The 60,948-nt window shown below is 37.8% G+C and overlaps 7 protein-coding genes across 19 annotated transcripts; 3 read left to right on the top strand and 4 right to left on the bottom strand.

Moving 5' to 3' along the window:
- Positions 1–2,306: 2,306 nt before the first annotated feature.
- On the top strand, positions 2,307–8,052 carry LOC141652436 (uncharacterized). Of its 8 annotated transcripts, none has more exons than XM_074459891.1 (9): positions 2,307–2,735; positions 3,679–4,059; positions 4,565–4,903; positions 5,239–5,308; positions 5,388–5,593; positions 5,790–5,901; positions 6,001–6,348; positions 6,581–6,742; positions 6,995–8,052. In XM_074459891.1, exons 2-9 carry the CDS (start codon positions 4,021–4,023, stop codon positions 7,747–7,749), a joined length of 2,031 nt encoding a protein of 676 aa, XP_074315992.1. In that variant the 5' UTR covers positions 2,307–2,735; positions 3,679–4,020; the 3' UTR covers positions 7,750–8,052. The 8 variants fall into 8 exon arrangements, with proteins under 8 accessions (XP_074315992.1, XP_074315995.1, XP_074315996.1 ...); XM_074459894.1 differs by having other exon boundaries at positions 2,423–2,735; positions 5,796–5,901; XM_074459895.1 differs by having other exon boundaries at positions 2,427–2,735; positions 6,007–6,348.
- A 1,313-nt stretch (positions 8,053–9,365) lies between these two features.
- LOC141652438 (long chain acyl-CoA synthetase 1-like) lies at positions 9,366–13,768 on the top strand. Of its 3 annotated transcripts, none has more exons than XM_074459902.1 (20): positions 9,366–9,631; positions 9,920–10,092; positions 10,213–10,276; positions 10,360–10,449; positions 10,562–10,618; positions 10,706–10,754; positions 10,831–10,907; positions 11,005–11,044; positions 11,121–11,215; positions 11,300–11,467; positions 11,579–11,689; positions 11,786–11,873; positions 11,978–12,044; positions 12,120–12,195; positions 12,287–12,404; positions 12,491–12,736; positions 12,823–12,962; positions 13,044–13,226; positions 13,318–13,437; positions 13,530–13,768. In XM_074459902.1, the coding sequence occupies exons 2-20, from the start codon at positions 9,941–9,943 to the stop codon at positions 13,575–13,577; spliced, it is 1,989 nt and encodes a 662-aa protein (XP_074316003.1). In that variant the 5' UTR covers positions 9,366–9,631; positions 9,920–9,940; the 3' UTR covers positions 13,578–13,768. The 3 variants fall into 3 exon arrangements, with proteins under 3 accessions (XP_074316003.1, XP_074316000.1, XP_074316001.1); XM_074459899.1 differs by having other exon boundaries at positions 9,371–9,631; positions 9,902–10,092; XM_074459900.1 differs by lacking the exon at positions 9,366–9,631 and having other exon boundaries at positions 9,756–10,092.
- A 130-nt stretch (positions 13,769–13,898) lies between these two features.
- Positions 13,899–15,840, bottom strand: LOC141652439 (uncharacterized). 2 transcript variants are annotated; one of them, XM_074459903.1, is made up of 4 exons: positions 15,682–15,840; positions 14,725–15,400; positions 14,445–14,586; positions 13,899–14,359 (listed from the first exon to the last, which is right to left on the bottom strand). In XM_074459903.1, the coding sequence occupies exons 2-4, from the start codon at positions 15,272–15,274 to the stop codon at positions 14,299–14,301; spliced, it is 753 nt and encodes a 250-aa protein (XP_074316004.1). In that variant the 5' UTR covers positions 15,275–15,400; positions 15,682–15,840; the 3' UTR covers positions 13,899–14,298. The 2 variants fall into 2 exon arrangements, with proteins under 2 accessions (XP_074316004.1, XP_074316005.1); XM_074459904.1 differs by having other exon boundaries at positions 15,599–15,685.
- A 1,110-nt stretch (positions 15,841–16,950) lies between these two features.
- Positions 16,951–24,170, bottom strand: LOC141652440 (KH domain-containing protein At4g18375). The gene is made up of 8 exons (XM_074459905.1): positions 23,985–24,170; positions 22,778–23,366; positions 22,184–22,672; positions 21,539–21,769; positions 20,666–21,031; positions 20,307–20,359; positions 20,101–20,197; positions 16,951–19,912 (listed from the first exon to the last, which is right to left on the bottom strand). Exons 2-8 carry the CDS (start codon positions 23,357–23,359, stop codon positions 19,781–19,783), a joined length of 1,950 nt encoding a protein of 649 aa, XP_074316006.1. The 5' UTR covers positions 23,360–23,366; positions 23,985–24,170; the 3' UTR covers positions 16,951–19,780.
- A 2,741-nt stretch (positions 24,171–26,911) lies between these two features.
- On the top strand, positions 26,912–41,349 carry LOC141652441 (transcription factor bHLH160-like). Of its 2 annotated transcripts, none has more exons than XM_074459906.1 (5): positions 26,912–27,624; positions 30,006–30,365; positions 30,527–31,264; positions 39,932–40,059; positions 40,394–41,349. In XM_074459906.1, exons 1-3 carry the CDS (start codon positions 27,106–27,108, stop codon positions 30,596–30,598), a joined length of 951 nt encoding a protein of 316 aa, XP_074316007.1. In that variant the 5' UTR covers positions 26,912–27,105; the 3' UTR covers positions 30,599–31,264; positions 39,932–40,059; positions 40,394–41,349. The 2 variants fall into 2 exon arrangements, with proteins under 2 accessions (XP_074316007.1, XP_074316008.1); XM_074459907.1 differs by having other exon boundaries at positions 40,001–40,059.
- Positions 41,350–43,136: 1,787 nt separating this feature from the next.
- Positions 43,137–45,599, bottom strand: LOC141652442 (uncharacterized). The gene is made up of 3 exons (XM_074459908.1): positions 44,958–45,599; positions 44,335–44,487; positions 43,137–43,672 (listed from the first exon to the last, which is right to left on the bottom strand). The coding sequence occupies exons 1-3, from the start codon at positions 45,428–45,430 to the stop codon at positions 43,306–43,308; spliced, it is 993 nt and encodes a 330-aa protein (XP_074316009.1). The 5' UTR covers positions 45,431–45,599; the 3' UTR covers positions 43,137–43,305.
- Positions 45,600–55,489: 9,890 nt separating this feature from the next.
- On the bottom strand, positions 55,490–60,311 carry LOC141652443 (uncharacterized). 2 transcript variants are annotated; one of them, XM_074459909.1, is made up of 10 exons: positions 60,151–60,311; positions 59,076–59,196; positions 58,904–58,969; positions 58,481–58,792; positions 58,123–58,381; positions 57,924–57,981; positions 57,046–57,132; positions 56,754–56,885; positions 56,494–56,632; positions 55,490–56,336 (listed from the first exon to the last, which is right to left on the bottom strand). In XM_074459909.1, the coding sequence occupies exons 2-10, from the start codon at positions 59,150–59,152 to the stop codon at positions 56,117–56,119; spliced, it is 1,350 nt and encodes a 449-aa protein (XP_074316010.1). In that variant the 5' UTR covers positions 59,153–59,196; positions 60,151–60,311; the 3' UTR covers positions 55,490–56,116. The 2 variants fall into 2 exon arrangements, with proteins under 2 accessions (XP_074316010.1, XP_074316011.1); XM_074459910.1 differs by having other exon boundaries at positions 60,139–60,225.
- Positions 60,312–60,948: the final 637 nt, after the last annotated feature.

The raw sequence follows: 60,948 nt of genomic DNA on the forward strand, positions 1-60,948 counted from the left end.
AAGCAATCCACCATTTTAGTGTAAGTGACTCTAGATAATTTTGTCGCTTAAAAAAAATGTTGGTCTTAATTACTTATGACCGTCTTAACCTGAAACCTCTAACTCCCTTATTTTACTACTACTTCCAATTTAATCGAGTGTGAAAACAGTCTATAAGTTAAGATGGTCTTAAATAAGAATGGTGTTAGAATTCTTAGAAAAGTGATCTTTTTTAACGGAACAAATATGCATGTTATTATCGATGATGCACTTACCGTACTAATTTTTTTTATTGTACCCTTATTTTCCAAATTACTTTACTCCTAGAAGTAAAAGTATAAATACGCTAATTGGAAGAAATAGTGAGAATATTTTTTTTTACAAGAAAAAAAATAATATAACTAAAGTTTTATGATTAAAATCGAATCATTAACGCGATTAATTTTATATTTATAGTATTTGAAATTTTGAATATTACGCCTCCTCATACATTAAAGGTCTCATATTTTCTTGTGACTATAAAAAAAATACAAGGCAATAATCGTAGGGCCTCCACCTAATATTTGGAACAGAGCCTCCAAATCCAATGGACCACCCCTGGTGAGGTGTGAGAACTATAAATTGAGTCTCAACCATCACCTTAAAATATTGGTTGTGTGAAAACTTTCTCACAAATTTCAGTTATTCACTGTTGTTTACAGTTAAATAATACCTTGTAGTTGTTAGACATACCACTTCTTCGATATAGTATTTCTATATATTTAAAGAATTTTACCACAAAAACCGAACAAAGGTACGTTGATCTCCCTAAACACCTAAACATGTTACATAATATCTGAAATAGGTTAGATCGATCACATAATTCTTTTGAATGAATGAATGTTAGCTAATTAACTTGGAAAAGAATGTCTTATAAGATATTCCCTCTGTCCCGGTCACTTGGTTGTCTATTTTATTTTTGGGTGTCTAGTTATTTGTTTGTCTTTTTTATTTTAAGAATGCCTTTAACAAGCAATTGAATATTTCACACACAATTTGGTCTACTTGTCCGAGTCATTTGTTTGTCTTTGTATTTTAAGAATGACTTTCTGCTCTTTTCTTGGTTTTGTGCCAAACCAAAGGCAAACAAATGATCAGAACGGATGGAGTAATTAATTACTATATATTAATTCCAGAAATCAAGGAACTTCCATGTAATTAAATAAATCTATACACATTAATTATACTATATAGTTTTAAATCGCTAGCACCGTGTGATGAACCTGAACAAGGGACTTCAATGTAAATATTAAATAGTTTTGGTTAAAAGTATAAATTTAGAGAATATTAGAATATGACGAGTTTCCTTAAATAAACGGGTCCCACTTATGGTATTATTTAGTATATAAATATGTTAATTATTTAACATACATAAATATAATATAAGTATATGTTATATTTTGGAAACTATTTAAAGGTAAGTGAATCACTTCAAATTTCCAAAAAATATAATATTCCATAATTCATTAGATTTGTAATTTAATTAGTAAATAATAATGATTGCTCTTAAATAATATTCTAATTTAATATTTCAGATTTATTTAAATATATAACTCTAATACAACTAGATAATCAACTATTATGATAGTAAATGTGAGTAGTAAAAACAACAATAATATATAACAACGGGAGTAGTGACTACTAGCATCAACGAGAGTAGTGAAATTAACAATAATAAATGCGGGAGTAGTGATAGAAAAAATAATGACGGCGGGAGAAGTGAAAGTAATAGTAGTCACAACACATTTAATGAAAGTAACAGTAAGAACAACGGAAAGAGTATGAAAAATTAACTAACAATTCGATTTTAAGAAAATATTAATTTATTTAAATATACGAGCTTGACAAAACTAACGGGTTAACCGTAAAAATAGCAGGAATAGTAAAACAAACAACAGTAACCGAAGAAGTAGTGAACGTAATAGTATTAACAGGGGATGTACTGAAAGTAATAATATTAACAACGGGAGAGCTGCACGTGTCTCATAATTTGTTGATTAATTTTATTTCTCATCATAATTTTAATATATAAATTGTAAATGTATGTGTTAACCAAATTTAGAGAAATCATATTTCATTGAAAATAAAATTTAAATGTTAAATAAAGGTAGTCCGGGCGTAAACGGGCACCAAACCTAGTATTTGTAAATACGGGTGAAATAAAGTAAAATAACCCGATAAATAATTATTTTTCTACTGTGTAGGTATAGACCTTAGATATATTTGTTAACGCAATTTCATTTTATAGTAAGCAATTCGAAAACCGACTCTTTGTATTGGTTGTAATATTTCAATTCAATATTATCTACTTTTAATGAACCACTTTAAAATAAAAAAAAAGTACTCCAGTGAAGAAGGGGGAGATAAAAGTGTTATTAATGAATCACAAAACACAAAATTATCTTAGGTAGCAACACAAATTTATTACATCATGTATTCCGTATATTTTAATTCAATAACACTAATACATCATGGCATTTTGGTTGCTGGGTATCTGTAAAAGTTGATTTAGCCAACCTCCTCAAAATTTTCACCCAGAAAAAAGAGCGCAATCCAAAATCTTGATACATAATAAACCATCCCCCCTTCTCTAAAATCCCCCAAATAATCAAAACCCCAAGATCTCAAGTAGGCGAGAAGCTTCTGGAAGAATCCTCTAGATCCTGTCCAAACAAATTAGTTGAGGGTCGTCTGTTGTTCATTTTGGTTGAGCCAAGGTTGTGTTCTTTAATCTTTAATTTGTATTTTAATTGCTTTAATTGATTATTGATTGTTATATCATTTGCTATTTAACCTTAATTGCTCTACTTAAATGCCTGCAATTCACACAAGTTATTGTTATTGTTATTTTAAGTGAGAAAGTTTATTGGTTTAGGGTTTAGAGTTCTCATTTACTGGGCTTCATGTTAGATTAGTTATCAACGAATCAATGCATGTTTACACTAACTGTACTCCATTTCTTAACTGCTATGCATAATGCATGGAGCTATCATTTTGCTTATTAACCCTTTCTTGTCTCTCGCCGCTCTCTGAATTCGCCACTTATTATGTTTCAGCCCTTTGCGCCGTCTTATCCGAAATCACTGTCTATCCTTTTCTTTTTCCACTGTTAATACAATCTCTACCGGATTTAACTGCCAATTTTTTCGAGTCAAGCCAAATTCAAACGCCACATATGATGATAGTATGACATACTGACTACCCAGTACTTCGCTTTGGGACTTACTTCTTTTTGCCTTGTTTTTTTCAAGTGTCGCTAGTTTTTATTTTTCCTTTCCTGCATTGAATTTGGGTGCATTTTTAGGGTGATCTGAGTTTTGACAAGTGAATTTGGTCTTTTGCATGTCGTTTTTTTGGAGAGATTTTTATTGAAACTTCTTTGTCTATTTGTTGTTATATGCTGCAACTCCCCTAAGGATGATCATAGAAAGTGCTTTCTCGACCTTTGTAACAAGAAAATAATGTCTTGCAGCACCTGTTGCACTCCCGTCCCCTTACTTGGAATGTGACTTTCTCTCTACTTTGAATGCTGTTAAGATTTTTCTGAATTGACCTTCCCCTTCCAACGCAAACTTTTTTTAAGTTACGATATGATACCTCCTATCGGTAAATCTACAAGTCTGATGGTTGATCAGGCTATTTGGTTCTTACTCCTGACAGAGAATGAGAGGTTTGGCTCACTGATACCCTGTAGAAGTGAACATTGATTTGGATGTAACATGCGCCTGCAGTTGTTGTTCATCAAGTTAGTAACTACTTATTGCAGTATCAAAGCTCAAGAGAAGGAGTTCTGAAAGTATTGCTAGATCCCTTCACATTAGACCTCGTCCCTCTAGCTCAAGTAACAAACCTCTAGAGTTATTGACAAAGGTTGACACCTTCGTTGATTGCTGCTGGGTGATTGGTTAGTTTCAAATATATTTGTTAAGGGACGGTGCATTTTCAATTTATAAGTGAAATTGAAAAGAGAAGGATCTTAGTCACAGAGATTTAAGGCTTCACATGGATTTCACTAATGGCAAATGGGTTTATCCTTCCCAAGTATGCTTCTCTTGCACTCTTTTGCTAAATGTATTTTGTCTTCTGTGCATTTGTGTTAGGTTAGTTTTTGCTCTTTGTCTAGTTCATTTGTGGTGTGAAGCTTGAAGGGTCCTTACACTTTGAGTCCCTTATATCTTTAATGAGCATCAAGTTCTAGTGGAATTTCCTAACTCTGGACTAAGAGATGTACCAGATGTATTTTTACAAGTTTCAAGTTCCTGTTTGGCATAAGTAGTTTTTTTTTTTTTTTTTTTTTTTGTTTAATTTTTTTTTTTATGTTTTCACTCGTCAAAACACTTTGAGGATATCTAGATCACGTAGGACTTGCTTGGGATGAGGGTAATTAATTAGTAAAGTAATAGAGTTCAAATGAACTAAAACAATGGAGGAAAATGGTGGCAGTGGAAGGTAGGAATGAGGAAGAGAGGGTAATAGTTATCCCTAGTCTTGAAAGTAGTCATTCCATCCGTATGCTGCTCCTGATAATTATGATGTTGTTATGAAGGAAAATGGACAGGTTATTTCTGCTGTGACTATAAGGCGTTGTGAGAAAGACCTACAAACAATTGGGAGCGAGAAGGCTGATTGCATCAGAACAACACCAAGCAACAAGAGAAACAAACAAAAAAATGCTAATGGTATTGCTTTGTCTGCAAGGCATTTAAGAAGATCAAATGAAGAAGATGCAACATTATCTCCTGAAACATGCATACAAAATGCAAATCAAGGAGAGGTTCTGGATTCTGGAACTTCATTGGATCTTGACCTCTCAATGCCTCCCCTTCAAGGGAAATCTAGTTTAAAACAATCTGAAGATAGCAACCAGTATTCTGTTTCTGAAGAAGTTAGTGCAAGGATGTTATTTTTTCCTATCTATTCTTTGCTTGGCTATTGTTTGCAAATTTGGCGATGAATATTGCTATATGTGCTGATGATAAAGACCGTTAATGTAGATTTAATGACCTCGATTATCTTTTTTTCCCCATTTGTTTAATGAATATTTTTCATGGTTGATTCATGTTAGCCAGCCCAATACATTTTGAGACCAACACTTTACTCTTGCTTCTGTTGTAATTGCCTTGTTCACAGCTACTCATTTAGTCTTCTTACCTGCATTTCTTCCTGTAACAGTTGTGGGATGGAAATAGATTGTATAACTATTTGAGTTTTCGTTTTTAGGGTGATGATGAGAAGCATCCCACCCCACGAAAGAGAGGAAGACCACCGAGGCTACAAGGTGTAGGGGCAGGTATATAATGTTGTGTGATTATGACTTTATGAGAAGGGTACTACTTTGAGTGACATTTTACTGAGTAACTTTATATTAGATACACTTGGAGAGACTACACTTGGAGAGACTGTTGACCAAACACCACCTAAAAGTGATGCGGTGATACCTTATGGACCAATTGTGATAGGGTTGACACATAATGACATGTTGACTGGTCCAAGAGTGAAGAAGTCAACATCGCTTCTGAAAGTGGTGAAGAAGACCATGACAGATGAGGGGAAACAGTTAGCAGCCTCAGCAGCGGTAAGTTGTATAACTCGTTTCATGCATTTTTGTATTTACAATCCACTCAAAATCGAATATTTTTATCCGACATCTTTCTCCTTCCAATGTTGCCTTTGCTCATTCTTGGTTCCTCCCCGCCCTCGCTGCATTGCCACCTGGCCTTTTTAGGGTGCTAATCAAGGTTATTTTTATTAACCTTTTTTCTCCACCCTAGTTGCAGGCAAGTGAATCTCCAAAAGAAGGTGAAGTCACTAATCTGAAAAGAAAGAGGGGCAGGCCACCTAAAGTTATTTTTCGAGTTGGTAGTCCAAAAACCAACGAAGCAGGTATACCCATGATTGAGGCTGTAATCATGTCCCATTAATGTTGAGTGATGCTCATGCAGTATGTGTAATACTCATCTTGTGTGTCTGGACTTGCATTAGTGCCAGAAAATGCGGAAAACAGGAGGCTAAATGTTGCTGATGTGGAAGGCTCCATTGAAAGACCTTCTCCGGCAGATGAAATTGAGAATCCTGTTGCTGTTGTTGAGCCGCTTTCGATAGGCAACTCTCCTTTTAGTGATCCTCATACTACACGTATGAGCATCATTAGTGATCAGTTCAAACGGTCACGTGACATTCGTAGGTTGAGCTTTGGTAAGAGGAGTGTTGGAAAACGACAAGTCAGAAAACATTGCAAGATACCGATAGCAGCTGCGGAACCAGCTAACACATTTATCTTAAGGGGAAAGAAATTGAAATCAATCAAGGAGGCAGAAATTCCAACCAAAGGTATTGAAAGTTTTTAATGGCAAGGACAATTAATCTAAAGCTACTTTCTTTTTTGTATCTTTGGACCTCACCAAGCATAGATAACTATAGCATGTTGCTGCTTTCATTCTGAGTATTGGTTCTGTGATGCGGTTTAACTTGTAGTACGGGCTACGGAGTATAATTTAGTTATCCAGGAATTCCATGCTACACAAGCAGATAGCTGAGCCTATGGCTGTGAGTTGTTTTGCAGACACTGCTGATAAATCTATCGGAAGACCAGTTGAAGATCCTGACAATGAAGTAGGCCGAGATGTTGCAGTTGTTGCTGTAGCTTCAAGTAATGCTTCTGAAGATGATAAGCCATTATCAGCCTGGCTCGAGGGAGCTCACTCCCCTTCAGAAACTGATGCATGTAAGAAGTAGCTGCTATACAACTTTGATGATTCTTTTTATGATCGAATAAATCAAAATAATCACTATAACATTCTGCCCTTCTTATCTTGTTGAAAGTTGCTGTCAGTCATAATGCATTTTCATCATTGGTCATCCGCAAATTGCCTCACACTGCCTACATATGACCCCCGTACCCTCTCTCGTTGTTAAGGTATTGTCGTTGCTGTTTCCTTATTGTTGTATTTCTATGACTCTTTATCTGGGTATGCAGGTCAGTTAGTTGAGACTGGAGTAATGCGAGATGCAAGTTCAACACCATCTTGTTGTCAGTCGAAGGAGGTGCAGCAGGAAAAAGATGAGACTTCAGCTGGAAACTCGAGCCATGATAATGATGCTACCCAAAGACCAGATGAGACACTAACACAATCTACTGCAATCGTGCCTAGAGCAAATCAGGAGTTGCCTTTCGAAAAGAACTCCCTTATATGGGGAGTGATTGAATCCATGGAAGTTTTGAAGCGAATCCCTCAAAATCCGCATTTCTTCCCTTTGTATAATATCAAGGAAGAATGCCGAGAAGGATTGGCCATAGGTAGTATGGTCACGTTCACCAGCTTAGCTGAAAAAGTGTCTCGAGCCCGTTTTGATGACCCCAAGAGTCTGTTGGATGGGTATCTGGAAGCTCTCGTTGACCTGGAAGAACTTGGATTTAATGTGGTACCCGTGCAAGAGCTATTACATAAATTGATATCAATAAAGACCAGGTGTGAGCAGGCTGAAAATACGTGCAAAGAGATGGAAAGCCAGATCAAGGAGCAAACACAGGAGAAATCGAAGATGGAGGATGAGATTGCAGAGTTGGAGAAGAAGACCAAGGAGCTGAAAGAGAAACAAGCTCTTGCGATGTCAAAGAAAGAGCGGAAGGACACTGAGTTAACCTTGTTGCAGTCGAGTATGGATGCCGTGAAAGGCTCTCTTGAGGGTGCTCAACAGGAATTTGACAAAGTCACCGCGTCACTCCGGTAATTGTTTTATATTTCTTTTACCATTTGGTCAATTTGCTTGTATATTTCAGTGTAGCCCATGTTCAGGAGAGCATTGTTGAGTCCAGATCGATGTGTGAGTGTATTTAACCATTGGTGTAGTGCCACTGAAGCACTTGGTAATGTTGTAGTGACAGTGACTAGTAGGGAGTACGTCTAGGCGGTGAAGTAAGCTAGGAACCCCGGGCTTTAGCATTCTTGACCCTATTTCTGTTTTTGGATCTCTTAATGTTATTGAAACAGAGTGACGACATGCTAGTTATGCAACTCCTCAATTCTTGATTAACATCAGTTATGTCGACTGCCAAAACCATACATTCGTGCAATACATGAGTGGACGATGTCTATCAAGATCCGACCATGAGAGTGGTGTCCTGTGTGTTATCCAGGCTAACAAGGCCCCTTCGTCATTGTCAATGTTCGACTTTTGTGATTACCTGGACAATGTCCAACCTAGCCTCGTGTATCTGAAGTCTCCAAAATTTCACTTCGATATGGAGATGTCATATTTTTCAGTTGTGATAGTTAATTAATCCGTGTTTATATTCGAGTCTGTATGAAGAAACATATCAAAGTGCTTAGTAGGAGATTGGCAGTTGCATAATACTGTCGGAGTATAATGTTTTGTTATGTGTGCGTTCGCCGGAACGAAAACAATCCTATCAAATACACACACCATTAAGTAATTCTGTCCTAGATGGTTTGTATGGTAGATATCAATATATCATCATCCAATTAGGATCCTCTCTATTTCCTCTCATTCTCCGTATCCTTTGAGTGGTTCGGATGCAATACGTAACATTATACTATGGGAGTATAATGTTTTGTTTCTTTGCTTTAATTAGACAATTGATTCGTACGCAAATGAAGAAGGGGATTAATGAAATATTTGACATTTGGTGTACTGGTCCATGTTTTTTCTTTATGATCAAGTCGCGCAATAAAGTAAATGTGCTGTATAATGGAGAAAATATCCGGATGAGTTTGTTACCCATCACTACAAGGGTAATTGTTACGTACAAATTTGTTCTTAATCGTCCGCATACAAAGCCAAGCAATACACGTTATGGACCGGACCCATGTTTAATTCAAGCGCAATTTAAAACTCGCAGAGCCTTAGATTCATTATTTTCGTTATATTAACAAAATAACTTGGAAGCCGATCATTATTTTTGTTTCCATAAAGCAATAATAGATCAATTTAAACAAATTCTACAATAAAGACTGTGAAGTCAAAACAACGGTAGCTTTTCGGATCCGGCTCAGTTCAGACCTCTAAGGCGGAGATCAGTTTGATGGAGCTTTAAGTCAAGAAATGACCAAAACATAGGAAAGACTTGTTGTGCAGTCCATGTGACCTTCAATATTTGTACTATTAAATGGGGCCAACTACTTAGGCAACAATTTAGGGCATTGTGCGTGGGATTTATAAGCCTTATGCTTCTACAATCAACTTTAGGTTTTAATTTATTGAGTGCAGTAAGTATTAGTATACCAGAAAGACTGATTGATTAATGTGTACTGAAATCGACTCAACCAACTCGTCCGTCATCGGCCCCATTACAATAAATAGGTTCAAATGCTTCATTAATGGAGTTTATGTCACATTACTTTCGTTGCTCGAATAAAGACATTGGAACGTCGTACGTTCTTCACAACTACTTCATTATGTTTTCAAACTTTCTTCCCGTTTTTAGCAACTCTCTTTAATTACTCCTCCTTACACTTGTGTTTATAATCAGCTCTCTAATTTTCAACTTTATCATATTCACCTTCATTAGGCAGCAGCTCACACTGTTGCCATTTCACTTCTGACTTACATTCAACCCTGCTTTTTTAATTAGTTTCGACTGGTTACGAATCAGGTAAGGTTGCGTACATTTATGTCATCTCCCGCCTTTGCTACACTTCACACACTTGATGCTCCTAGTATTCGTTTTTGTTGATTAATCAGAAATAAATAAATAAAAAAAAAAAAAAAAAACTGTCAAACAACAAAAAAGGCATGAAAAAAAGTGTGACTACGCTGCTTTAGCTTGTGCTACGTCAAAATCTCGAAACTTTCTAACAACGTAACTGTCCTAAATAATTAGTACTTACTCCGTAGTATAATACTATATGACTAAACTGTGCAGTAATTTATGAAATCATAGAAATATTTTCATAAGCAAAAGATGAATATGAACAAGAGCTCAGTAGAAGTAGCAAGTGGCAAAGAAGGGCAAGACGGGCGACCTGCAGTAGGCCCCACTTACCGGAACATTCTCTCCGAGCATGGATTCCCTGCTCCTGATCCTGATATATCCACTGCTTGGGATTCCTTCAGGTATTTCAAACGTACAACGTACTAGTGTACGTATATGTGTATTTTCTGGATTCCGAAAGGCTAAGTTTCCCCTGTTCTGCTGCATGTTATTCACCTGTTGTTCCTTTGTTACATGTCTAGACTTTCTGTTGAGAAGCACCCAGGAAACAAAATGTTGGGTTGGCGCGAATTAGTTCATGATAAGGTAATTTACATGAACCAACTTGATAGTGCTACATTATTTGATGATGATGATTGTCTTAATATTTGATTTGCTTGGATGATTAGTGGGGTCCTTATGTGTGGAAAACATACAAGGAAGTGTATCAGGATGTCCTTGATATTGGCTCTGCGCTGCGAGCGTGTGGGGCTCAACCTGTAAGCGATGCGCATTTATACTTTCATTATCAATTTTATTTTCCCTGTTCCCTTCATTTGTTTCTATATGGCCTAGTTGTCTTCCTGATTTAAATTTATACTCGTGGCATAGGGTGCACGAATTGGAATATATGGTGCTAACTGTCCTCAATGGATCGTGGCCATGGAGGTTTGTCACACGAACCAACCTTACACAAAATGTTCTCACTTTAACCTTAATAAAATTTGTAATGAAAAAGGTGCGAACTTTGTGTAGGCTTGCAATGCCCAGAGTTTGATTTGTGTTCCTCTCTACGATACCTTAGGTAAGTAGTACGGACTCATTTGCATTTTAAATTCCCAGTCCTTTTCCTGAACCATATCTGCTTCTTTGGTATACAGGACCGACTGCTATTGATTTCATCCTTGAACACGCTGAGATTGATTATGTTTTTGTTCATCCCAAAAAATTTGGCGAAGTAAGTTCAACATATCCTGGATCCTCTCTTAATCAAGCATGTTACATCACTTTTGGTATTTCTTTATGCTCATTAGTAATCCCTGAATCATCTGCAGTTACTGAGTCCAGACTGCTTCTCTTCTCGTCGACTGAAATGTAAGACTGATTACTTGTGCTATGTGCCAAACCAGATTAAGCACAAGTTAACTTGCTAAATGAAATAAAATTGCAGCTGTAGTTTGCTTCACATCTTTTGCCACGGAAGAAAATAAAAAGGCGCGTGATGTAGGGATTCAGACTTACTCATGGAATCAGTTCCTTCAGATGGTATGTCCATTGTCAAGCACATGTAGTTCTAGAGCTGTATTCCTTCACAATCTTAATAATATAAAACTGCTCATATTCAAACAGGGTAAGGAAGAACCATCAGAAACGGTTCCTCCTCAAACAATCAACATCTGTACAATAATGTACACTAGTGGTACAAGTGGAGAACCAAAAGGTGTCGTCATTACACATGAAAATGTCGCCATGTTTATCCGAGGATTGGATCTTTTCATGGAGCAGTTTGAAGATAAGGTTGAATACGACTCTAATTCTGCCAGCTACTGATTCTTCTTTGGTTTAAGAAACCTTCTGGTTCGTTATGTGACATTCTGATGTAATCTAGCTGATTTTTACTGTGTACAGATGACAGTGGATGACGTGTATCTATCTTTCCTCCCTCTTGCTCATATATTAGACCGTGTGATTGAGGAATACTTTTTCCGAAAGGGTGCTTCTGTTGGCTATTTTCATGGGGTATGCTCTTCTTATTCTTCTAAATATTATTACATTGCATTTTTGACCAGCAATATATAACATTTATTTTGATCATTCTCCGAATCTCCCCGAAAGAATATAAATGAACTAAGTGAAGATCTGATGGAACTAAAGCCAACTTTTTTTGCTGGTGTACCTCGAGTCTTTGAACGTGTATATGAAGGCAAGTGCTTTTTATCAGTCTTCTGTCATAATGCAGTAGTATTTCTGAACTGAATTATGTTATGAAGTTAACAAGGTTAAAAATATGGTGCTGATGTTTGTCAGGCATAAAGAAGGGGGTTGAAGTTCTCAATCCAAGGAGAAGGAAGATATTTGACCTCCTTTACCAGTAGTAAGTTATTCTTAACTTTACATTTCGAGTTAGTTTCAGTTAGGCGGCTGTGGCGCTAACTCTCCTCTTCTACAGCAAACTATTCTGGATGAATTTAGGGTTCAAACACAAGAATGCATCTCCTTTGTCAGACTTAATAGCTTTCAGAAAGGTATCAACTTTACATGTTGATGTTAATTGTTATGCCATCAATGTTGTTTAGAGAGTTGAGATCAATTAACGTGAGGTGTGTCCAAATTCAGGTGAAGAATAAGTTAGGTGGTCGTGTTCGTCTCATTGTTTGTGGAGCTGCTCCATGGAGCAAGGAAATAGAGGAGTTTCTCCGAGTCACTTGCTGTTGCTTTGTATTTCAAGGCTATGGTACTGTTTTATTAGAATCATCTCTGCTTAAATTAGTGTAGATTCATCTGTGGATCGGAATACCTGAAGTCCAATAAGCACTGCAGGACTAACAGAGACCTGCGGACTGTCCACACATTGCATGCCTGACGACATGTCAATGCTGGGAGCTGTTGGTGTTCCATCTATATATACCGAACTTCGGCTGGAAGAGGTCCCAGAAATGGGGTACAACCCCCTGTCTGACCCCCCACGCGGTGAGATCTGCGTGAGGGGTAAATCAGTCTTTTCTGGCTACTACAAGAACCCTCAGCTCACCAAGGAATCAATCATAGACGGATGGTTTCATACAGGTTCGTCCTCATTCTCACAGTTACTGTTTTATGGAGTAACCTCTTGACAAAAATGACATTATTATTCTTTCCTTTGGCGCTGGTAGGTGACATAGGGGAAATACTTCCTAATGGCGCCTTGAAGATCATTGATAGGAAGAAGCATCTCATAAAACTGTCACAAGGAGAGTACATTGCACTCGAGTACCTGGAGAAAATATATGCCGTCAGTCCTATTGTTGAAGATGTAAGTCCTCTTCTGTCGTAAATTTGTTTCATTTCTTCATTACATTCCCAGGATCGTACTGCAACTCCTATTTCTCTCTAGATATGGGTGTACGGAGACAGCTTTAAGTCAATGCTGGTTGCGGTGGTGGTGCCTAATGAAGATTACTCCCAGAAGTGGGCGGATCAAAACGGTTACCAAGGCAACTTCACTCAGTTATGTTCTCGCGCTGACCTCAAAACTTATGTTCACTCTGAGCTTAAGGCTGCTGCTGAAAGAAACAAGGTAGAGTACTATACATGGCCTTCAAAAGATTCTCGTGTAGCTTAGACATCGAATTTCTTGTTCTTAACAACTTCTTTTCGTGTAAAATCAGCTGAGAGGTTTCGAATATGTCAAGGGAGTAATAATAGAATCACAGACGTTCGAGACAATCCCAGACTTGATGACACCTACCATGAAGAAGAAGAGGGATAGAATGCTCAAACATTACCAGGTAACATACACACCAACTCTCCCCATCCCCCTTAATAACTGAGAACTGGTCTGGTGTCAAATGCTTATGTTACGTCCCATGAACGTATGCAGGTAGCAATCGATGAAATGTACAGTATCCTGGCTCAAGCGAAGCACTGAGATCCTTATTTAATGCGGACCAGCGAGGATGGTTATGACATTACTGTCAGCTGTGGCTCTCAAACAGTGTTTGTATCTTTTTTCCACTTAGAATTGTGTACGGAATATTTCTAGCAGCCGCTACACTAGCGCCATTGTATTAAGTCATAAATCGTAATTTCAGTTCTTAGTTATTATCATTTGATGATTAATTTTATCTCAAACCACAGTAAATCACAAGTTACTGAAAGTCTAAAACAACCTGCGCGCATAACTGCAAACATGATCAAAATCGATACTTGTATGACCATTAAAGATAAATGGGAAGGAACAAAAGCAAGAGTAATAAATGTTGAATAAATAAATAATAATAATAATAATGTTAGTTTTGGATTCAATTGCTGATACATAGAATAGAAGAACTGAATCAAGGCATTTTGCCCTGAGATTCGGTGAGGAGTCCCACTGTTCAGTGACCGAAAAAATGGAATAAATGAATGAAAAGGCTGTTAACACCGAAAACTTAGCCAGATTATGTAAAATTAGGTCTCCAACTAGAATTATGGAGTTTGCAGAAAGACGCCGCCAAAAGCTGCAACCTTGGTCATTACAAGGTAGACCTGTATATACACAGCCTCCCAATGACTCAACTCTCAGCATATTTACACGCACGTAGCCATTAGAGAAGCAGTTGATCCATCAAAAAGGGGTAGGCAGACGTGGCCTCCGAATGACTAAAAATCTATCTTGCATCAACTCCTTCCTTCCGATGATGGCTTGAGCTCAAAGGCTGCTCTGAAGTACTGCATCAAGGAAAAGGTGTCAGTTCTGATAACAGTTAACATGACAAAATAAAGACGTGAAGCATAGCCATAACAAACAACTCACCTGAAAGACAGAGATGAAGGCTGATTCATCTCATTTGTGGGGGCATTGTTCAAGACTTGAAATGGAACCAAGCCCTCCCTTAACGTAGCTGGCGCAGGAGACTCCACAACTTGTTTCCTTGCGTTATTTCCACAGAACGTGCCTGCAATAATAATTCCACTTAATCACAACCAGGTTTCACCAATCGTATTAACGTATCAGTATGTAGTTGTTTGACATGTCTTCTGAACAAGAAACATTCAAGATTAATAGAAGAAAGAGGGTGAAAGCGGCAGCATACCTTGAAATATTAAGACAAAGAAGAAAAGAGCAGTCATGATCATAGCAGGCATGCTACTGCTTGAAGTCGACCGCTTGGACTCTTTCATCTTCCTCAAAGCCTTGATCCGCTCAATCCTAGCACGTTTCCTGGCAGCCAGCTCAGTCAGCTCTTTTACCAACTTGAGGTCATATGCAGTCAGCACCGGACCTTTAGGAGGCCGCGGTGGCTTGGAGGACTTCTTCCCATTAGGCTTTTTCCGTGACTCACCAGGATTCTTTTTCTCGATAGGAACCACAGCCACAACCTCTCTAGTTTCCTCACCTCCTGATAATTTGTCAATAGCTAATTCTAATCCTCCGAAGGCAATATTACTCAGATTTGAAACATCCACACTTGAATCAGTATCGCTTAAACTAGTCATTATTCCGTTACAACTTAAAGCGCTACTCCACGTCTTCCTCCCCGCTCTACAGCCCTCCTCATTTAAGGCAATGGCAGTAACACCATCACCAGCACCACCAGCACCAGATTCAAGATCAATCAACAAGTCTTCTTCCCCAGAAGCCATTACGCACTCCTTGCTTTCTACCTTACGTCTTTGTCGTATTAACTCTAATATATCTTAAAAGCCGCAATGATAATGAGAGGTGATGAAAATGGGAAAACCCCTGCACCTCAATAATACAACAATAACCTGAAACACAATACAAACCAATCATTAGGAACATAATGTAAATACAAGAAAGTTATTATCTTTCGACATATAACTTGAAACGTTCAACATTTTAAAAAAAAAAATATTCAAAGAACATGAGAAATTGAGAAAGCAGCATCAAAAGAATGGTGCACACATACAACAAAATCATAACAAATTATGGAATAATTACACAACCTTTTGGGAGCAGGGAATAAAACCCCAATATGAGATAATGAAAGAAAGACATATATAACAAAGATTTTGAGATGAATACAAACCTCCTCAAATCAAGGACTAAATGATTGGAGACAGAAATAACATGTTCCAACTTTATAAGTTTGTATTTGTATTTGTATTTGTATCTGTGTTGGTGTGTAGTTGTTCGCTCATAACTCAAATTACCTATTATTCTCAACTGTCAAAAACCAACAAAGTTTATTGTGGTGAATGAATGTATATATGGATAGAATGCGCGTTGCAGGACAAAACATTTACTGTGTTTCAACTCTATGTCTCTGTTTAAAATATTGGAATGAACGTGTAGTGAGTGCGACATATTTGAACGACAAACACTGAACTCTCTTTGTCCAACAAAACTAACATGCCTCCGACTAAACGTGTCACTATTACATTATCCTTTTTTTTAATCATTTCATCACTCCTTTAGTCCTATTCTTCCCTTTCTTATTACGCAAATTCTCCCTTGTTACGGGTACTATTCCGTCATAAACACTGTTCACATTTGCGACGGGCCAAATGTGATCACTTTTTGATAAAATGTGACTATTTTTTTTTAGGTGATATTTTATAAACAGTACTTCAGTGGTTATATTTTATCAAAAAGTGGTCACATTTGCCAGTCGCAAATTGTGACCGTCACAAGGGAGAATGACTGCATTATTAACTCAACTTTTTAATATATGGAAAAGGTATTAGCCATCGTCGGTTCGTCGGTGATTCTTCTCCGATTTATTTTCTTTTTTTCTTAGACCAAAGAAGAGAGGAAAACATGTAGGGAGTACTCCATATGTAGTAATTACTTTTAGACCAACCTAAAAATAAAATAAAATTTTGTTTAATCGATCTGACAATACAAAAAAAGATAATCGCTTGATTATTTAGAGTGTTACACTCGAGACATATGATTTGAGTTAAACCAAATAAGCTAAACTACGACAGACTTGTAAATAAACTGAAGATGTTTTAATATAGTGATTGAAACGGAGATATTATGAACAATAGGTCAAAGGTTCGAATCCCCCTCTCTGCATTGTAATACCACTAAATGCACGGCTCGTTAGACACAAAAAAAAAAAAAAGACTTGCAAAAGACAAGAAAGGCCGCGTTATTACCATGTGGATATATAAGTATAAAACGACACAAATACTACATACGACGTATACATATCTATTGGCTACCTACTACATTAATCCATTATCTCACCGGCAAAGTGTATATGTTATAGTTTAATAATAATATTATATAGTAGTGGGTTAATAACGATGATATAACGGTAATTTGGTCGGACCAATAGTACCAAACAAGATAAGACAAACCTTGGAAGAATATATTCGCATAAACGTGGGTATCTCTATTTTTAGCAAACATGGAGGGCCGGCTTATTTGACCACTTTTACTATTACATTAATCAACTTACTTACAAAGTGACAAATATTAACATCTTCGCCGCGTTTTTTTGGGTTTCTATATCCCACAAAACGTTATGCTCCTGCTCCTTGTTTTCCTTCATAATTTTCTCTCTTTATATTTAACATTCATGCTTGCCAGTTAAAGTAACCGATAAATTAAATGCAAGCTATTAGCACGTCAGAAAGCTCCGTTTATTATCCTTGTCCAACATATGCAATACCTTTCAAACCATGCAATCGCTTTAATCACACTGAAACAAGTATTGCAAACCTCGAGCCATACCCTTATTAGCTGATTAACTCTTGCGGTTAACCAAAACCGTTCCACAAAAGGATTTTGGGGCACTCCATTAAGCAGGACATTCGGTAACTACTGAGTACTGACTAATAATTCTGTCAAATCAGACAAGAACGTTTTATAACATCAGTGTTTGACTTAACTCAAATTCAGAATAATGTTGCAAAAAAATAGCTCTAAATACATGGTCTTCGCAATTATACAGCAGCATTCAAATATAGATATACACACCTCTTCGAGGTACATCACTAACAAAGCTATCTAATCTAGAGTCTCCCCATCACTTCCTTCAACATTTAAGTCGCAGCAGGAATGATACAAGCTAGTAGACAACACTTACTCCCCAAGCTTGTAACTCCAGTACAATGGCTTTCACTAAAACTAGTAGATGCAAGACCAAGAGGATTCACTAAGATTAGCCTAGACTCGGCTAGTCCGAGCAACACACTACGAACAGGTTTACCCATGTATGAAGAGAGTAGAGTAGTAGTTTGTGGAGAGACAGACGAAAGCGAGCTAATCACCACATTAGGATAGATAAGCCAGACAACCCCAAAGTGATTCAGAGACGAGAATAATTGAAGTAGTGCCAGAGCCACTCAATATATCCAGAGAATCAACTCGTTCAGTTAAGATGAGAATTCTACATTTCTTCCTGTCCTTACTGCTCTGACAAGATGCGCTACAGAGGTTTACATGGAAGGCTAGCTAGTATCAAGTAGTGAATTGTGACTTTGTGACACAATAGCATCCTCCGATCAAGACGAAAAAAACCAAAAATCTCAGGACTCTTGACAGTTTTCAGGGAAGGGACCCTCAAAATCCGTCCTATTGGCAAATTAATCCTACTATCTCCAATTGGAACTCAAGTTCAAAGATAAAGACTAACGAAAACAAAAATATCAGGACTCCCAACAGTTATCAGGTAAACAACCCTCAAAATCCGTGTTATTGGCAAACTAATCCTACTATCTCAATGTCATCACTTTTCTCCAATCCTCAGCCTGGCTTGACTGGCCCAACTATAGATCCTAGGTGAATAAGTTGGGTTTGAAGGCAACGCAGTGATCTGTGTGTATAAAAGCGACATTAATTTGTGCATTTCCTCAAATCACTTAGGTTACTGAACAGGACATTTATGGCTACTTAAGGTATAGATGCAAGCATCACCTTATGCTAAAAACCCCAAAAGTATAAACTTGGTAGAAAAAATCAAAGGCCAGGACAAAAAGGAGAAGAGCACCTATAAAATAAAGGAGCAATTGTAACCTAAAGCAAACCAACAATATCCAAACATAATATCTAGAGAAGTTATGCTTCACATCTTTAGAGGAGAAAATGCAGTACTCAAAGTGGAATTTGCAGCACAGAAGGTCTCCTACTGACCTTCTGCCTAGATGATGATCCAAGCTCATTAAAGCATAAGAGGAGAAAAAGAAACGGAGAAATATTGCTGAAGCCTAAACAGTAACAAACCTCGAACTATGGTTTGATTTGGCACTTAAATCTACTACAGCATATCAGAATGTCATTTCAAGAAAAAAACGGGTAAGAAAATCAGATTTAGTGACACAGTGCACAGCAAGGAACGAATGCTCCAATTTGGAGCAAACACTACAGCGCACATAAGATTTGCCAGCATACAAAAAAGATACCAGAAGAAGTTTTCCAAAATCAATCATCTGAAAGGCATGTACAACAGAGGTTTTTCAGAATTTCAAAGCAGCATCGGTGGGAAATCTGCGGTCTTCATAAGCTAACGAGCATTTTAAAGAGCAAAGCTGCTATACTGGAAACAATGCACTCTTATTGCATGCATAACCCATGAACAGATCAGAATAGAATAGAATAGATTATAGAATAGAAAGGGGGAGTTTATTCCCCTATACTATTTGCACACATCACGGCCGGAGAGCAACAAGTCAACTTTTAAGCTGATTTATCATTTAAATTGACAGCTGAATGGCGACAAGCGTGGAAGAAAATAAGAGGGTCAGATGCACCACTTCAGTAAGAGCATCATGACATTGGCGCGAACGAACTGTGACGAAGAAGAGGAGGAATGGAAGGAAAATAGACAATTTTTTAAATAAAATAAACAGGAATTTGATTAAAATGATCTATAATCCTTTTAGCCAGGAATATTATGTCCTTCCAGACAAACTGAGAACGGAAATCACAAAGTCATATGGAAGCAGCTGCTAGAATGTCGATCATCAAGGAAAGAGAGATCCTATTAAATCCTAGGACAACTTATTAATCCATGCAAATCTTCAGGTAAGATCTTGATTTGCTTTACGGTCTAAGGTATATGAGCTGGCAGAAAAGCATGACTCTTCAAGCAAGCCTAGGGAAAATTCAAAGTGAATATCAAGAAAGGAGGAGTCCTGTCAGTTTTCACCTTTCCTAAAAGGAAAGAACCTGAGAAACTATGTTGCCATGATGAATGCTTGGATCAGGTTTTCAGCGGAACGCTTCTGCTCAACGGTACCAGATATATAAGCGACACGGTCTCCATGGGAAGTCTTCAGCTCAGACATCTCTATAAGAGCCCCTGATAACTGGAAAACAGAAAACCAGAATGCCATAGGATGTTATGTTTTCAAAGTTGAAACATGGATACAAAAACCACGGAAGAGGATACCAACTTTTCAGCAGATATCCACCCATTACGTAGTTTAACGCGTCCAGAAGAATCTTGTATTAGGGAAAATGATGGGGAGAGAAAGGGGAAAAAAACAGAACATGCCTGACGGATATTGGCAAGATTAGAACCATTTTTGCCTACCACTTTACCCATTGCATTTGCAGGAATCAACATTTCTAAAGTTGAGGATGGTAGTGATCTGCCCAATGGCATATAGAAGCAATGAGATAACCAATCTTATTCAGATTTCAAGAGAAACAAGAAAAACATTGCTGAAAAACAAATTAAGAAATAGATCATATGCATACCTTCCTCCATAATGCTTGGACGAATATGAGGATCCATAGAGATCATCTCCCATCTGAAAATTTTGAATCGTCTTAAAATAAAATAACTAGATTACCTAAAACAAATCAATGTTTAGAAAGACACCTTTCAAAAACAGACCAACATGTCGAAACTATTTGTGATATACATTATAAAAATATACAGTACATAAACAAAAGATCGGGATTTAGTGGTGGAAGAAAATATTGATAAGTAAACAAGTGGGAAAAACCGGCCAAGTACAAACTACATCCACCTTGCATATTCTCAAATTTGCTTATACATATTAAGTGAAAATGAAAAACCAAGAACTGCATAAGTGTAACTGAAATCAACATACCGACAAAGATCCATATTTGTAAAAGTCATTTGATGATGACAACATGCCGACACCAGTTGCAGACTCAGTTCTTGATTGATATCCAGACTCAGTTCTTGGTTGATATCCAGACTCAGTTCTTGGTTGATATCCAGACTCAGTTCTTGGTTGATATCCAGGCTCAGTTCTTGATTGATATCCCAAATGATTTGCAGGAGGAACAGACTGAAGAGCAAGGGGCACTGAAAAACCACCGCCACCAGAGTATATATGATCAACGGCAACTGACGAATTAGTTACGACATACTTATCATTCAGTGCATCATCACGGAGTCTTAGAACAATTTGAATAAGTGCATCTCGGACATTTTTAACTTCTCCAGACACCTGAGACCAGAAGAATGCACGTGTTAATTCATGCGAAATCAAGAACACTTGTAAAGAAAGTGTGAGCTCAATGATTATAGCAGCCACCTCCAAACCAGAAGGCTGGGATTCTAACCTCCCTCAACCTCTAGGTTGGGTAGGGTTACTAGGATATCTTCATGAGCTTAAAGCCCCTTTTCCAATATCATCTCAGTGGCCTGCATTCCACTCTTTTGCTTTGGCCACATAGTAACTAAGCCTTCCAGAGTAAGTACTGGCAGGAAGGAGAAAAAAAAGATGCACAAACAAGAACACCACGGAGTTCCACGGTTTTAAATATCAGCCACGACACCGACTCGTGACCAAGTTATCAAGGTTTTGCAGGTTATAGAGCCAGCACTTAACCACATTTTGAGGCACTATTGACCTCATTTAGTGAGATTAAGCCACAGAAGCCGATACCTTGACCGTGACCAAAATCGAGATTTAATACAATGCCACAAACATAGAAAGATAGAAGACTTGTACCTCTACATATTCATCATCAGCACTCTTTGGCTTTTCTCCTTTTGAAATCCGGATATCAGCTCTTGATCTTTTCCGTATCTCATTGATAATTGAGCCACTTTTTCCTATAATGCACCCAATATTCCTAGACGGTATTAAAAGACACATGGTAACATTTTCACCATCTTCATTGATCTTTTCTTGAAGCAAAAGAACAGCTTCTACTGCCTTTGATTGAACATCGTCTAATGACTGAAAGATTAAGACAAAAAGATGTCACAACTGGAGATATAGGAACAATTAAGACAGAAAAAGGAAGACTAGTCATCCTAACGCAAGGATAGCTAATCTCTTACTCACACAAGCAATGCACAGAAAACAAAATGTCATCTACCAATAGAACATGAAAATTCGCCGGTAAAACAATGCAAAATGCAATATTGGAAACCCAACAGATACTAGATGGTCACAAGAGTGCCAGCACTGCGACAGTGCACCTCAGAATAGCAACTGAATGTTTGAAAGAAATGACAAATACATAAACAAATGAATGAAAAGAATAAATGAGAGAATCATTTAAAAACTTCTATCAAATACTCTGTAGCTACAAAATTCTTATTTGGTCAAAAGACGGTCTCAACAGAGAGTGAAGAAGGGATTCCATACCTCAGTCGACGTCACCGTAATCACACATCCATTGTACTTAGCTTTAGTAGGCTTACTATCATCAACAGCAATATGGGTACCACTAGCCTGTCTTAAGGTTTTAATAGTGCTCCCTGCCCTTCCAATAACACGTCCAATGATATCAGAAGGACATAACACCTGTATAATTAACTCCTCTGACTGAGAAGCCCCACCATAATTAGGGACAACAACGGGCCACATGCTCCCTGCATCTGCGTAGCCTTGAAGAGGAAGTTCTGAAGCATGAGCATCAATCAAAGACGGAGCAGACCTAGAAGGTGCCATGGGATCAGCACCAGTATAAAATCCACCAGCAGGGAAAATCGGTAAATCGGCAGGAATGATGATACTTGGAGGCATCTCTGGCACACTAGTGTCCAGTGGAATCTCTTCCCTAGCTGGAAATTTATAGACGATAGCAGAAACAGCAAATAATGCTTTCTTAACAGCTTCAGAATCGCCAGTGATCTGTATGAAAAATTCAGATATCAGAAAAACTCACTCACAAGAAGAAATAAGACGACATTCAGTGGATAGGATTAGTCCATTTTAAGATTAGTATTAAATACCGACCTGGACAAAGTTGTCGAAGTCCAAAGCCATTGAGTGAGTCGGGTCTGTAACATCTTTAGCAATGACCTTGACGTTAGACCTGGTCTTGCTTCTCAGCCTTTTTATAGTGGCCCCAGACTTACCAATGACATTGGCGGACTGACTAGCTGGTACAAGAAGGGTGCATTCTCTTTGTTTGTTTTCAGAGTCACCCAAAGTTGTCACTGCATTGGCAATGGCAGCATGCATCTTTAGAAGAGCATCTTGCGCAGGACATAATGGTCCTATTTCATTATACTCCTCATCAACATCAAGTTTAACCTTGTCATTTACATAACAGTAAATGGTGATAACCCTCTCTTTAGCACCGGGAAATGGATCCACCACCTTAACCTTAGCTCTACTCTCCTGTCGTATTAAATTTATAATTTTCCCTGCTTTACCAATGACACTGCCAATAACTGTATCAGGACACAATATCCTGTAAGCTACTAATTCGTCACCGCCCTTATCCTCCTTATCAACCCGTCTCCTCTGATTCTTGTTACTCCCATTCCCATTGTTGTCCTTTTGATGATGGGAGCGCTTGCCTGTCTCACCCATTGACAAACTACTCTCGATGATACATAAAGGGAGAAAAAAAAAACGGAATTAAGGATTAAAACATTGCTTCACAGGCAAAAAAAAAGCACAACCCGCACAAAAGAGTCCAGATGCCTAATCCATGACACGCGTTACAGACTATTTTCATTTCTCACATCACTAAACACAAGTTCGACCTCCATAGTCATGGAACAAACAAAGCGTGCCAGATTTTTCGATAATTTTAGCTTTTAGGCCAATTAGGAAGGCTTTCAAATTAAAATTAGCTCCACTGTTTATTCACAGAAAGTCGGGACCTTTAATGCATAAAATTCCGTTAGCCTCAAAACCCACTTCCAATTTCAATCAAATTGTTGATCTTAACTCAAAATTACAGAAATCTACTAGTAAAATTATCTAAAACAAGACAAGAAATATAATTGGATGGTTACACCAGATTATATAGCTCCAAAATTCACCAAAACATGCATAAATGATATATGAAACAATTTAAAAAAAAAAAAAAAAACAGAAGAAATTAGATTCCGTTTCATGTCTATGATTTACCTAACAAGCGACCAAAACAATCCCAATCAAATTCAATATAAAAACATCCAAACATTAAAGAAAGGGGAGAAAAACTAACCTCAAAGATTAAAACTTTAATAATAAAAAAACGAATAGCAAGGATCCCAAAATCGTAATTGAGGAGGAGTAAAGATGTGTAGGTCAATTTTTGCAAAACAAAGGGGAATACGATACTGAGAATACCTTTTGTTTATTTTGTTTCACTCTATCTTTTGTGATTCTCTTTTTATTACGGATACGGATTACGGAGTGGTTGTGTTTATTAAACCGGATTTTGTTGGCCCATTTTATTTCGGTCTCACCTTACTTCTGGATCTTAACATACTTGTAGAGCTGATCAAGTGCGGGCCAACCCGTTCGGCCCAGCCCGTTCAACCCGCTTAGTAAACGGGCTTGGTTAAGAAATTTTAAAAAAGTAAATGGGCAACGGGCAACGTAATTAGGTCAGCTAAAATAAATGGACGGGCATGGACTTGAGAAAATTGTCCATGGGCAGTCCACTAGGCCCGCTATTAATCTTATGATTTTATTTTTTATAAAAAAAAAAAGAATAACTTACAAATTACAAAATTTAGAATATATAGATAGAGTAGTATATTCAAACTCCAAAATTTCAAGCAACTTAATAGACTAAACTTAAATTCCTAAATAAACTAAACGGCCTACACTCTAAACCTTAACCACTTAACCGTATAAATTTTGAGCCTCTAAAATCTAAAAGACTAAATCTAATACGTATAAAATACTAACCGAGCAAGCCAACATCATTTAGTAGATTTATTTTTGAATTTAAATATCTAATTAAGAATAACAAAAACTACTATTTTCTAACCGTAAAATGTTTGTAAATGGAGCGACGTTAGACTTCTATGATTTTAAGAACAAAAGTAAATTAATTTTATTTAGGCCCGCGGGCCGGCCCACTTTCTTGTAGTGGGCGGGCTTGAACAACGGAATATGGCCCGTTGTAGCGGGCACGGGCTACAAAATATGGCCCGTCGGACACTTTTTTCATGGTTTGGCCCGTCCATGTCCGGCCCATGCCCTCTAATGATCACCTCTACATACTTGTTGTGGCTAGGATGACAATGGAGCGGATTTGGATAGGGTCCGATAGGATCCAGATCCATATCCGCCACACCAACGTTGGATCAATATCCGACCCCATATCCAGTGGATCCAAATTTTTCAGATCCATATCCAGATCCATTTTCAAATAAGTGGATTCATATCCAACCCATATCCACGGGGTCCGAAAAATTAGGATCCATATCCTACCCATCAGGGTCCGGATCCGGATCCGCGGATCTGCATAGAATCCAGATCCGTTGCCATCTCTAACTTACAATTTATGTACTGTGTTTGTGTAATGTTAGTAGGGATGACAATGGACCGGATCTGGGTAGGGTCCGATAGGATCCAGATCCATATCCGCCACACCAACGTTGAATCCATATCCGACCCATATCCGGCGGATTCAAATTTTCCAGATCCATATCCAGATCCATTTTCAAATAAGTGGATTCATATCTAACCCATATCCACGGGGTCCGAAAAATTAGGATCCATATCCTACTCATTAGGGTCCGGATCCGCGGATCTAGATAGGGTCCAGGATCCGTTGCATCTCTACTTGTGGCTCTAGGCCCTACAACCCATTTATTAGGGGAGCAACAATCAGTCACATAGGACGGTTCTATAGCTAAAACTAAAAATAAACAAATAACCGTGACGGAAAGAGTAACATTCTACTTGAAAAAGGGAAACCTCAAATGTAATTTGTGTTAAATGAGTGATATACCATGACTCCATGAGCACTTAGATTAATTGAGAATGTGTTGTTCTAGCTTAACCAAAGATCTAGTGTTCGAGCCCTGGAAATGTAACAATGTTAAAACTCGGGAGGGAGAGTTTTACCATCCTAGGCTCAAGAACCAAGATTGACCCGAAACCCAAATTGACTCGACCCACTATATAGCGACCCGCATATTTATTGTTGAAAACGGATTATTATCTATGAATTACTCGATAATAGTTGAACCGAAGCCAGCAAACCCGCCCAACCCAAATCTGAACGAGTTGATCCGTTTGTCAAAAAATTTAGATGGGTGATATGGAGGAAGAATGTTGTACGTTGTTACTCTGTACTTAAGCTTGTACTTGCATGTGAAGTTCGTTGTACTAGCAAGATTAACATACATCAACAAAAGAGTATGTACTAATTTTGGTTAATCACTTTGATTAATACAGTATTACTCATTATTATTATTATTCTCCAATACTAGTCTCTCAATCTCCCTCTCTCTTCTCCCTCATCTTCCCTCCAGACTGGGACTGCCATTTTAATTCTTATGCTAATTATATATACTCCGTACTACTTATTATTATTATATATACATGGTCCATATTATTATTTCCTTATTCTTTTCCTTTTGTACTACTGCATAAACTCCCGTGTGTACTGTGTAGTGTGTACTACACATTCCTGAAATGTGTACAACAACAATAACGAGTACTACCAACATTCTTAATTACTTTACCTCGTATGTTTTCTCTCTCTTAATCATCTTCTTAATTCATCAACAAGATTAAACCCCATTGTTAAAGTTTTTAAACTGGTATGTATGCTCCTCTTTTACCTCTTTTGCCAACTAGTATTATTATGTTTATGTGCTTTGGCTTTCCTCTTATACCCTATATGGCCTATATCTTGTTTCCAACTTGTTTGGCCTTTGTTCCTCCACAACTACAACATTTTTGGTTGGTACAAAGGTTTGACAATCATATTATTTGTACTACTTTATGTCTAACTAATTAAATAATCATTTTATCATTATTCCCCTCTTAAAAGTATCTTTTTAATGAATTGTTATCTTTTCGTTGAAATGTCAACCATCTTATATATAAGACGGTCATTATGTTGACATTTGAGTTATATACAAAGAATATCACTTTTTTTTCGTCTCTTTATCAGAATCTACAAGATCATGTTTTTATGTCAACCCATTATGATATATATTCCGTATGTCTCAATATTGATTAGGTTACTATACATCTGGAGTTTTTTTTAACCTATTTTTGAGCGTTATCTTAAAATTGATGGGAGATTTAATGTGATGTTATAATTCTGGAGCTGATTACAAAAAGAATTGTTAGGTCCTTTATTAGAGTAGTTTTTGATGTCAAACCCTCCTCCATTTGGAAACCCCATATATAGTGATGATGACTTCTCTTTTCCAATTGAAAACCAACCGTTTATTATTGGAGATGATGAAATTAGGGTGGTAGACGATTATGTGGCTAGTAGTTCGCTACCCAATTCAGAGTATCAAGATTTGAGCATGTTTCTAGATGACCATGTGGAAGAGTATCCATTAATAATAGGGGAATTAAATTCCCATAATATTGAAATACAGGAGACCAATTATCTGAATTGGGTGGCACAGACGAGTGATGATCAACAAGCTCAAGTACGTCCCCATATGCAACATGATCCTATGACAACGACAACGACAACGACAACAACAGAAGCAGTGATGATTGATGAACAACAACTCCCAGCAGCTTTGGAGGTTGGACAAGGGTTGTCATGTACTAAGAAACTTAATCATAATGCCAAGGAAAGAGTTAGAAGGATGAAGCTCAATGATACTTTCCTCGCCCTTCGTGCCTTGCTCCCTGAATCTCGTAGAGCTAAGGTAATTCTATTTACTTTCATGCTCCTTTATTACCATTTCTCCTGCGTAATTGTATTAATTACTGATGAGTACCAAGGTTTGAAGCACTGCGTACATTCACCATGCAATGCGTCATAGAAGAGCTAGGTGCATGGTTCATGATCAACTTGTTTCTAGAAACCCTCCCAATATATATGCATTGGTTCATGCCATCACCTACTTTTTATGTTAACGAGGAAGGTGTTCTTTGGTTATTCCCACCAACAGCACCACGTGAATCGTAAAATGAATTAGTTGTTTAGTTGCGCTACGTCACATGAAATGAAATTACTTTGACACAAAAATCTCATTAGTAGCGCCAATAAAGATTGACAAAAAAATTCGCCACGAATTTGACACCAATTAAAGTTACGGAGTACTATATTAATTGGATTCCAGACAGTATAATCTGTTGAAGTAACTGAGCCGATGTGAACCACACACAATTTATATATGAGTCGGGTTAACGTTGGTTTCTCGTTGAAGTCTCTTGGCATATAGTCCACACAAATACCCCATTTATTTTAGTCCATCACACCCAACTTTGGCTTGTGAGGCGACATAAACACCAACTACCTTGAGCGATGTAATTATTAGGTACAACCAGTAGTAACTAGTAAGGGATAAAGTTACCCACTCTTTTCTGTGTAAACTCGAACTAACTTTGCTAATTACTAAAAATTAGGTCCATCACTGGAGAGATAAAGGAAACGGATAAAGTTATCTACTCGTGATCAAGATTCGAATAAACTCCTTCAATCTCCCGAGACAAAAGAACATTAACTAATTTGCGCTCGATCAAATTGAGGCTTCCTCTCATAAAGAACCTCACAAATTGACTCTCATAGGTTCGTAGGACTATTAGGAAATAGAGACCTACGCGAATTAGGGAACAAATACTAATAGGAAATATATTACTCCCTATGTCCCGATCATTTATTGTCCTATTTCATTTTTGGGTGTTTAGGTCAATTGTTGTCCTTTCTATTTTAAAAATGAATTTGATGAGTGATTTGATCATTCACACTCAAATTTGTCCACTTGTCATTTAGTAATTGACTCCCTCTTCTTTCCTTGGTTTTTGTTCCAAAACCAAATGACAACAATTGACCAGGACAGGACAGAGAGAGTAGTTTTCTAAACAAAACCAGAGATCAAAACACAAAGCAAACGAATTAAGCAATGACGGAACTTCAACACAGCTGGTCGAGCCACGTGCGACGCAACGCGCGCAACAAGCGTAACCTGCCCCTGCGCCTTGAGTTGCGACCCGCGCCCACGGGTGTCCGCTCTTCTTTTTCCTTCGTTTCTTCGCTTTGTTGCTTCGACATTGCTTCTTCCTTTCACCTAGCCCTACAAACCAACTTGAGATTTCAATAGGAGACTATATATTGCTAGGTCACGTAATTCCTAACACCCCCATTGTTATTGTACTCGCTCACCCCCATTGTTATTGTACTCACTCAACATGTTGATGTCTCGTAAGTTATAACTCGTCATACAAACTATAGTGCAACTTGGTGTTTGGTGGGACACCGACTCCTCCTGCAGCTTTTCCCTCTTTTACAAGAGTTTTCCGCATCACCAATTTCTTTTGTCATTGTTCTCATTTTCATTGCATTGCTTGTTCTTTACTTTCAACTCGCCGTATCATACAAATCGACCCATACCCTAAATCTATTAGGTACTCGTATATAATATCTTACCCCTCTTCATACAAACTAAGCCTTAAAATTGAAATTTGCGCAAAACAATATCATTGCTTGTTGTAGGAGACAACAGCTTTGCTTGCAAGATTTGAATTTTTTGGTTAATTGGTGTTAATTAGCAAAATAATTGGGGAGTTTGAAACTATTTGGATTTATGGTGTCCACGTCATCACTTGTATTTTTTTTTCGTGTTTTTACCATTTTCCTTTTCTAAAAATGCAAAAAACAAAGACCAAAATCACTGAGATTCTTAGCGGCTTTGCCCTTTCATGGCTTCTCATGGCTTGTCCTCTTCCCTATTTTCTAAAAGTGCAAAAAATAAAGACCAAAACCGCTGAGCTAGGTTCTCAGCGGCTTTGCCCTTTAATGGCTTCTAATGGCTTATAAAATAGGGAAGACGGGAAGCTGCTAAGTTTCTTAGCGGCTTTACCTAAAAACACGGAAATAAAATAAAAGTGATGACGTGGACACCATAAACCCAAATAGTTTCAAACGGACGCTAATTCCCTAATTATTTTGCTAATTAACACCAATTAACCAAAAAATTCGCAAGATTTTATTTCTTGATCAGGCCAGCCAGGGTCAATGTAGATAGTAATCCTGGAATTTGTTAGATCATGCGTGCCTGAACGTTGATGCTACCTAAATATGCAGAAGAGGTGGAGTGCACCATATGTGATAGACAGAGCCCTTGAGTACATCCCCGAGCTTCAAAAACAGATCGAGAAGCGAACACTTGAAAAGGACAATATGCTATCAGTTATAGGAAACAAGCAAGCTATTTCTACTGAACATGATCAACATCTACTCCCTCATAATAACAGCACAACCCTAACTGTTTCGATTAATCAAGTAAAAGATGGCCAAGTCATTATTCAGATATGCGAAGACAAGGACAAAGTTGGTGTCTTGACCACTCTGTTTGACAAATTAGAAGCTGAAGGCGTCATGGTTTTAGGCGCCTCTTCTTTATGTGCGTCTCAAGATAGATCCTGTTTTCATATTCATACCCAAGTATGTCTTCTGTCTTCTTTTCGTTTGATAAATAAGTTCGTTTAGTGAGACCGCCTTAATTTAAACTAAACTAAGGAGCATTACATTTAACTTAAGTTTGATCTATCTCTAATAACTTTATTCCAGCTTATTTTTAAACTGTATAGTTACATCTTCTGCAGATCAACAAAAAACCACGGGAATCGGATTATATTGAAAACTTACACAAGAAGATTATATCTTGGTTATCTTAATCTAGAGGAACATCAACTGGTTCGCATAGAACTAATTTCAGATTTATAGAAGGAATCTCTTCAATGCGCCAATATGGTTTGTTTAGATCGTACTGCGCATAGTAAATCAGTTCTCGAAGAGGAAAATGCTGTGTGGAAATGCTTCAACATGCATACATATACATATGATAAACTGATGGACTAGACTAGCTTGATATATAGTGTAGGTGTAACTTTCACATAGCATTGCTGCTTAACAATTTCATGATTTTTAGACAATACCATTCTTTACATCAATTATTAATTTCACTTATACCTTACATTGATGAAAGTAATATTTTTTTGATAATTATCAATTTTTTTATGTGCTGATTTCTATTAAAGTTCCATTTTATTTATTTTTCCCTGAATAGAGCATCTTCTATGTGATCTAGACAATGATAGTGCGTCACCGGATAATAGGGGTTTGAGTACCACCTTTCCACACGCCGTTATATATAGTCCATCGTATGTGAGAAGGTGATATCGAGACTCGATACCAACTTCTCATTTTCTCATAAGCAAAATGACCCTTTCTTACCGTCAGTTTAGAACACTAGTCTCCTACTGCAAGTCTGTCACCCAGGGAAAAAGATGGTTTCTTTGCTTCATATCTCTACTGCTTTGTCCACTGGAAGATTAAATTCGGTAATCTCTCTTCTTCCCTCCTTCTTTAGTTGTAATGGAGGCTGAAAGTAATATGATTATATCTGCTATTTCATTCTGCACGATCAATTTTAATTTGAAAGACTTGAGCTTTTGATATAATTACACAACGGTTTAAGCATTGGATGTTGCTGTGGAATGAGGGATATGCTGCCGATCAATGCTTGTAGTTTGATTGTCTAAATAATTTAATTTGATTTGATGCTATTTTCTGGCGGCAATCTTAAATTTGTTATATACCTCTCCTTTCTGATTGATAAACTCTCCTTTCTGATTGATAAACCTAAGATGAAAGGAACTCCTGCAAAATTTCATTTCAGGCACGGCCCGAGAAAAGGCTGCCAAGTGCCAGTTGATATGCTGTTGGAACTATGCCCCAGAGCAATCGTTATGAAACGTTTTGAACAAATTTCATACAGTGTAATTATTAATGGAGATTAATAATTAGATGGCATTTTCTTATTATCTTATTAAGGTGTTAATACGATGATAAGTCCTTGACTAACTGGTATACTTGACATCATAATGGACATTATGATAATGAGAGTCGAGTATTATAGAGTTTAGTCTAAAAGTGTTCTTGGTCGTGTGATTATCAGAATGGGACTATGATAATCCGGATAGACCAATATATTGATAACGGTACTCATAAGATGAGTATTAATAGATCTCATTCATTAAGTTATAATATAGATAATGCATATGAAGATATGATTATTGAACGTGATCAACAGTGAGATTTTCCAAATGGTTATTATTACCTATGCACTGTCAATGTAGAAATTCTCTTAAGGAGTAATTGTATATTTTATCCTTTGACCTGAGATCATCATTGTAGTTAATAGACTACTTATTGTACTTAGATACCTGACACCTAGTGTGTAAAAATGCTAGTTGAATGGTCATTGGGTATAATTAAGTACCTATGTAATTAGTGGTGAGTCAAGATGGAATCCGTCAACTCAAAGGTAATGAGTTTGAACTCTATGTTGTCATTAATCTTATTGGTCATATAAAAACCTTGGTCAGGGTAGACGAATGATTTAAGAAAGGAGTTTCTTAAAGTCATTTCTGACCAATAATGGTAGACATGTAACATAGTGGTCGTCTAGTGGGGTTTGACAGTCAAACCATACCCTAAGATGATCCGGAGTTGGATGGACGGAGGGAAATAATTACAGTGTCCTTTATCAGGTTTGAGTACAGTGAATATTGGTATTCACGCTATCCGGCCGTCGAGGAGTGTTGTTAGACGTCAACCTCGATTAATAGTTAATGAGATTAATTATTACCGGTTTAGCGATGAACTTATGTGGTCACACACTTACGGTGTGATATTTAACGTTTACGGTTATTTAATTTATTATTAGATAATTAATTAAATAATCTCGACGACATATTTTTATATTGTCCGCTAACACGGAAATATAGTTAATATCGGAAAGACGTTTGTACGAGAGACGGATCGAAACGAATCAGATTGGCATTAAGATTTACACGTCCTTTTTGATGAATATGCTTCATCCATGTTTATCCATTTTAAACTACGTGACTTTTCATTAAGGAATGCTTAGCAAAGTTGGTTACGTAAGTGCACGTGATGTAACTTAATAGCCAAGTTATCTTGCCTATAAATAGCCATGCATTCTTTGCTATTTATACGTACAGAAGTAACAAGTTTGGATATCGTCTACTCTCATACTTACAATAAAAGTGAGAAAGTGTTTCTCTATATTCCGAGGTCGTCTCAAGGGTTGAGAACGTTTGTCTATCTACCGGTGTGGATACACTAGAGACTCCGTATTTTCGGGGTTAGACCAATTTATTGTCTACACATAAAGTATGTGTCCCTTTACCCAGTTTTTACAAGTTTTTAAATGCAATAGGTCTCAGGAGGACCGCGTTTCTGTCTTCCGCTGCTACATGTAATGTACAGCGGTCCCTTCATATGCTACCTCAAGTTCCTTGCTTTTGTAGCTTTTGCTAGGTTTAGTGTTGCCTGAAGCTGTTAGGTGGTGATTGTTGAAGGGACCGCAGTACATCACATGTAGCAGCGGAAGACAGAAACGCGGTTCTCCTGAGACCTATTGCATTTAAAAATTTATAAAACTGAGTAAAGGGACACATACTTTATGTGTAGACAATAAATTGGTCTAACCCCTAAAATACGGAGTCTCTAGTGTATCCACACCAGTAGATAGACTAACGTTCTCAACCCTTGAGACGACCTCGGAATATAGAGAAACATTTTCTCAATTTTATTGTAAGTATGAGAGTAGACGATATCCAAACTTGTTACTTCTGTACGTATAAATAGCAAAGAATGCATGGCTATTTATAGGCAAGATAACTTGGCCATTAAGTTACATCACGTGCACTTACGTAACCAACTTTGCTAAGCATTCCTTAAATGAAAAGTCACGTAGTTTAAAATGGATAAACATGGATGAAGTATATTCATAAAAAAGGACGTGTAAATCTTAATGCCAATCTGATTCGTTTCGATCCGTCTCTCGTACAAACGTCTTTCCGATATTAACTATATTTCCGTGTTAGCGGACAATATAAAAATATGTCGTCGAGATTATTTAGTTAATTATCTCATAATAAATTAAATAACCGTAAACGTTAAATATCACACCGTAAGTGTGTGACCACATAGGTTCATCGCTAAACCGGTAATAATTAATCTCATTAACTATTAATCGAAGTTGGCGTCTAACAACACTCCCCGACGGCCGGATAGCGTGAATACCAATATTCACCGTATCTAACCTGGTAAAGGATATCGTATTTATTTCCTCCGCGCTCCAACTCCGGATCATCCTAGGGTATGGTTTGACTGTCAAACCCCACTAAACGACCATTATGTTACATGTCTATCATTATTGGTCGGGAATGACTTTAAGAAACTCCTTTCTTAAATCATTCGTCTACCCTGGCCAAGGTTTTATATAACCAATAAGATTAATGACAACATAGAGTTCAAACTCATTACCTTGAGCTGACGAATTCCATCTTGACTCACCACTAATTATATAGGTACTTAATTATACCCAATGACCATTCAACTAGCATTTTTACACACTAGGTGTCCGGTATCTAAGCACAATAAGTAGTCTATTAACTACAATGATGATCTCAGGTCAAAGGATAAAATATACAACTACTCCTTAAGAGAATTTCCACATTGACAGTGCATAGGTAATAATAACCATTTGGGAAATCTCACTGTTGATTATAAGACTAAGGTTGTATGAATGTAATTATATTGAATGAATTTAATGTACAATGAGATGAGTATATATATACAATCAGAGACCTAGGTTAGATGACCCTTTGTACAAGAAAGATATTATACACAAGATATGGAAACTATATTATACATTATTTGCTTGGTTGATTTGTTGCTGTAGATGGCTCCGTGTGGATCTTCGAGGAAGATACGGGTATATTGTTAATACGCCCCCGCAAGATGGACGGAGGAGGGAGAAGTCCAATCTTGTTTCGCAGCTCATGAAAACGAGGCTTGGGTAGAGGTTTGGTAAGAGCATCGGCCAGTTGATCTTTGCTTGCTACGTGTTGGATGCGAACGTGGCCAAGCTGAAGTTGTTCTCGAACAAAGTGGAAGGAAAGCGCCATGTGCTTCATCCGGGAATGGAAGACAGGATTCTTGGCATATAGAGTAGCAGAGAGATTATCACAATAAATAGCTGGTGGTTTAGTGGTTTGAATATTTAGCTCAGTAAGGAGGTTTCGAAGCCATAGAACATCAGTGGTGACGGCTGCGACAGCTCGAAATTCAGCTTCAGTGGTGGATAACGCAAGTCCTCTTTGCTTTTTGGAAGACCACGAGATGGGGTTGCGACCAAGGTAGATGAGATAGCCGGTTGTAGAGAGGTATTGATCTTTGTCTCCTGCAAAGTCGGCATCGCAGAAGGCATGTAGACACATAGGGGAGGTTTGATGGAGTTGGATCCCGTATGCTTGCGTGCCTTGGAGGTAACGAAGCAATCGTTTTAAGGCTGTCCAGTGAGACGCAGTAGGGTGATGAAGAAATTGTGCGAGCCTGTTCGTGGTGAAGGCAATGTCAGGTCTCGTTAAGGACAAGTATTGTAGGCTACCGATGATGGCTCGATAGTCCGAGTGATCAAGCAAAGGTTTATGATCTTCACGAACTAGAGTGCATTCGGCTGCCATAGGTGTTGAGTTTGGTTTGGCATTTGACATTTTATATTTTGAAAGTAAGTCATGGACATATTTGGCCTGGTTAAGATGGAGACCAAGCTTGTTGGGTGTGACCTCGATACCGAGGAAGTACGAGAGCGGTCCGAGATCTTTAATTGAAAATCTGGTGGCAAGATGATTTATAAAGGTTTGTAAATTAGCGTGGCTTGGTCCAGTGACAATGATATCGTCGACATAGACAAGCATATAGATACATGTAGTTTTGGTTGTAAGTATAAATAGAGAGGAGTCAGATATTGATTGTTTGAAACCGTATTTAATAAGATACGTCTTTAGCTCAGTGTGCCAAGCCCGAGGGGCTTGTTTTAAACCATAGATTGCTTTATTTAGTTTACAAACATAGGTTGGTTTTGTCTCATCGACAAAGCCTTGTGGTTGAGCCATGTATACATCGTCTGTAAGGGTGCCTTGTAAGAATGCGTTGTTGACATCGAGCTGTCGCAGAGACCAAGAATTTGTGACTGCGAGTGAAAGGATTAGACGAACTGTAGTGGGTTTCACAACCGGACTAAATGTTTCGGTGTAATCTAGTCCTGGGCGTTGATGAAAACCTTTTGCAACTAAGCGTGCTTTATGTTGTTTTAGGGAACCATCGGGGTTGTATTTAATTCGATAGACCCATTTACATCCAATTATATTTTGGGATGAGTGAGCAGGGACTAGAGTCCATGTTTTGTTGCGGTCAAGGGCGTCGAATTCTGCTTGCATGGCTGCGCGCCATTGGGACGAAATAAGAGCTTGTTTAACAGTGGTTGGTAAGGCATATGGTGTAGCGGAAGCAATAGCTAAATTAGCATATCGAGGATTGGGTTTGCGAATGTTGTTATCCAATCGAGTGACAACTGTATGTTGTTTGGTGGGTTGTGGTTGAGGTTCATGAGTGATAGCAGGAGAAGAAGTAGTGGACGAGGTGGAGGGGTTTTGTTCGACAGGCGAGGAAACAGGTGAGGTGGTCACGGATGGAGTGGCAGCTGGTGTTTGGCGTCGTTTGTATACATTGATAATGGGATGTCGTGAGTGAGGAATGGGTTGAGAGATGGTAGTAGTGGACGGTTGTGGAGGTGACAAGGACGGGGTAGCAGGAGAAAGAATGGGAACAATGAGAGGACACCATTCGTCGGGGTTGGTAGGGTCATCAGCGGGAGGTGTTTTATTAAGTAGTCGAGAGTACGGAAATTCATCCTCAACGAATTTTACATGACGTGAAGTATACAATCTGTTGGTTTTTGGTTCTAGGCAATGAAAGGCACTTTGTGTGGAAGAGTATCCAACAAAGATGCAAGGAACGGATCGATATTCGAGCTTATGCTTTGTATACGGTCGGAGCCATGGATAGCAAAGGCATCCAAAATTATGGAGTTTGGTATATACAGGAACTTTGTCATTTAATTTGTAGTAAGGGGTTTGTCCTTGTAATGTAGGTGTCGGAAGTCGGTTGATTAGATATGTGGCCGTGCTAAATGCAAATGGCCAAAACGAGGTGGGTAATTTGGCGTGTGCAAGGAGAGCGAGCCCGGTTTCTACTATGTGACGATGTCGTCTTTCGGAGTACCCATTATGTTCGGGTGTGTGAGGCGGTGTGGTAAAGTGGCTAATGCCGTTATCGAGCAAGGTAGGAATCATTTTTTGAAATTCACCACCGTTGTCGGAAAAGAATTGCTTGATGGGTCGTTGAAAATACTTTTCTACGAGTGCTTTGAATCGGAGAAAAACTTGTAATGTGTCGGATTTACGTTTTAAGGGAAATAGCCATATATACTTACTATAATGGTCTACAAAAATTACGTAGTATTTAAAATTTTCGCGAGAATATACGGGACTTGTCCATAAGTCTGAAAAAATTAACTCAAGTGGTGCGTGGGTTTTGAATGTCGAGTTGCCGAATGGTTGTTTCGTACTTTTGCTTATTTGACATGATTCGCAAGATAAAAAATTTGGAATACTAAATGGTAAACTTTTATTGATAATTCTCATTACATCAAAGGTGGGATGGCCTAAACGATGATGCCATGAGATTGGAGTTGAGCTTTTCTTCATGTGGTTTGCTGTTGGTGGATCGAGGCTCAACTCGTATATGCCATTGTTAACCTTGCCCTGGTGGATTGGTGCTCCCGTCATCTTGTCCTTTATAATAAATGAATTAGATGAGAATATGACATAGGCATTATTATCTCGACAAAGCTTAGAAATTGACAATATATTCCGTGAAATTTTTGGTACATGTAAGACGTCATTTAATTGCAAAGATGATAATGAAAACTTACCTATATTGGCAATGTCGAGAGCGGAGCCATCACCAATTATAAGGTCATCGGGACCGAAGTATGGGGAGTGAAGAGCAAGGGTGTCAAGGTCGTGGGTCACGTGGTGGGAGGCCCCACTGTCAAGGAGGTAGTTCGGGTTGGGCAGAGCTCCGGTGGAGACAGTGTGAGCTTGTGGTTGGGGCTGCCGAGAGGGTGGGGCAGGGAACACTATGTTGGGAAAAAGCTTGCGAAAGAAGGGACAGTCGGCAATGACATGTCCCGTTTGTCTACACCACTGGCAACGGCCTTTGAAGGGCCGTGGGTTAGGGTTGGTGGTGGGTTGTTGCTGTTGGTTGGGATAGGCGTGCGGGTTGTTGGTGTTGGGTGCACGGTTTTGGTAGTAGTTGGTGTATTGTCTTTGGTTGCCATAGTCACGGTTTTGGCGAAAGGCGGGATTGGCAGACGGGTTAAATATTTCAGTTTCGGGTTGTTGTTGTTTGAGGAGTAATTCATGTTGTAGGAGTTTCTCATGTAGTGCTTCGAAGGTTATTGGGTTGTCTCGAGCACGGACGGTGTCTAGGACTGGTTTATAAAGTTTATAGTCAAGACCTTTCAAGACTTTGAAGACGATGTCTTCCGGGTCAAGTACTTTGCCCATTAGTGCAAGTTGGTCAATGATTGCTTTGATAGAGTTCATATAATCGGTTATCGATTGGTCCGTGGTTTTAACAATCGATTCTAGGCGGTCTTTCAATTGTAGTATGTGCGCACGCGAAGGGTTTGCGTAGGTTTGCGCTAGTATGTCCCAGGCCTCTTTCGAGGTTTTTGCCCGAACAATAAGAGCTTGAACGGCCGCGGACAAGGTACCCATGAGGGCACCAAGTATGAGGCCGTCCTGTTTGAGCCAGGTAAAGTAGGCCGGGTTCGGTTTTTCTGTTTTGTCATCACCAACAATGGTTGGTGACGGGGTTGGGTGGGAACCGTCGAGGAAGCCTAGTAAACTGTATCCAAAAAGGATGTGAGTCAACTGGAAGTGCCATGAAGTATAGTTCATGGGGGTTAGCTTCACACAGTGGTTGAGGTTTAGGGAGGTGAGAGGTGTGGTGTTCTCGTGAGGGTTTGGGACGGCAGTTTCAAGGGTGTTTGTCATGGCGGCAGTGGGTTTGAATTGGGTTTTGGTGTGGCGTTTGAAGGTTGAACGGCGAGGTTGGAGTTGTTGTTTGATGGATCGATTTGTGCTCCTAGATACCATATAAGACTAAGGTTGTATGAATGTAATTATATTGAATGAATTTAATGTACAATGAGATGAGTATATATATACAATCAGAGACCTAGGTTAGATGACCCTTTGTACAAGAAAGATATTATACACAAGATATGGAAACTATATTATACATTATTTGCTTGGTTGATTTGTTGCTGTAGATGGCTCCGTGTGGATCTTCGAGGAAGATACGGGTATATTGTTAATATTGATCACGTTCAATAATCATATCTCCATATGCATTATCTATATTATAACTTAATGAATGAGATCCATTAATACTCATTCTATGAGTAACGTTATCAATATATTGGTATATCCGGATGATCATAGCCCCGTTCTGATGATCCAACGACCAAGAACACTTTTAGACTAAACTCTATAACAATACTCGACTCTCATTATCATAATCTCCATTATGATGTCAAGTATACCAGTTTAATCAAGGACTTATCATCGTATTAATACCTTAATAAGATAATAAGAAAAAGCCATCTAATTATTAATCTCCATTAATAATTACACTGTATGAAATTTGTTCAAAAAACGTTTCATAACGATTGCTCTGGGGCATAGTTCCAACAATTGTATAGTCACTGGAAGAGGAATTCTTTTTTTTTTTTTTTTTTTTCTTGAGAATACGCATCGTTGGTCTGCTAATGCGGAACCCTCATCAACTAGGAAATTTGTGTGCCTTGAAGCCTTTTGTTGTTGCGCAAAACTTATCTTACATTTCACTTTGATAGTTCTCGATATTAGGATGATCATTCATGACGTACGATGCAAATGCTAGATGTAAAAGCTGAACTGATTCCTTTTCAAATGTGTATCATAACACATCTGTTGATGATTTTGAATGCCTATGCTGCTAAAATAGTGTGTATTTGTTAGGTTGTTTGCCATGTTTCAGTTACTTGCATTCCATTTCACCAATGGCTGAGCTACAATTACTGCTGGCAGGCAAACTTCGAATTCAGCGGACATGAGATGAAATAGTACGTCCAATGTTTTTTTATCAGGCAAGTATTCAAACCAATGACCCACCTGATACTTTGCTGTTCCACTAAATTGATTCATTGTCTCATTTACTGGTTTGTGCCCTCATGTACAGTTAATAGCCATTAATTTTCGCTGATGCTCGTTCTGATATGTGTCATAGCCGACCTTTATTTAATTTCCTGGTGGTAGGTTCTAATTATTGAATTAAAACATGAGAACTGTTAGGACATCTAGATGACTATGTTCATGTCAACTATGAATGAAGTGTATGTTATTTATTTGTGAAACACTGAATTCCTGTCTGATGTCCTTACAAATTCTTAATTTTAACATTCATTTATGCTGGGATTTCAGAAAATGGAGTAATATTGCTTGGCTGCAGCCTTTGTGATTTATGAGTTGAGCGGTGTATGTGGGAGAAAACAGAAGGTTTGAGGCCTTGATGAGGGAAGGGAAGTATTGCAATGCCAAATTTCATGTCACCTAACCATATAATGATAGAGATAAAGCTAAGTTGCAACGGCATGAAGGTCACCTAGCTGGCTTGTTGTTGCCCGTCTTCCCTGGCAATCTTTTCCTTCTGCCCTACCCCCTCTCTGCTTTCCATTAATGTTAAAAGAGCGAAACACGTACAGTGTACTTAATAGGTTGTTATGAGCAAATTGCAGAAACATGCACGCGTTTGACTGATAAGCGCTTGAATGGCTATATTCACCACAGCATTATACCTTCCTATCAAACTCTTGCGCACATTCAACTGCTACTTTCCTGACCATTTCGTTCAAAGTATGATGAATTGAGAAAGATTTCGACACTGTCCCTGCATTCACAGAGCCACTGTCAGTGCATTCACAGTCTGTACAATGATTCTTTCTACCTGAAATGAAGTTACTTAACCCATTCTTTAGTTTCAGTAACCCATGGAGTTGATCTCAGCTACCTTGCCCTCTTTACCTGATATTTTGGCTTTATCTGAATGTTATTTATCTCAAGTTTCTACTCTCTTAGAGAATGTGAGAGAATGCATCTGGCCAGACGGTGGAGTAGCGGTGTTGGATGTTTGCAACCTTACATCTATATTGAAAATAAAGAGATGATGTGTTCAGACTTCAGAGTATCTGTTAATTGCAGAGGTATAAAGTACTCATGAGCTACTCCATTTTGCTACCTGTTTTCGTTTAGGTTATCATCTCGTAATCTCTGAGATGTCTCTTTTTTTTGGTACACATCAGATGTTTAATTCTCTTGTAGTTTTATACTGTTACTGCTGCCATCTATTCTTTGAATGCTCGAGATTCTGCGACTCTATCCTTCAGGTTTTCCATATTTTGCTGCTCTATACCATGCTTAAGTCGGTTTCCTTAGAAAGTCTTTTAGAAGGAAGGTTCTCTTTTCCGGTTAGTAATGGATCATCTGTGGTACTCTTTTTGCATTTCGTTGTAGGGTCCATATTTTTCAGTGTAAAGGAAGCCATAAAAGCGGTTTGGACGCCGATGGGATTCAAAATCTGGGTCATGAGTATCACCTTCATATCTTTACCCACCAAACTCGATGGGGGCATTATATTATATGTAAAAGTAGGGCAAGAATGACTGATGGGTAGTGTCTGCTTGTTCAATGTGACAGTTGAATTGTTGGGGTCTTTCCTAATTATGCGTCAGTCCAAGTCTTTGAGCAATGTCCATTTATAACTTAGCCTATTATAATAGTTTCATGTCCATTTCTAGTAGTTGATATGTGATTTGAAAGCTGCCTATACTTTGCCTGAAACCCATGTGAACATAACCAATGAATTTCGATATACTTCTCCCGTCCCACTTAATTGTTTACCTTTTTAATTTTTTCTGAGGGACTAAGGGAATATTAGGAATACACGTGATTATATCTGTTCTCATATATTGAATTTGTGAACCAATTTGTATCAAGTTGAGGTTAAAACGCGATCCATTAGAGTTATTTAAAGAATTGCTATCGTCTACGTTAAGATTAAAGGTAGAGAAAAAACAATCTTCAGAAATACCTAGGGGAGTTTGATGAGCACAAAGAAAAGAAAAAGGGGAACAAAAGTAGAAGAAAGACAAATTTCAAAAATACTTGTGCTTGCTAAATGTAACATTTTTTCCTGCGAGCCATAAAAACAACTAAATAAGGACAAAAGACTTAAAAAATCGAAAATCTGTTAATTCATAGTATTATTTTCGTATTAACCATTAATTAAGACATGTTCGATAATCTAACTCTTTATTTTGGGTTACCAACATATAAACATTTAACATTTGACAGCATATGAGAGCATTGAATGAATGAAAAAGCGAACGGGGCAAAGAAGAGTAGAGAACGGAAGTAGGCAGCATGCACCTTAACTGGTAAAAAACTTTTGCATTTTACCCACCCTCTAAAACGTGGGTCGGCTTCCCCATTTATTATCCCTACTTTCTTCTTCTTTCCCTCAACTCTCTTTAGGGTAAATTTTATTGCACTCAAACAACTAAAGTGATCTAGAGTACAAATCTTTTTCACTACACCTTTTTAAGCTTGCGAGAATTTAAAAAAAAAAAGCGTAAAAAATCCTTTTCCTTTTTAGAAGAACGATTCTTTCTTTATTCAGACTCTTCATATGTGTCCTTGTGATACACGTTAGAAAAAACCGTTTACATGACATTATTGCAGGTAAAAAAATAGTGGTCATAAATCATAAATCCGCAGTCATGATAAACCGAAAGCTTGTGTGTCTCTTTCTCAGATTTTGGTGTATCATGTGTGCGGAAAGCCCTAACCTTTAATTTTCTTCATGTACTCTCTACTCTGACGGTAACATCATTCCCTTCCTTTTCCATCTCATTAATTCACTGCTTGTTCCTCCACATGTACAAATTATAAACAAAAATCCATGTTTATAAGAGGAAACCAATTCAAATTACCATATAAGAGGGAGTGATTTAGGGGCAGGACCGTCTAATAGCAAATTCAAAAGGTTTTAGAGTCGGACCTCTCAAATTCATTTAACGGCCCTACTTAGGGGTTTATAGGAGTACATGTATAATGTATACCCTCCGTAGCTAGTTAAGAAATCGTAATAAATTAATGGCAAAATAAGAGAATTCCACTAATCGACTAAAATCAAGTGATTTAATTAGTGAAGATGTACAAAGGAGTTATAAGTACTTCAAAGGACTGTCTACTATGGAGTACAAAATAATACACTGCCTACGATTAGGCTATCTATCGAGATTACAGACAAACATAATAATAATAATTATCATAATCTACTGATGCTCATTCTTAACGCTAGCAGAAGGAATAATATCTTGAAGCAGTCCATTGTCTGTAAGCATAGAGGCACCAAGTGAAGTAGCGCCACCAGTAACGCGCCTCTCTTGTGAAACCAACAATGGAGTACAAGTGTTAAAATGGTTAAAGTGAGGAGGCAAGCTTCTATTGAGATAGGAGTAGTTGATTTGCAAAGGCAGCGCGTAGGCAGCAGCGTTTGCACCAAAGGCGGACGCTTGCACAACCGCAGAGGGGTGAGTGTGTTGGCCTTCATATGTTGTCATTACTATGGAGGGATCATTGAATGATCTCTCCACTCTCTTCTTTACATTACATGCTGCACTAGTGCACCGGAAGTAACTCCTGTGTTCCAATGTTGAACAAATACCCAACCATTATATCAAACATACTCGTATGATTGTAGCATTGTGTCATACTCCAATATTATCTACTCCCTACTTACTAATATCAAAATGACTTCATTACTAAACTTTATACGCTTCTTTCATTGTGAAATTAAGTTTTTGTTCGTGCACTTAAGCTTTTGACCATTGTTGGTCATTAGAAAAGTATATATCTTGCACCTTTTGATCCCTTATAAACTACGAAATATCAATATTAGCGTTAACCATGGCCGATTTGTGTAGGGGAGTAAAGAAAATAGATTTATTTTTTTACGGAAAAGCTTGGAAATCGTAGTCACATTAAAGAAAGTAGTGTAGGACAATGATATGACATGATTGAGTCTCAATATCACCCTCTCACAAGCTTTATGGAGGGTCTACCATCATAGTGATTAGTGAGTGACCTCTCATTCTGAATGTTAAAGGATGGTACCGAGACTCGGACAAGCCGGTAGCACCATCTCATTTTCCGTACAATGAACAAAGCTCACAACTCACAAGTTGGGGGCCGGGGAGTGAAAGCAATGTACACTGAAATTGATGAAAGAGTTACATAAAAAAGATGAACAAGCAAGTATTGATTCCGTACTGGAATTGGTACAAAGAGATTAAACATACTACCTTGGAAAAGGGCTGTTTTTGACAGCTTTTTGGCCATACTTTCTCCAACGATAGCCATCCTCAAGATGATCAACCTCACTCCTTGTCATGAATGCTACTCTTGGCTCTCTCTGCCTTTTCTGTGTTTGTTTCGTTGTCTTTTTGTGTTTTGTCCTTTTTTTTTTTTTTAATTATTAACACCAAAATAGAAGCTACTTCCGTCAGAGAACATCTCAGAATAAGCATAAACTAATAATCACACACACACACACACACCATTTAATTTTAATTTTAAGCATTATTAAATGATGCACAAAACAAGGACTACACATCAAAATTGGGACCAACAAATCTCTTAACATAAATAAATCCAAATGCAGATCTCTTTTCTCACATTTTACAGCTGCACATTTCATGACACTCATAATCCTAATCAACAACCATATATATGAATGTGGCTTTTAATTCTCAAAATAAAAAGTACCCATTTTAGCATTCAAACTCTATTCGACTGGGTATCTCTTATATCTATCAAATAACCCCAAAAGCTTGATTCTTTAACTTGAATATATCACCAGTTCTTGTTTAACACCATCTTTAAGTTAAACCAATAAAAAGAGGAAAAGGAAGAGTGGAAAACTTACTGTTTGAGTAAAGTTTGTTGGTGTTGTTGCTGATCATCAAGTTCATCAGAAGAATGGATGTGGTGGTGCAGATCATCATTAGATGCAGAAGAAATAGAAGAAGAATTATTGGGTGTTGTAGGCAGATTATTATTATTATTATTATTATGAAGTTGATCACTTGTTTCTGGATTAACATTTTGGATATTATTATGAGGTGCAATAATAGGGTCAAGGGAAGTAGTAAAAACCTCATCATTATTATTATTAGTATGATTAAGATCATCATGAAATAGAGAAGGAGTAGTGGTGTAATTAATGAAATCTTGCATGCCTAATAACTCCATAAACCCAGATGATAATATTTCTGAGTCAAGACCTAAACTTGATGATAATAATGATGTTGATGATGATAATAAAGAGTGATTTTCTGTTAAATAATCATAATTTAAAGCTCCTCCTCCTTCTCCTTCTCCTCCTATCAAACTCTCCATCTTCACTGCTGCTTATTTTAACAAAGGAAGATTCTTTGGCTACCACCTTACTTGTTGTAGTCTATTAAATTAGAGAGATGATAAAGAGAGAGAAGGATATGGATGAAAATGAAAGGGACTTTAGAAAGAGAGGAGGCTGTTTTGGGTATTAGGACTACAACAAGGCCAAACCCGAAGGCATGGTATTATTATTGTAGTAGTAGCTGATATAGTTAATTCATTCATGGTCCCATTTTTTAAGGCCCATCTAAATCATTTTTAAACTTACTTAATAATTCCAATTTCTGTTTTATATAGAAATATTCGTTTTATAGTTAAAAAGGGATTATGTATTAATAACCAGTATAGTCAAAAGATAAAGAATACACATTCTTTAAAAATGTCTCATTTATTAATCTTGTATATGAAATTATCTAATTATAATTTATAACTGCGATCAACAAAATTTAAAGTTGAATGTAAGTTTGATTCGAAATGAAAATTGTAAACAAAAATAAGCAGATAAATCGTAGTAAGTTGGATCCAAAGCCCTAACCCCGCTTAAAAGGTAAAAATAATACTCCTTGTATATTAGTACATCCATTCATACGTGATAGGGGGTGTTTGGTAAACGGCATATTATTAGATTTAATCCAAATTGAGACCATAAACTTCATACTAAATTACTCGGTATAGCGGAAGCGTAACTGATTACATGACGAATGGTTGAGATGAACCGCCTGAAGGGACGGTTTTTAGGATTAGGTCTTCTAGTATACACACATACCGACATGATCTCTCTACTGATGGGATGCGGGGAGATTAGGTTATTGTGTGCTACCAGGGACCATAACCCGGGTAACTTATATATAGTCTTCTTAATCTAATGCGCCCATCATGCATTAACAAACCTAATGGGTATCTACACTTAGATAAAAGACTGACCCATACTTTTTAAGACGTAAATAAGCTCATATTTAATACACCTTAGTGGATCACTTTATATTTGGGCTAACTTTAACTCTTACAATCTCCCACTTGGGCCAAATACATCCATATACTGAACTTTTCCTTTTTCACCGATTAATGCAAAATATTAATAATAATAAATTTAATAATTAAGTTTCAAATTGAGTTAAATATCAACGGTATACTTATTATTTTTCTTTAATATTGCTATCTAAAAACCGCACATTTGCGCGAGATCTATGCTAGTTATAATTTATAACTGCGATCAAAAAAAATTTAAGTTTAATGTGAGTTTGATTCGAAATGAAAATTGTAAACAAAAATAAGCAAACAATTCGAAGTAAGTCGGATCCAATGCATCAACCCGGATAAAAGGTAAAAACAATACTCCTAGTACATCCATAAGTGGTATTCATCGTCCCCACTATCTCGTTTTGTATATGTAACATTGTTTCCCTTATTCAAAATTTTCATTTAAGGCAACGTTAATACTCCATAGGGACACCATGTATAGTCAGCCTGTGGGGAAAATGGAGTAGTTGACTCTTGACTGACATAGTGACAAGTGTCAATATATAAGTAAACATATATAAGTACGGAAAACAACATAATAATAAGAAGCAAATAAAAACAGGCAGAGTAGTAGTTAGGTGAACCAACACTGGTGGTGGCCGTGCTCACAATTCACACCACTCTTTCTTTACTGCTTTAACTTTGACCCACATAACACGTTTTTTGGGTGCTTGACTGCTTAATGTGAGTACAGTTTAGGTTTCACATACATGAGCCGCGGCCAAAGCTCACCCTATAGCGGAACTAAGATTTGAAACCAAAATTTTCACCCACGTTAAAATATTACATAATATATAATAAAATAAAGTCAAAAAAATCGTAAATTTTAACTAAAACCTTCAATTTCGAGTTTTCAAGAATTTGGGCCAGGTCGGTAATTTTGGGTTCGATCATTTTCGAGTCAATTATTACCAAGTTATTTAGGGATAATGATCGATTCAGTGTGCATCAATATATATGTGAGTCGTGTCATATAGGTATTACGGGTTGACAAGTCAGTTTAGATTACAGGTTTAATTCGGGTCTTGAGTTCGAGTGTTAGGTCAAACACGGATCGGGTTATTCGAGTGAGGTCAAGGCTAGGTCTACTCGATCATAATAAGCATCTTAGTATGCATGCAAATAGACTAATTATAATATATGCAAGCTAATCTAATCTAAGACAATAATATAATAGACATGTCATAAAGCAGGACAAGATTAATGCGGTATTAAGAAGATCGTAAATTATGGAGGGTGGATTGGCGACATAAATGGAGAGGTATGTACACGATCATGCACAAAAGCAACACAAACATGCAACAAAGCACTTTGAGAAAGACTAAAGTTAAATATATTGATGTGTAATTGCGTGCATGCAAATATAAAATGACCCTTTAAAACAAAGATGCATGATCCTCAATTCCTCATTCATCATCCTTGTTTAATCCTTTTTGCTTTTCTAGAACAACCACCATTATAATATTATTACATTTCTTTTTCACCGATCCCTATAAAGACTAAAGCCAAAGAATATTTTCGTCCTAATTTTTGGATTATATTAAGGCCCCAATATCCCTTTTCCTACTGTTTTTTGATTCAAAATAAATTGCTTTAATAAAATCTATTGAAATATTTCTCTCTTGTACTGTGGAGGAAAAAGAGAGGGGAAAAAAATAGTCTCTAAAAAGGGCATATCCATTGAGTTTTAAGATTAAAACGAATTCGATAACACGTCATTTATATAGATGGACATAACATTTTGCTAATTTCCGGTTATTCTATTTTTGTGATGCTTGTTAAGTTTATGTATAAAGATAGGAGGAAACCAAATCTTACAGTTAGGGACTATAGTAAATTGGAGGCACAAAATAGGTTTAAGACTTCAAGTCATGCGAGCAACAATAAATTGAAAGGAACGCTATATGTTGGATGGAGTTAAGATTAGATAAAATTGGATTATTTTTATGATTGGATCTAACCTAAAAATGTACTCCGTTATGTATATATACATGCATGTAAATTTCTTAAAGCATATAATCGTATAGAAGAAGATGGAAAGAAAAGACCAAAGGAATTGCAAAATTTAAAGAGAAGCAAATCTACTGAAGAGAGATATATATGTATAGCTGTTTTCCTTTTTTATAATTTTGACATGAAAAGAAAAGTAGGCAAAGAACAATAATTAGAAGATGAATGAATGTGTATGTGTGCATGCAAAACTGTGGACGTGTCACATATTATTATAATTCCAAGCATGTGAATCTGTCATGATTTTGCAAAATCACAAATTCTCATTTGACGAGCTCATGTATTTTTCGTGTACAACCTTTACCAATCACCATTATATATTGTCGTCTTTTCATTATTATTGTTTGCCATGCAAATAATGCCAAGTATGCAATGCAATCACGTAAATAGTTATTATATAAGATTATGTTATTAGTATATATTTTGCATGTTTATATATTAGACTTTCTAGTTGAACCAGATAACAGCGTGATTAATCGACCTAGATAACACCTTGATTAACTTGTTAATTACTAGTGTAGTTGATAAGCAATTGCTAGGTAGACTATCCAAAGAGGAGCCCATGAGGACAATAATAGCCATTGTTTGTGATAAAGTGTGTTGGAATAATGTCATCTTACTACTTAAAAGATTCCTAACTAATTAATCTGCTTGCTTCACTCTTTAATCTGCAACTAGTGTGATTAAACGGAAAGCTGTGTGCCATTGTTGGTAAACCCGTAGACACCAAACACCTTACAAATACTATATAACAGGAGTATCGAGTAAATATGACAAAAGACTAGCTAGGAGAAACCCGTAACGAATAAAATGGTTTCTTAAAAACTTACTCTATTAGTTAAAAGATAGTCTCTCAATAGAAAATAGAGATCCATTCCGCTGCCTGCCTAACTGCTAAAGTCCAAAACAGGAGGTTATAGCTTACTAGCGTCAACTATCATCTACGCAAATTCACATTGACGGCCTCATGTATATATTCATTTTAACTAAGACAAAAACAGAATGTATTGAAATTAACAAAATATTTGTTTTATTTATACAAATGGGGATTATGTAACCCGTTTATTCTTAAAGACGGATATATCTGTCTTAACTCAACCTATTATATCATCAATCAATTTATTTGGACTGCGACTTTTATGCACGGGCCGTCAATTTGGAGCCTACACATCAAACTCCCACCACGCCCTCTTTTTCTGCTAAACGCCGTACCCACGTAATAGTGTCCTTTTTTAATTACTGCTTTTTGCATCAAACCACCTGTGTCGATCTCTTAAGGTTCTGTTCTTTTCGACTAAAAAGGGTTGAACTGAATTTAACTGAATTAAATGGAGCTGAGCTGAGCTAAATTGAACTAAACTAAAGTAAGGGTTAATTTATAAAGAGATGAGTTGAACTGAGCTGACATAAAATAATTTGAAATTAAGTCTAAAATAACATGGCTTTTATAAGATATGAGATTGAGGGTTTTGAATGAATGTATTATTTACTGTGAAAGGAATACAAGTATTTATAGGGAGGTGTTAGCTAGGTTACAATGATTATATTCTTGGGGAATAAGCTAACTATATTTACATATATAATATATTGACTAAGTCTAATTATTATTGTTAATACGCCCCCGCAAGATGGACGACGGAGAAAGAAGACCAATCTTGTCTCGTAGAAGAAGGAATCGTTGCTTGTGTAGCGGTTTAGTGAGAGCGTCAGCGAGTTGATCGGTACTTGCAATGTGCTGAATTCGAATAGAGCCTTGATGAAGCTGCTCGCGAACAAAGTGAAAAGATAAGGCCATGTGCTTCATCCGGGAGTGAAAGACTGGATTTTTAGCATACATTGTAGCTGACAAGTTGTCGCAGTAAATGGCTGGCGGTTTTGTGACATGAAAGTGAAGCTCGGGAGTAGATTTGAAGCGGAGTAACTCGGTTGTGGCGGAAGCGACTGCTCGAAATTCGGCCTCAGTAGTTGATAGGGATAAACCACGTTGCTTTTTGGAGGACCATGTTATAGGATTGCGACCAAGGTAGAGAATATAGCCAGTAGTGGAAATGTAATTATCTTTGTCGCCGGCAAAGTCAGCATCACAGAAGGCATGGAGACAGAGCGGGTTTTCGGAGTATAGTTGTATGCCATGGTGTTGAGTCCCTTGAAGATAACGGAGTAGACGTTTGAGAGCAGACCAGTGAGTAGTGGTGGGATGATGGAGAAATTGAGCAAGCCGATTGACAGTAAAAGCAATGTCAGGTCGTGTAAGAGATAAATATTGTAAACTCCCAACTATTGCGCGGTAATCCGAGTGATTGTAAATTGGTTTATTATCCTCCCGAGTGAGGTGCGTGTCAGTCGACATAGGGGTAGTAAGTGGTTTGGCATTGTCCATGTTGTATTTTGTTAATAAATCATGTACATATTTTGATTGATTTAAATGAAGACCATTAGGATTTGGTGTGACTTCAATACCAAGGAAGTAAGAAAGTGGTCCAAGATCTTTCAGTGAGAATCGTTTGGATAGGTTGTCAATAAGGTTTTGTAAATGAGCTTGGTTAGGTCCAGTAATGATAATGTCATCGACATAGACTAGCATAAATATGCGAGTTGTATTGGTTGTATAAATGAATAAAGAGGAATCGGAAATTGATTGTTTGAATCCAAAACGAACGAGAAAGGTTTTGAGCTCCGTGTACCAGGCTCGAGGAGCTTGTTTTAGACCGTAAATGGCTTTGTTGAGTTTGCACACAAAATCCGGTTTAGAGGTGTCAACAAAGCCTTGTGGTTGACTCATAAAGACATTGTCATTTAAAGTCCCTTGGAGAAAGGCGTTATTGACATCGAGTTGGCGTAAAGTCCAGGAATTGCTAACAGCAAGAGATAAAATGAGGCGAACGGTGGTGGGTTTGACGACAGGACTGAAGGTTTCTGTTTAGTCAATGCCGGGTCGTTGATGGAATCCTTTTGCGACCAAGCGGGCTTTGTGTTGTTTTAGAGAGCCATCGGGGTTATATTTGATTCGATAGACCCATTTGCAACCGATGACATTTTGAGATGGATGCCGTGGGACTAGAGTCCATGTTTGATTTTTCTCGAGGGCATGAAATTCTTCTTGCATTGCGGTTCTCCATGGAGGTATTATGAGAGCTTGCTTGACGGTTTTGGGAAGAGCGTTGGGTGATGCGGAGGTATGAGCGAGCTGGGCATACTTGGAGGGGGTTTTTATGTACTTGGGATTGGGTTTCCTAATGTTGTTGTCTAGGCGAGTGACAACAGTTCGTTTTGGAGGAGGTGGGGGTGGAGGTGGAGGAGGGGTCGGCGTGGTAGAGGTAGGGGTGTGAAGGGTGGCAGGAGAGGGTGTGACGGGTTGAGAGGTAGAGACAGGGGTTTGTGGAGTGGCAGGAGAGGGTGAGACGGGTTCGGGTTCAGGTCGTGTGGGACTGGCAGAGGAGACGGGTTGGGCAGGAGGAGGTCGACGATGATAGACCTGGGTTATGGGAGGGCGTGGTCGAGTGTCAGGTGGAGAAGTGGAGGTTGACACGGGTGGTGGGTGAGGTGGTATAATGGGTATGATGAGCGGACACCAATCGTTTGGATCGGTGTTGGTATTATTGGGTGAGTCAGTAGTAAGTAACTGAGTGTAAGAGAAAGTATCTTCAACAAACTTGACATGTCTCGATGTATAGATACGATTGGTTTTTGGATCAAAACAATGGAACGCACTTTGAGTAGAGGAATAGCCTACGAAAATACAAGGAGTCGACCTATATTCAAGTTTGTGTCGTGTATATGGTCGAAGCCAGGGATAGCATAGGCATCCAAAATTATGTAGTTTTGTATAATTAGGAGGTTTATTATGTAGCTTGAAGTATGGAGTTTGACCTTGTAATGTTCGGGTTGGAAGACGATTAATAAGATAGGTAGCGGTGTTGAAAGCAAACGGCCATAGGGTGGTCGGCATTTTGGCGTGAGCGAGTAGGGCTAAGCCCGTTTCTACAATGTGACGGTGTCTCCGTTCAGCATAACCATTATGTTCGGGTGTATGCGGAGGAGAAGTAAAATGACTAATTCCATTATTGAGTAAATCATGGGTAAGTTTTTTGAATTCGCCTCCATTGTCGGAAAAGAATTGAATAATTGGTTTTTGAAAGTATTTCTCAACAAGTGCCTTGAATTGAAGGAATACTTTGGTTGTGTCGGATTTACGTTTTAACGGAAAAAGCCAAGTATATTTGCTAAAGTGGTCAACGAATATCACATAATATTTGTAATGGTCATAAGAAAGAACGGGACTAGTCCAAAGGTCCGAGTAAATGAGCTCGAGTGGAGCGGTTGTTGTGAAAGAATTCGTTGCGAATGGTAATTTGGTACTCTTGCTAATATTGCACGCATCACATGAAGAAAAATTCGATAAACTAAATGGTAAACTTTTATTGATAGTTTTCATTACATCAAAAGTAGGATGGCCTAATTTATGATGCCATGAAATAGGGGATGAGCCTTTCTTAATTAAATTCGCGGTTGGAGACGATGGGCTCAACTCGTAGATTCCATCTTTAGCTTGGCCCTGGAGTATCATCGATCCCGTCAATTTGTCCTTAACAACAAAGAAATTCGATGAGAAAATAACATTAACATTATTGTCTTTACACAATTGGGATATTGAGATAATTTTTCTAGAAATCTTTGGAACATGTAAAACATTGTTGAATTGAAGGGTTGATAATTGAAACTTACCTATATTAGCGATGTCGAGACCCGTACCATCACCAATAATGAGGTCATCATTGCCGAAATAGGGAGAGTGGAAGGCCAATGTGTCGAGGTCGTTGGTGACATGGTTGGAGGCTCCACTGTCCAGGAGGTATTGGTTGTTGAGTGGCGGTGCAGCAGCGGTAGAGGTGGTTGCAGAATGGGCTTGTGGCTGTTGGTGTTGGCGGGTTGGAGGCTCGGGAAAGGTGATGGTGGGGAAGAGCTTGCGAAAGAGAGGGCAATCAGCGATGACATGGCCGACTTGACGGCACCATTGGCAGCGGCCCTTGAAGGGACGCGGGTTCGGGTTAGAGGTGTACGGGGCAACAGTTTGGCGGGTGAAATTGGTGTTGGTGTTGGGTTGATAACGGTTGTTGTTGTAGTTGTTTTGTCGTTGATTGTTGTATTGGTTGGGACGATATGCGGCATTGGCCGTGGGGTTAAAGATATCGGTGTCGGGTTGTTGTTGTTTGATTAAAAGTTCATGTTGGAGCAATTTTTCATGGAGTGCTTCAAATGAAATTGGGTTGTCGCGTGCTCGAACGGTGTCGATGACGGGTTTAAAGGTTTTATAGTCTAATCCTTTAAGGACTTTGGAAATAATGTCTTCGGGGTCAATTATTTTACCCATCAATGCGAGTTGGTCAATACATGATTTCATGGTGTTCATGTATTCGGTTATGGATTGGTTAGAGGTTTTGACAATCGAGTCTAAGCGGTCTTTTAATTGCATAATATGCGCACGCGAAGGGTTTGCGTAGGTTTGCGCTAAAATATCCCATGCTTCTTTAGAGGTTTTAGCACGGATTATGAGGGCTTGGACGGTTGATGATAGGGTACCCATAAGGGCTCCTAAAATCAACCCATCTTGTTTAAGCCATGAAAGATAGGAGGGGTTTGGTTGTTCGGTTTTGTCAGCACCAACGACGGTTGGTGATGGAGCGGGGTTGGTCCCATCGAGGAACCCGAGCAAACTGAAACCAAAGAAAATATTGGTGAGTTGGAAGAACCATGTGGTGTAGTTTGTGGGTGTCAATTTGACGCAATGAGTGAGGTTGGGTGAGACAAGTGGTTCGTTGGCATCGTGAGGGTTGCGGACGATGGTGTCTTGGTGAGTGTTTGTCATGGTCGAGGATGAGAGTTGGAAGAGGAGTGGTGTTTGGCGTTTAAAGGTGGGGCGGCTGCGGGTTTTGAGAAGATTTTTGGCGGATCGATTTGAGCTCGAAGATACCATATAAGATATGAGATTGAGGGTTTTGAATGAATGTATTATTTACTGTGAAAGGAATACAAGTATTTATAGGGAGGTGTTAGCTAGGTTACAATGATTATATTCTTGGGGAATAAGCTAACTATATTTACATATATAATATATTGACTAAGTCTAATTATTATTGTTAATAGCTTTAATCAGTTTCATAATTTTAAATGTTGCTCCTCTATGATTGATAATAGAGCCGTCGGCAAAATTTGAGATATAGGCACCCGTAGGGTATTCCATTAGGTTCTCGTAACCAAGGGCCGCCAACTAAAACGATCTAAAATGCTCAACACAAATTCTCATTGAAGACGAGCACTATCCGTCACAAACTGAAGACGGATAGTGCCCCCCTCACAATATGCAAGTGGCACTATTCATAGGGTGCTCCATTTTCCCCCCTTGCCTTATTGTGAGAGGGACACTATCCGTCTTTAACTTGTGACGGATAGTGTCCATCGCAAGTAAGACGCTTTGAATGCTAAAAGTTGGAACTTGATGACAAAATGAACAAAACGTTCATCTACACAAACTCAAGTCGATTCTGACACAACATTGGGCGGGGCCCTATTTGAAATCCTATGGGATACGGGTTTGTACTTTGTAGTTAGACTGTTGTCAATGGAAGAACACCATCTAATTTTGGAAGTTCTTTAGTAATGCCCAATCAGGAGCTGAGACATTAGCCCACGGCCCCTGAACTGTAATATGCCTACATGGATTGGGCTTATATTAACCGATTACACACCGAGTTTGACTCGGTCCAAAAGAGTCAAAGCACATAACTAGGAGGGTTGATCCAACATATCCAAGAATACAGGAAAAAGATACAGAAATGTGGTAAGATTTAGAGAGGCTTACTGATATTGAGAAGGGTCCGACTGAGCTGCAAGGACACTTCTGTAAAACCTCTTGAATATTTTAGAAATGATTTCCATAGTTCAGGTCAACAATACTTCTGCAGTATACAGCAAACAGAAGAACACAGCAAGGGCTTACTTATATGTAGAAGAAATAGAAATTTGAGAAGCAGCGAATCACCAAAGGATGGTTGGTGCACTAAATTAAATGTGGTATATTGTCCAAAATGACTAAACTAGTATTCCAAACACTCAATAGACATGACCTCAGTCCTATGCTACCTTTTGAAATGACAGAATGAATACCTTTGAAAAAATCAATAGTATGTCGACTGCGATAATTGAGACTTAGAATAGGAAAATACACAACTAAAAAAGACCGAGATAATATGCTCAAGTCCCACAAGCAAAATTTCGAAGCCAATGTCACCACAATTCTTGCTCAATGAAATGTTTATGATAAGCAAGAATATTCGACATGAAAAAACAACTGCAAGAAGCATGCACCTTGAACTCTCCCTCCGTCTCACACATGGAAGATTACGCACCAAGACTTGCTTGTGAAAGTAATAGAAATGAAGGTAGTCGCGAAAAAATCATAAACCACGACAAATACTCCTTAGTCTGAGACTATTATCATGTTTCTTCAGGTCTGAGATTACTATCATGTTTCTTCAAATAAGCTTTTCCTGATGATCGCTTGCTTCACTGCAATAACATTGGACCATAGCTCCAACTTGTATGTTCAATAATCTCTAATGATAGTGTATGCTCCTCATAGGTTCAAATTTAGGCAGATCATTCAGCCTTGGCAACAATTAAACGATTTTCGGGAGAAATGTCCGATGGAACATACTTGACAAGCTTACTCTCCAATCCGCATTCCTTAACCCACAACATCCTTCCCATGTCAATGATATCTTTGCACATAAACCCCAACGCCGCCCTATCTAGTGGCTTCATATTCCTCACAATGTCTTCAACGCATTCCGCGCCTAGAAGAGATTCAACATTGCCACTACAAAAACAAAAACAAAAACAAAACACGGATAAATTATATCATTAGTTTACCTCACCTAGCCACACCAAACTAATAGGAGAGAAAAATTTTCTTAAACGGGAAAATGAATCCAAAAAAAACTCATTCAAAAACCAAAACCCAGAATAAGAATTACTCTGGTGGCGCAGGAGATTGCAGAAATCCATCGTCCGAGAGAGTAGATCCATGGTCAGCATCAACTGCCCAACTGGTAAACCATGTTATAGCATGGAAATCATCCTTAGTGATACCAAGTTTCATTAAATAACTTCTATCTGCAAATTTTGGGAAGAAAAAGCAACAATTTTTCATCTCTCAAAAAAATTAAAAATATATTGAAATTGATAGTATTAAAGACTCACTGGTAAATGGTAAGCAAATAATAAGTAAAGTTACTTGTGTAGTGCTTCCACTGGCACAGATGGTGGCAACAGGTAGCCACAGCAATGCCCTTGAGGTTCTGACGAATATGTTCAGTTCCACTATTTTGGTCATAGTTTTCACCAAGACAACACCGAAGGGTCAAATCTGCGCAGTGACATATATCAGTACACCATTTTGGATTCAGGGCACTCAAATAGTTATGCATCTTTACAAGTTTTGTAAAGATGTTAAAGTAACTTTCAACAAACTTTTCCTAATTCCTAAATTATTTTTCAAAACACCCATTTTTATTTTAAAGACGCACCTGTCGCAGGCCCACAAAGATGTTTTCCAACAGCCAGGTAAGGTATTCCTCTCAATGACTGAACAGCATTCAGATTCAAGTCTTCAACTGCATCACAGAATCAATGGCCAAACTGTATACCAATACTTAAAAGAGGAAAAAAGAACAACAAAATACATGTAATTTATGTAACAGGTGTCCATGGTAACTATTTCTTTTTAGGAGTGCGATGGGTTGAAAAAGCTCCCTTATAATTTTACAACAAACAAACAGGAGATCTATCAACCGGTATTTATATGGGTTTTAAGTTCCAATTGCCATGACAACCATCAATTATAGAAACTGGGAACTCTTACACAATTAATACGCTCAGCATGGAGAGCAGATCACTGTGCTCCACTAAAGCATATGTAGTTACTAGAATGAAGAAACTTGCAAAAGAGGATGAAGTTTCTCGAGAATAAAGCGTCAACAACTTCCTAGACCTCCAACAAGCAAAATTATGAGTGACGCTCTTTACTTAATAAAGCTATTGTACCTTCCAATTAGTATGCAACTCTGAGTTGTAAAATAGATCAGAGTGCAGTTTAAGTGAAGTTTCTGCAACTATCTTGATTCTACAGTAGGCAATGATCAAAACTCAGCTGCTCTTCTGATAGTACTTCTACTACAGAAAGCATCCGCTCTGATTTATAGAGTTAAAAGACTTAAAAGTTAAAACTGAAGTATTGTGTTTCTCCGACATTTTGTGAAATGTATAGAGTTCCAGCCCCCCAATAAACCTTAGGAAGAATAAACTCAAAATAATGATAGGATGCACCGTTTTATCTACCCCATATAAGTCTCCTAAAAACCATAGATCTACAAGAACCAAACACACAAATGCAGAAGATCCTTACTGTCAATTCTTAACCGCTCCAGGGTCAAATCCTGTATCTGCCGTAAACTTCGATCAGCCTAAAAGTGTCAATAAGGAGCAATACAGTAGTAAACTAGTAAGCCAATCTCTGGGGTGCCTTAACATCTGAATTTCACATCACGTATATAAGAAAAACAATAACGAACTAGGAATATGAAACAGTTTCCACTGACACCCACCTTGAGCTTGTAGGACTTGCGCTCCACTAAGAAAACTTTGGTGATGCCATAACAATCGGCTAGTATTTGAGTTAAGTAACCCCGCCCAGCTCCGAACTCGACAACAGCCGAGATACCATTATTATTGGAATCTAAAAGCGAATCACTACATTTCTGTTTAGCTAAAGCTTGAGCACTATAACTCAAAACACCCAAGTCCTCCAGGTTACCAAGAATAGAAGCCTGCTGCAGGACATGCTTCTCCTGGTATGGCAATTTCCTGCACGTAGTGAGCATATCAATTTGTCTTTTGATTACAACAGGAAACACCATTTCACCAAAAAAAAAAAAAAGTGTGAAGAGGAACACAATTAGAGACCTATCAATCTGTCTTTTCATCCAGACGTCACAAGCTTCGGGCACCTTATAAGAAAAGGCCATATCTTTGCAAGAGGAGGTGTGAATAGCACGAATCTTGGAAAGCAAAGAAGAAAATTGGTGAAGAGTCAAAGCGTAAACCAAATTCCTCTTCATTTCAGAGGAGGTAACATCAGGTTCATCTACGAGTGCAGAATCATGGGTGCCACTGTTAATTCCCTTTTGGTAATAAGGCTCGAGCGATAAGGCCTGAGTTTGTTTCAACATGGGGCACTTCTTGACATGTCCGTCCATGTTTTCTTCAAGTACTTGACTTTATATTCAACAATTTCAAAATCAGAAGTAAGATAAATGATTAAAATATATGCATAGTGAGAGAACAAAATGAAGACAACAAAATAGAGAAAGAGAAGAGAATGATTACTGAGAAGGGTCAATTGGGCAAGGAATCCACTTAACATGAGACCTTGTAGTGTGATTTCCGCAAAACCTAAGAAATTGAAAGCAGGAATGAGCACCATAGCAAAAAATAAAAAATAAAATAAAAATAATAATAAAAAGCAGGATGCTGATAATAGAGAGCAAAGAAGACTAACAAGGAAGGATGAAGAGGGGCATTGGAGCATAGTCTATTCTTTTTAGGTAGCCAATACTGGCAGCGTTTCTCCCCCATCACTTGATGTTTATCGTTTTTCTAGTTGCTGGAATAGGTATACACTTTACATATACAACAAGGAGTATCAGTTAGTAGTTAGTTATGACAACACATTGATTAAAAATTGAGACAACTCCAGCAAAACAGAAGTAGCCTAAAAAATTCGTCAATGATTGATCCAGCGAAGCAGACGTAGAGTTTTGCTATGACAGGAAATCTTCGACTGAAGAACACACTAGATTACTGCCACGCCTAACAAATGAGCAAATAATGGTTTACAACATCATGCTAAAGACCAATTCCAGTGGTGTTTATTGTAGAAACAATACTTCTTTCATGTCAAATGAAGCAAGATAAAAGCCACTGCCTTCAATACTCTAATCCAAATCGCGCAAACACAGAAAAAACAGACATGCAGTAGAGGTGGCAGATGAGGATTTACAGAGAACTATTTCACATATATTCCATCGTCAACATTACATATCTCTAACTGCAATGAAAACACAAAAAATAAGTCTCATTCTAAAATCGGGATTTCAAGTGTTGGAGCCGTTTTAATTATATCAGCAGCACTAGTTTTACAAAAAAAATCTGGCTTCGCCAAGCGCCACCAAACAATGATTCAGGAACTTACAGTTACAGCCCAATGTATTTGTCAACTTAATTTTCAGAAAATTCATAGGAAATAATACTTTTTCCACTGTTACGGTCACAACCAAAAGTATCAAGGTGATCTCCACAAAGGTGACTAAACAATGATTCAAGACAGTTGGTTATCTGTATCAATTTACTAAACTCAACAAAACAAACAATAAATAACTAAATACAATTAACTCATCAATCTATCAAGTAGAAGTACTAATCTACTACACTAGTAAACTCATCAATCTTGATCAAATTACTAAACTTTGTAATTAGGAGATTAGCTAAACAACCCAAATAATTAGAGAACTATGAAATTAAATTTAAAAATATATTTAAAAAATAAATAAGAAATGAATTACTTGATGACTTACAAAATGTAGAGAGGGTTAAGGGAGTAGAGGTGTCGGCGGCGTTGAACGATGGTGGTTACGTCGAGCGTGGAGGGGCGAGGGTGGTTCGATGTGGAGGGAAAGAGGCGGGATTTACTGATTTGTGGGTAAGCCCATTTGCAGGTTCCACAATTAAGGTTTATGGGCCGGATTTCTTTGGGTTCAATTTCAGCTCACTTTTAGTGATATCAATTCAACTCACTTCGGTTCGATTCACTACTAGTTTTAAACCCGTGCAAAAAAAAATGCACAGACAAGACGGGCGTGTGTCTTTTAAAATTATGATATTTTAAACGGTTTTATTGGACATATCATTGAGTTTATTTATGGTATAAATACATGCTAAATTTAGATGGAGGACAATAATTTTGGGATGAGTATTAAAAATAAGGGTTTTTTTGTGAAAAACTACTTTATATTTAGGGGTATTTGTAAAAATACTACCTTATGTTATTTTTCTTGCTTTAGACAACCATTGTTTTCTCTTTTTTTGGTCAAAAACTACCTCTGCTGAAACTATGGCGAGATTTGATCGATTTACCGACATTAACCTGACCCACATGATTTTGATAACATCAAACAACAATGACCAAATGCGTCCAACCCACAATTTAACTCTACATAAGCAAAATTTATGTTTTCACATTTCATTAATAACTACGAACATCTACTGAAGTTAACCGTAAGTACATTACGACTTCTCAAAATCGTGCCTAAGCAAGATTAAAACATAAAAGAGTCAAAGGAGATAGGTTTAAGCCTTAAAACTGACCAAATTTG

The sequence above is a fragment of the Silene latifolia genome, chromosome 4 (assembly GCF_048544455.1).
Source record: "Silene latifolia isolate original U9 population chromosome 4, ASM4854445v1, whole genome shotgun sequence".
In the NCBI taxonomy this organism is placed as follows: Eukaryota; Viridiplantae; Streptophyta; class Magnoliopsida; order Caryophyllales; family Caryophyllaceae; genus Silene; species Silene latifolia.

Excerpts from the sequence above, each read along its gene's own strand:
- LOC141652440 (XM_074459905.1), bottom strand. The coding sequence starts at position 23,359 with ATGGGTGAGACAGGCAAGCGCTCCCATCATCAAAAGGACAACAATGGG. Across the intron at positions 21,032-21,538 it reads CTGATGATGAATATGTAGAG|GTGTCTGGAGAAGTTAAAAA; the intron begins GTACAAGTCTTC and ends TTCTGGTCTCAG. Across the intron at positions 20,198-20,306 it reads TCCAAGCATTATGGAGGAAG|ATCACTACCATCCTCAACTT; the intron begins GTATGCATATGA and ends GCCATTGGGCAG.
- LOC141652436 (XM_074459891.1), top strand. The coding sequence starts at position 4,021 with ATGGATTTCACTAATGGCAAATGGGTTTATCCTTCCCAA. Across the intron at positions 4,904-5,238 it reads AGTATTCTGTTTCTGAAGAA|GGTGATGATGAGAAGCATCC; the intron begins GTTAGTGCAAGG and ends TTTCGTTTTTAG. Across the intron at positions 5,309-5,387 it reads GCTACAAGGTGTAGGGGCAG|ATACACTTGGAGAGACTACA; the intron begins GTATATAATGTT and ends ACTTTATATTAG.
- LOC141652439 (XM_074459903.1), bottom strand. The coding sequence starts at position 15,274 with ATGGCTTCTGGGGAAGAAGACTTGTTGATTGATCTTGAATCTGGTGCT. Across the intron at positions 14,587-14,724 it reads CTTTGTCTTAATATTTCAAG|GCACGTTCTGTGGAAATAAC; the intron begins GTATGCTGCCGC and ends TTATTATTGCAG. Across the intron at positions 14,360-14,444 it reads CCTTCATCTCTGTCTTTCAG|TACTTCAGAGCAGCCTTTGA; the intron begins GTGAGTTGTTTG and ends TCCTTGATGCAG.
- LOC141652442 (XM_074459908.1), bottom strand. The coding sequence starts at position 45,430 with ATGGAGAGTTTGATAGGAGGAGAAGGAGAAGGAGGAGGAGCTTTAAAT. Across the intron at positions 44,488-44,957 it reads CAACAAACTTTACTCAAACA|GACAAAACACAAAAAGACAA; the intron begins GTAAGTTTTCCA and ends AAAAAAAAAAAG. Across the intron at positions 43,673-44,334 it reads AAAAACAGCCCTTTTCCAAG|GAGTTACTTCCGGTGCACTA; the intron begins GTAGTATGTTTA and ends ATTGGAACACAG.
- LOC141652438 (XM_074459902.1), top strand. The coding sequence starts at position 9,941 with ATGAATATGAACAAGAGCTCAGTAGAAGTAGCAAGTGGCAAAGAAGGG. Across the intron at positions 10,755-10,830 it reads TCCTCTCTACGATACCTTAG|GACCGACTGCTATTGATTTC; the intron begins GTAAGTAGTACG and ends TTTGGTATACAG. Across the intron at positions 12,963-13,043 it reads TCAGTCCTATTGTTGAAGAT|ATATGGGTGTACGGAGACAG; the intron begins GTAAGTCCTCTT and ends ATTTCTCTCTAG.
- LOC141652443 (XM_074459909.1), bottom strand. The coding sequence starts at position 59,152 with ATGGGGGAGAAACGCTGCCAGTATTGGCTACCTAAAAAGAATAGACTA. Across the intron at positions 57,133-57,923 it reads GGAGCGGTTAAGAATTGACA|TTGAAGACTTGAATCTGAAT; the intron begins GTAAGGATCTTC and ends TCTGTGATGCAG. Across the intron at positions 56,337-56,493 it reads CAATCTCCTGCGCCACCAGA|TGGCAATGTTGAATCTCTTC; the intron begins GTAATTCTTATT and ends TTGTTTTTGTAG.
- LOC141652441 (XM_074459906.1), top strand. The coding sequence starts at position 27,106 with ATGTCAAACCCTCCTCCATTTGGAAACCCCATATATAGTGATGATGAC. Across the intron at positions 27,625-30,005 it reads CTGAATCTCGTAGAGCTAAG|AAGAGGTGGAGTGCACCATA; the intron begins GTAATTCTATTT and ends CTAAATATGCAG. Across the intron at positions 30,366-30,526 it reads GTTTTCATATTCATACCCAA|ATCAACAAAAAACCACGGGA; the intron begins GTATGTCTTCTG and ends CATCTTCTGCAG.